Raw genomic sequence first — 71,469 nt, forward strand, 5'->3', positions numbered from 1 at the left:
AGGTGGGCTTTTTGGGGGAATGTTGGGCCTCAGTCCCTTCGGGGCAGGAACACTCACCACGTGGGGTGGGGTCTCTGAAGGGAGTGGTGTGGCCTCACTCCTGTTGCTTCCAGTTCTTCATCCAAAGGCTGAGTGTGCAGAGACCCCCATCCCCTGGGGCCTCATGCACACACAGCACCAAAGGATTGCAGTGCTGTTGGTGAGAGGGCAACAAAGCAGAAGGAAAGGAAGTACTTTGTGTTGCTTTTAGAAGCCAAAATATGAATGAATTTTCTTCTACCTTAGGATCAGTGTGCAAAGTAGTTAGTAGAGACTTTGTGCAATATTATGGACACAAACAGATTTGACAGGACTTTCTTTTCCCTGTGGAATTTGTAGTAAATAGAGATAAATTATCTCATCTGTTTTCTGGTTATTAACTGGGACTGTATCAAATTAAGTGCTTCCAGTATTGCTGTGTGAGAAGGATATATAATCACTACGCTCCAGGTAGTCATTTCTCTGCCAACAGGAGCTCATGGGCAGTGGGACTGGAGGGATTTGCTGGCCCTGCCTTTGACCACGGGTGTGTGCACGTGCAGAGATGGTGTTCACAGGGGATAGCCTGGGAAAACCTGCTGGAAAGCTTTTATTCCTCCTCTTGGTACTTCTTGTCTCTCACTTACAGCTTTGATACAACATGATCCTTCATGGCCAGTTGAACTGATACAACACAATCAGTTCTGACCAGTTAAATGTTCTCTGTGCAGAGAAGCCTTTGCTGAAACAAAAAATGGATTTTTGTGTAAATGAGGCTTTAGAGCTGTGCTGTGGGTTGGAATCTGGACCCCACTTGGACAGCTTAAGGCTTCACCACGTTTCTTGAGGCTGCATCCACTTGAGCTTTGAGGTTCTTCAATGCTGGAGATCACACAGATCAGGAAAACCTGATGTGAAAGTAGCATTTCTTGTTGGAAATGTCATCTAGAGAATGCAATAAACCCCCAGGACAGGTTAGAAACACATTGTGGTTCCCATTGCCTCCAAAGACTCAAGTAGTTCATATTGCAAGGAACACATTACACAGCCTGTGCTTCAGAGTTTACAACTGCTATTAAATATTGCACATGCAGATTTAAATCAGCTGTGCATTGTTTCTCATGTTTGGGTGTGTGTTTGTGTGGCAGTATGGGTGGTAATTAAGTATTTGTTCTCTTCACTGGGAAGAGAACAGAACATAAGCATGTGTTGCAGGAGGGAGGTTTATATCAGCTAATAACAAACTCTGAGTGGGAGGTGAGTTAAATACTGGAATAAATAGTCACTGAATTTCATGGAATCCCTATACCTCCCTTTCCATAGTTTTTTTTTTGGGGGGGGGGGGGTGAGAACTTGTGGTGCTGGTGCACCTTCAGTATTGCTGGCTCTGTTTGTGTCAGTGTAAGGGAGTGGGGAAATATTTAAACTTGGTTTTTATGATTTTTCATGATGACAATTTTATGCAAATAAGTAGAAAGTCTTATGGGAAGTGACCTAATGTTTCCCTTTTTAATACCTATCACATGATTAATAAGTATCCAGAGTGATTCTTGCACGTGTGCTCTGTTTAAATAAAATGTTCTTGTGTGTTGACCTGTTTTACATGGATCCCTTTGATATTGGTATTGTCACTAACACTGGTTTTGTATGTGTTTTGTGAGCTACTGAAATGTGAGTACAAATGTGCTGCTGAAACCTGGCTTTATTCACTGACCAGGAACAACCCACCAGAAGCATTGCTTTAATTTCAAAGCTGATCTTTTCTGTTATTTTGCAGAAAATCCATGATTCCAAAAGGAAATAGATCTTTTTTTTTTTGCTGGAGAGGATATATTCCTGTAGGCTGTGAAAGACTGAGGGACTGTACTGTGCCAATCCAATAAGAATATGGACATTTTTTATTAAATAACCTATGTTTGTTAGTGCCAATAATGGGTCAAAGTTGCCTCTGTAGCCACAGAATCCTGGAATGGTCTGGGTTGGAAGGGACCTTAAAGCCCATCCAGTGCCACCCCCTGCCATGGGCAGGGACACCTTCCACTGTCCCAGGTTGCTCCAAGCCCCGTCCAACCTGGCCTTGGACACTCCCAGGGATGGGACACTTGGTAGAGTTTTCTCCCAGGAACTTTTTCAGGAGAGCTGATTGCATTTGACATTAATGCTGGCTGTTAAGACTTTAGATTTTTCCTGCCAAAGCTTCCATTTTGAACTGGTTATTTTGGGATTCAGTGAACAGTTTTCAGCTGTTGTATAAAATTGTAAATGCTTCTGATGAAACTCCATTTATGAGAAAATAAAATGAATCCTTTTGTAAGAGGTTTATAAGAAGAGATGTGCTCCTGGTCTCTGTTGTGGAAAAGGTCTGTCAAATGAAGTATAGTTTTATAACCATTTATAACCATAGTTTTTTTTTAAATCATCTTATAAAGTTAAATAAAAACCCAACACGTTGAGGAAATTATGCAAAAGGCTGCAAAGTATTCTAAAACAGAGGTTTCATTTTTCTGCTAAATCCACTACTGAGAACTTTCAAGCTGTCTATGAAAATATGCTGATATTCTTTTATAAATATCCTGTACCACTTTATAAATATTTTATGAAAAATATTAACACTTTGCTTCAAAGGAAAGCTTTTGAGTGTTTTAGGCACATCAGAATTGCTTTTTCCCAGTCCTCCTACACTGTATAATTTCTCCCTCTTGGTTTTGTCCTTATGTAGAGTGTTCCTGATGGAACAGAGGTATCCTATTTCTCAAAGAAACCAGCTAAAGCTGAGGACAGTCACAGAATTGTTAAGGTTGGAGAAGACCTTTAAGGTCAGCAAGACCAGTCCCCAGTGCAGCAGCAGCAGCATGTCCACCACAGCCCCATGTCCCCAGGTGCCACATCCACGTTGTGTGAACACTCCCGGGGCTGGGGGCTCCACCACTGCCCTGTGCAACCTGTGCCAGTGCTTTACAGACCTTTCCATGACACTTTTCCCCCAGATATTCAATCTAAACCTCCCCTGGTGCAATTTGAGGCCGTTTCTGCTCGTCCTTGCTGTGTTTCCTGTATTGCTGTATCAAGGTCTGAAGGACTATTCTGGAATGATGAGGGAAGGTGTTATTTGGGAACAGTGTGGTCAGACAGCACATGCTGTTCCTGAAGAGTAAGAGGTCTTGGTGTGGGCTGGCTGTAGTTTCTCCATGTGGAGCAGTAAGTGCCTAATCCACTGCTCTGTTTTAGTTTAAGATCAATTCTCTGCCCTCAACAGGAAAAAAAAGGGTAAAAACCTGTTTTAAAGCCTTCCAGCCTGGGAGGTGAGTGGGGAGAGGGCTGTGTTGGTGGCCCCCGTGGGAAGCAGGACAGGGAGGGGGATGAGGGATCCCAGCACAGGTTTCCTGCATCTTTGCCAGCCCCATCCCTGCTCTTACTCCCTTTCTTGAGGGAAAGGAAAGAAGAAAAGCAGAGCTGTTGGTTGGCTCTTTTTTTAAAGCCTCTTAAAAGAAGAGTCACAAAGAAAGGCAGTTTTATTGAGTGTCTTACTTATTCTCAGAAAGGAACACATCTCCCGGGGAGACTCTTCCTCAGCTGTTCAGTTACAGATACAATATCCTGTTCTCCTTCTGATCTGGGGGCTCTAAGGACACTAAATTGTGTCTCTGTCACTGATTCCAGAGATGTTTGAGGAACTCTTGCTTAAATCCAGACAGGCCAGGCACTGCTCTGTTCCCTTTGCTGAAAATTCAGTGACTTGTGGTCTCTCCAGCACGGCTGTTGGTGTAACTTGTCTGTTGGAATCTGGAGAACAAGGTTCATGTTCCTGTTCCTCCAGATCTGCTGTGTTGCCCTGTGCCTGCTCACAGGTCTGGAGAGAGTCTCCTGTTCAGTTCAATCCCTCCCTGGTTAGGCAGCAGTGATGCTTTAGATGTAACACAAGAAGTGAGTCTGCAGAAGGACATGAATGAGCCTGCAGGGCTTTTGGTATTTTTTTTAACCACCACCACATTTGCCCCTGAATCATGTCCTCAGGTGTCATGTCCACATGTTTTTGGAATACTGCCAGGGATGGTGACTCCACCACTGCCCTGGGCAGCCCGTTCCAAAGCTTTACAACCCTTTTTATGAAAAAAGTCCCCCTAATCACCAACTTAGTCCTCCTCTAGTGCAACTTGAGGCCACTTCCTCTTCTCCTATCACTTGTTACCTGGGAGAAGAGATCCACCCCCACCTGGCTCCAGCCTCTATTCAGGGAGCTATAGAGAGTGAGAAGGTCTCTCCTCAGTCTCTTCTCCAGGCTAAACAACCCCAACCTGAATGTCACATCCTCCTGTGCTTTTGTGCCTTCACCTACCTCTCAAATATGTATTAACAGTTATTTGATTGAAAATAAGCCATTATTTGGAAATTGCCTGCTGAAAACTTAAAGGTGTGAAGCTGATCTTGGTGGTAAATACTTCCCCTTCCATGTGTCTTAGATGGAGAAATGTAAGTGCACATTAAAACCACTTATCCTTTTGGAAACTATTGTGCAACTGAGATTTCAAATCTCAAAGGAGTATAATAACCAACAGTGAGAAAATTAATTCAACACAGAATATAGTACCCACCCTAAATAAGGATGTCTCTGAATTTAGAGCTGTGAAGCTGGCACCTGAAACACAAATTAGGCACTTACAGGCATGTGGTTGGTTTTTTTTTTTCCCCAGCTAATGTAGCTCAGGAATTAGATTTGTCAGTAGGTCTTTTCTAGATAAATAGAAATCAGAAGTTGCAGCCACAAAGAATAATTTCATGAGTTGTCCTTTTTTTTCCATCTGAAGAACTTGAAACCACTTCTAGTCTATGAAATGTCCCCAGTTAATTGCTGCTACAGTGTTGAGCTCCGAGGAGATGAACTGCTCTGGCAGGTTCTTTGTGATCTCTGTTTATTGCTGTGTTTTGAACACACTTACTGGGACACATTTTATTACTGCCTATTGATGGGGAGGTAAGAGGTCTGTGCTTCTCAGAAGTGGTTGTATTGGTCGACTGCAGGCACTAAACTGTCAGGCAGAGGTGAGCAATAAAGGCTGAAAAGCCTTCCATGGCTCTGCAGACTCCTGTTGTATTAATGACAGCGAGACCTTCCTGTGGCAAAGTGGTTTTTGTGATGATGACCAGGAGCTCATTGATTCCCGGGATCGATTGCCTCGGGAGTCAGGGAAGCATCTCGTGCCCCCACGTGTGAGTGGGTCCCTGGGTGGGAGATGTTCCTCCCACACAGCCCAGCAGCAAGTGCAATAGTCTGGGTTTGCTCTCTGGCCCTCTCCCCTCCATCAGGATGGGAAATGCTCTGCCTGGCTGAGGTGTCAGGAGAGGAGCTGCTGCACTGAACCGCCCCCACTGCAGTGCTGAGGGATCGATGGAGCTGTGACACTCAGGGGTCAGCAGCACCCCCTGTGCTCACTCACCCCTTGAGCTGTGCTGGGTGATTTTTCTCCTTGTGATACCTTGTGCTGCCTCATTTCTATCTCGAGGTTTTTTGCTTTTCATCTGGATCAATGACTGAAGGGACAGCCCCCACGTCTGACCTGACACACCCTGTAAAGGAGACTGTGCAGGCACAGCAGGATAAGCTGAGGATATGTATCTAAAACTGAGCAATGTGTAAGAAACCAGGTCTCCCACGTGGGATTTATCCTGTGCTGTCATTTCCCCTCTGTGTGTGCCTCCTCCTGGTTGTTTTCAATGACTCCATTGTCTGCTCCCCCTTGGTTTCTGTGAGCACTGAACATCCCTCACTGGTGGGTATTCCCCCCCTCAGCTGGATGCTGGAAATTTTCCTCTTCATGCAGCTCAGTTTACCAGCTGACACTGATGTGAAGTTATGCTGGGGGTTTGCTCTGTGGAAGATCAGCCACCTGCAGTAAAAGCACGGGTGTGTTTTCTTACCAACCTTGAGACGTGGTTGACAGAAGAGCTCAGTGCCAGTGGAAACGTGAGTGTGGCTGTGGAGTCTGACACTGGAGCCAAGGGAATAGCTTGGGCTGCCATGCTGGTCATGGGAATTGCCTTTGGCTCTGAGGGGGAGTTTGGAAAGACCCCAGGAACTGCTTCTGGCTCTTACCCTTGGCACAGCCCCTCCCAGGAGCAGATGCTCCTCTTGGTGCCCAGTTAAAGCCTTGGCAATGGGTGAGGCTTCAGTGCCATCTCTCCTGGTGACCAGACAGGGTTTGTTTGGAGCCTCTTGTGAAAGGGTGTTGGTTGAGTCCCCTGATAAAATATAGACAGGCAGGTCTCCTCTGTCTCTGTTCATCCTGGGGCATAAAGGAATCAGGGGAAGGAGGATAATAGAAGTGCCAAAGAACGTGGTGCGATTGCCAGCCCGTGCCCTGGGGAGGCTGGAGGAGACACAGCGGGTCACAGGAGCTGGGCTTCAGCAGAGAGCACGGAATAATTGTCTGGAGATAAGAAAAGAACTGTCTCAAGACGAGGCAGGGCTATTCAAGCACTCATGCCAATAAGTGTCTGCATTACACCCTGGTTGCCAGGAAAATAACAGGAGTTCATTCGACTCTTCTTGTGTCATTCGATGTTCTGTTTGAGTTCCTGTGAGTAGAAGAAGCAATACCCTAAATAACATTACTTTGTGTGTGTGTGTGTGTGTGTATATATATATATATATCTTAGTATTATCTTAGCATATTTATATACACTGAGAAACAAGATTTTCCCAAGAGTTTGGCCTCTTTTGTAGCAAAGTTTGGCAATGTAAGCTGGGTTTCAGTTTTTTTAGATAAATAAACTTAGTTTACTGCACTGTGAGTTTCTGATGCACAGCCTCACTGGACATGAAGTGTTGTCTGCTCTTTTTTTCTCACCTTGCCCTTTCCTCCCTTGCCATGGCTGTGCTTCCCCCTCACCCCAAAGCCCAGCCACCCTTTCTTTGTTTAAGCCTTTCTCTTCCTGCTGCTGCTCTGTAGGAGAACTTGTACCTGACACGTTCCTGCTGCTCATAATGAGCTTTCACTCCAGTGGCTGATCAATAGCAGAACCCAGCAGGTCTGTCTCTCTTGCTTGTTTTCTCTATCTTGAATCTGCCAAGACAGATTAGACTATTGCCAAGGTCACTGGAGATGCTGTGAGTGAATGAAAACATATCTCGTCGACTTTTTTGGGACAGACTGCAAAAAGGCGAGAGTGGAGCTAAAACTGAGTGTACAATGACAGATTAAATCTGCATCAAGGTCACAGAGGGGATTCCTGAGTGACCCTTTGATGCAAGATCCACGTGCCCTGTCAGGGGAGGTTGTTCCACTGCTGGCTCAGGCAGTGTCCTGGCAGGGCAGGGATGGGAAGGAACAGACAAGAAACTCAGGAGCTGCAGGGAGAGAGGGGCTTGGGTGCTGCTCTCCTGAAATCCAGAAGAGATTTACCTGTTTCTCTGGTGGCAGAGGTGGAGTCACAGGTCAGAGAGCAGCCTCGTGCCCATGGCATCCTCTGGCTGATCCAGCTGGAGCAGCTCTGGTGCTGTGGGTGCCAAGTGCTGGAGCCACAGGCAAGGGGCTGATGTGCTCCAGGAGCCTCCTGGGAACTGGGCTCTTGTGCAGCTGAGGTGTAACTGCTCCTCAGAAATGAAGGAAATTTATTGAAAATAAAAGCATGAGTCAGTTTAAGGAGAAGTTTTTGTATTGGCAGTGGCTGAAATTCCAGAGAGGGAAGGTTTCTAGTGAAAGGCAATATATTTTATGAGTCTGACTGCTGGAACAGGGACAACTGTATTCATGGCTTGAGTGTCTGAGATCTTGTCCCTCTTCCCTCCCCACCCCCAGTTCCAGTAGTTGATCTAATAAAATATACTGTCTGTATAAATCTCCCAGCCTCAGATCATCATGTCTGTCTCAGCACAGCTAATAAAATAACAGAGTTCCCTAATATTGTTACTTCATTTATTGGATCCTCATGGCCACTCAGAACAGTGCTGGCCTTAGACCACAGTGCCTGTGTATGTTTAGGAGTCTTCCAGCAGCAAAGTCTGAGTTGTGGGTTTACCTGGTTTTGCAAATAAAGCTGAAAGAATTGCTTCCATAAAAATGAAAAAACAAGCCCCTCTTTACTGGCTGTTCACTCCTAGATCTGGGCTTCAGACTTCCCTCGAGTTGGAAGCTGTTTGATCTGTAGAGATGAAACTCCCTTTTTCTGCACTGCGATGAAATAGAGCTGTGCCCAAGCTATAATTCTGCTTTTATACTTGCTAGATTTGTGGGTTTATTTAATTTCAGCCGGGTTATTCCTAGGCTTTTAAGTAGCAGTGTGCACTTAATTGCTGTCTTGGCCTGGAACCAAAGTGGGCAGAAAACAGTGATAAAAGTAACAGGAGTCCTGGAGATTTTGCAAGGCATTTAGAGATAATGGGATCCTTCTGATTTCCTCTGCTGCACCAAGTCCATGAGGAGGAGGCCAGAGTGTCAGTGGCATTAATGGATGAAGGAAGTCCTGTTAATTAGTTGAACTGTAAGAGAGAATCTCATAATTATCTGTGAGAGAAGCCCCAACAGATAATTACAAACTGCCACAACTTTCACTCTGCTGCACTTGTTCTTGGTGTGACCCAAAGCCTTCAAAGCCTGCAAGATTTAAACCCCATTTGAGTAGTCTGACTCTGTACTGCCTGAACTGTTGGCTGAAACAAGGCAAGTGGAACAGACTGTGGCTTTGAGAGTGTCTGTACTTGTCTTACAGCTCTATCTTTGTTTCTAATTGAATTTTTGAGATGCTGCTCACAAGTCATAGGATGAAGACAGACTAAAGCTCCAGTCAGATGAAAATGGAACAGCTTTTGGGTTTGAAACATGGGATGTTCTCCTTCCCAAAGCTGATCAAGTCAATGGCTTCAATCTGCCAACCTTCACACCCATGTCTGGTGCATCAGGGGCTCAACCATTGGAGGTCCCTGAGTGTGTCTTCAAGCTGCTGAAACTGTTTTGCTCAGAGGTCACTGATAACTTTCCAGCAGTGCAACTTCTTGCCCAGTTGTCTCTTCCCTCTCTCCCTGCTCTTGCCTCCAAGCCACTGGGGAGTTGGATTCTGAATTTCAAGCCCAGTTTGGCATGGAGTGAGATCAGTGCCAGAAGTTGGAGGGGTGGGGACTGCTGGTCTTTCTCCTCCCTCATCTGAGAGACCAGATTTACTGTAGAGTAACAGCTTCTCATGGCTCTGCCAGAAGGATCTCACTGAAATCAGTTCAATAATTTGAGAGAATCTTTTCTGTCTTCAAAACAGTGTTTTGAGTAAATTCTTTCCTACTGTAACATATGATTTTTGCAATACAAAGATTTGATGCAGGATTATCCTGTGGTTAAAACCTTGGCTGGAGGCTGAGAGGAAAACAGTGTTCACAAAGGGGTTTTGTTTGACTTTGGCTGTGCCTTTAGACTTGTTGCTAAACCACCTGTCTGTGACATGGGAGATGATTCTACTTGCCTTGGTAGCCTTCTAAAAGAATCTGTGCTCAGTGCTGGGAAATGCAGCCCCTGGGGCGATGCCTTGGCAGGGACAGAGGAGCCCTGTTGGACAGTCAGCAGAGAGGGCACGTGCTCCCTTCTCCCTCCAGTGATCCTCAGCTGCAAACTAACCAGGCATCAGGTAGACAGGCTGGTTATCCTTAGTTCACTAATTTGTCATGTTGCATTGCACAGAATTAAATCAGTTTAAGATGTAATGGGATGAGATGCACTAAACTTCAGATCTGTTAATGTAATATGGCAGCATGTTTGAATGCATTTGTTTTGCTTCATGTAACCACAATTGAGTCTGACAGTGGTGTATCTGGTGCAGAGGCTGGGACAGGACAATCACAGACCACACTGTCAGGGAACTTTGCTTGAATGAGCCTTGGCATCATCTATAATTATGTGCTAAAAGTAAATCTAAATTTGTCTTTTAGTGCTTGAGGTGAAAAATTGTGAAGTCCAACTTGAGTATCACCTTTTTCCCATTTTCTCTTTTTAGCAACAAAAACTGTTGGTTTAATTTAATTGAGATTGCCCAGAGAAGCTGTGGCTGCCCCTGGATCCCTGGAAGTGTCCAAAGCCAGGTTGGATGGAGCTTGGAGCAACCTGGGCTAATGGAAGGTGTCCCTGCCCATGGCAGGGGGTGGAAAGAGATGAACTTTAAGGTCCCTTCCCACCCAAACCATTCCATGATTCTATAATTTAATATAGTTTCCTATCACCACTGTTGAAACCTTGGGGCAGGAAGGAGTTGGAGATGCCTTCAGTGCTTCCTATGGTGATTCCTCTGTTTTCTACTGTCTGTGCTTTGTTTGATGTTCTGAATGTGTTTCAAGTGGATATCTCTGGTACAAGGGGAATAAACATGGCTCTACATAAACCTTTATCAGTATTTTGACAGGTGTGCAGCAGTGCTGTAAATTAGTTTGGATAACTGCTCTCAGGCAGGTGTGACTCCTGGGGTGGTCCTGAGCAGGGCTGAGGGCTGGACTCTGTGACCCTTGAGGGTCCCTTCCAGCTCAGCCTATTCTGCCTGAATATTGGGGTCTGCAGAAAAACCCCTCTGTTGTGTTTGGGAAGAGAAGAGCAGGCAATGTGTTAAATCCTGTTGTTCTGCAGTTTCCTGGCTGAAGATGTCACTTGAAGGAGTTCCTCGTGGTGTCTGTGAGGGTGACACGCTCTCAAGGGTGAGCAGAGGGAGGCTGGGGGGGTTGTGCTGCTGGTTCAGCTCTCTGGGTTCACTTCTGCTCCCACAGCAGGACCAGACACCTGCCCAAGGAAGGGACAGCCCTGGAATCACCTCCCAGCCCTGCAGGGAGGGCTGATGGCACAAACAAGGCTCATATTCAGCTTCTGTTTTTTTCCTTTCCCGTTTGCCCAGCCGAGACGTTCTGAGCTCTGTCAGCTCTCTGGAGATTAATTGAATACTGTAAACACTGAATTTACTTCTGAATCACAAAAGTCAGATTATTTAGACCTTGAGGAGGAGATGGGAGCTGTTTGAATACTTGATTAGCTTGGTCGCAAAAACCTTGGGATCTTTGCAGATGGAAAAATGGTTTGAGTAATGGAAAATGTTTGCCTTTTCTCTTATGACTGTTACAGAGCTGTTTGATATGGTTTTATTTTAAGTGGAGCCAGTGATTTCTTCCTCTTTGTGACCTTGTGTTATGGATTGGGTTTTTTTAATTTATCTTTTATATCTCATATAATTGAATTTCCAGTATCTTTTCCAGGGCAGTTTAATAGTAACAATTTAAGAATGTGTTGCCTCCTTATGAATGTCGGGAATCTTTCTTACACAACCAGGTTGAAGGTCTCTAAAGGAGCTCAGACAGTTTGGAACTCCCAGTTTCTGTTTGGCCAAGGACAGCTCACAAGGGCTACCTGAGAGAGAAGGCAAACTCTGGGAGCCTGATGGGTGGGAGATAATGGAGGGAATTCACACTTAATTCTTCAGTGATGTGACTTGGTTTGCATGTGTTGCATGGTTGTCCAAGGCAGAGTAGAGAGAATCCTGGGCTGGGCTCTGAGCTGGGTTTGCTGCTCTCAGGAGCAGAGTCCTCACTGGGGTGAGGAGAGCGAGGGGGGGCTCAGGGGAGAACAAACCCATTTCTGAGCTGAACTACACTGGGCACGTGAAGTGCTGACTGTAAGATCATCTGTAATGATCTGTGTGATAATTAACTGATAGTGCTGACTGTAAGATCACCTGTAGTGATCTGTGTGATAATTAACTGATAGTGCTGATTGTAAGATCACCTGTAGTGATCTGTGTGATAATTAACTGATAGTGCTGATTGTAAGATCACCTGTAGTGATCTGTGTGATAATTAACTGATAGTGCTGATTGTAAGATCACCTGTAGTGATCTGTGTGATAATTAACTGATAGTGCTGATTGTAAGATCACCTGTAGTGATCTGTGTGATAATTAACTGATAGTGCTGATTGTAAGATCACCTGTAGTGATCTGTGTGATAATTAACCGATGGGGAGGTGATTTCTACAGGGGTGTGACTCTCCTGGCCGGGTTCTGGGCACGGAGGGAGGCAGGAGGGACAGGTCTCTGTGTTCATGTGCCTGCAGCAGCTCAGGGCTCTCACCCTCACCAGGCACCCTGGCAATCTTCTCTGATGGGATATTGATCTTGGTCTTGTCCCTTGCAATGGATTCTGGAATGAGTTGCTATAAAACAAGCATGTGCTTAGTTTTTTAGGAGAGTTTTCTACCCCCGAGTTTCTTTTTACATGGAACTCGCTTAAGCTTGTCTGTGAAAAACATGGCATTTTCCTTCTGCAGAGCTTTGAATGTTTATGGATCTGTAGGAAGATTTAAGTATCTCTGAGTGAGAGTAATCGGGTGGAAATACAAATGGAAACTGAGGCTGGAGGCAAACTGTGAGAACTGGGACCTGTTGCAGACTTTAGTAGCTATTTATTGAACTGCTGATTTAATTAGAGCAAAACCACTGGTGGTTGAATAATTAAGAATTTTCTTTGTGGCAGATTTGCTGTCTCTCACTGATCCATTGACTTTAAATTGGAGCATCCAAAACTCTAGAAGGATTTGGGCACCTTCAGTTCTCCTGGGAAATGGCAGGAAAACCTGCAGCCTGTAGAACACACTGTGCCCTACAGCAAGGACTGTGTCCTTTGGGAAGGGAGGTGGTGGAGATCCAGCATGGTTACACCTTAATAGCTGGCTCAGAACCTTCCACCTGTGTTCTCTGGCACGTGGTAGTTACAGAAATCAGAGCATCTGACCCACAGGTTCAGTGGGATTTCCTGGATTCTCTGCTCAGAACAACACCAGTTCTCAGTTTCCCCTTTCCCATCCATTTTCTTTGGGGCAGGTCATGCCTTCCCTATCCCTGTGTGACAGAGAAGAGCAAAGCAGTGCAGTGCCCACAGAGCCTGCCCAGGCTTTAATATCTCTGAGAACTGAAGAATCTTGTCCTTTATGCCTTAATATAAAATAATGTCATATAAAAATGGGGAGAATATTTAATAAGAATATAAAAGCTTCCAGTAGTAGTGGATATCCACGTTTTTATTGGGTTTCCTGGTGTTATAATAATAGTCATCATTTTCTTCAATGCATTTCCTTGTAGCGAGGAGAAATTGTAGCTCTGAATCCTCTGATTTCAGGCAGGTTCTGTCCAGCAGGCTGTGAATTCACAGCCCTTGCCACGGGAAGATGAACATGTTTGTAAATGCTCCTGAAATCTGCTCATTCCCTCCTCTGAGAGATGGGCCTTGTCCCTGCCCAGGGCTGCCCGGGGCCGTGTTCCATCCGAGCTCCTGCTCAGGGAGCTCCCATCACCCTGCGGTGGGAAGGGGAGGAGCAGTTTGTTTAGTCAGAGCAAAATGAAGACGATGGGAGGAGGAGATTATGGGAAGTTAGATACACATATATGTGCATGATAGACTGGGAAGTGCCTCAGTTTCTTGTTTTCATGGCAAATGAAAACTGTGACATGAGAAAAAAAGTCACGGAAGCTGCAACCAAACATTGTGGAATTTTAATGTGACGTGGGATTTTCTTGAAGTAGAAAGGAGCAATTTGAAAATCCCCGTCTTTCAAAACTAGTTGCTTGGGAGAACTGGGGGAGGCACAAAGCTAAACAATTATAAATGGTAACCTTTAAAAATAGATATGTATTTCCTAACAGACTGCATCTCTTCATTATCACAGACACACTCATTAACTGAAATATTTAGTGGGGATTATGGGTTGTTTAAAAATGCAACAGCTGCTCTGCTTGGTGTTTTCTCTTTCTGAAGATGTGATTTTCTTAATGTTAGTTTCTGACTCCACACACAGACCTCAGTTCATTCTGGGTTCATCCCAGTCCTACTCCTTCACTGGTGCACTGAGGCTGTTACATCCCCCCAGTACTCAGTAGTTGCCAGAAAAACGGGATTTCTGCAATAGAAATCAACAAAATAAATAGAAAATAGATGTAAATAAGTGAAGTGACAATTAGTCTGTCTCAGGTGGTGTAGCTTTGTTTCCATTGGTGAGGCAGAGCTTAGCTGGAATTCAACTCCTTATTTTGTTATTGAAAATAGGAGTGGAAAACTGATTTATTTTTTTTTCCCCAAAGGGTGAGATGCCTTTGGATCACTGTCAGAAGGCAGCAGCTCACAGAAAAGCACTAAAATTTTTGTCATTTTGATAAAAGATACAGATTATCTGAAGCTTTTGAAAGGTCTCCTAGAATAACAAAAAACACAAAATGCAATTAATTTCAAAATACTCTAAGCACTTTATGAAATCTGGCTGATTTTATCTTCCACTGATTAACAGATGACTATAACTCCAAAAACTATAGGTCTTAGAAGCTCATATTGCAGAGATGTACCAAATGAGAAAAAATTAAAAATAATGGGATGTCTCTTTAGATGAAGCAGAAGCAAAAGGCACCTGGCAAAATGATGGATAAAGCTCCTGTGTAACTGGCAGAGAAGGTCTGTATCTGTTTTGCACACTCCACTTGGAGACTGAAGGGTTTCTTTGGCTCAATCTGTCACTGTTGGCCTGTCTGTGCTGCACAGGTTTGCAGCCTGTAGCTGCCCAGCATCAATTTTGCCACCCTCCTCCTCCTCCTCCTCCTCCTCCTCCCTGTCTGTGCCGAGGCTGGGCCGTCCCGGGGGGGTCCTCGGGGGTTGGCATCTGGTTTGTCTTGTCTGCTCTAAGCCTCCCACCGGGCCCTATCCATAATATTCCAAGACATCAAACCAGTCTCTGGCTGCCTTGGGGACCTGTTTGTCTCCAGCATGTAGAACACACACACGCTGTTGGGAAGAGGCTGCTGGAGAAAAATGGTGATTTATTAACTCTCCAAAAGAAACTTGTAGCTTGGTTTGTGTGTGTGACAACACCAAGGAGTAAAAGGCACAGGATGATCTAAGATGTGGGAGTGGGAAGGGCTGGTGATATTTCTCACATGCTGAGTAGCTTTGGAGCTTTGATCTGAAACTAATGGAAGTTTTTGTGGCAAGTGTTACACTGAGGGGACGGGTCTGTCTTACACAACAGTTCTCATCTCTCCAGGCACTTTCCTGTTTCTGTTGGTGCTGGGCATTGCTACTCCCAAACTTGTGAGGAATGGGTTAATGGAAAGAAATGCTGTTGTACTTAAAAGCCCTAAATCTGAGTGGGTTTGGGGTGATCTTACTGCAGTGCCTGGTCTGGGGGTCTGTGCTGGCTGGCACCTGTTCTGGGTGGTGGCAGAGTCACAGCACCACAGGTTTGGGTGCAGAGGTGTGCTGGTGCAGGACAGCACCTCAGGGTGCTACACAGGGTTTGCTCTGATGGGCAAGAATTGAGACTCAGAGCCAAAGCTCTTGTGGGAGGTGGTGGGAGAGGAAGCTCAGCTGGGCAGCAGGGGAACAGTCTGTGGTTTGTGTTGTGTGTCTGTTGGGAAAACTCAGGTGGTGTCCAGCAGCCGTGGTGGCCTTGCTGGGAAACCTTTTGTGACCCTTTGGATGGCAGCTACTGCTCCTGAAGGAAGGAGAAATCATCAGAACTTCCTTAGGTGAAATTTTCATAGAATCCTGGAATGGTTTAGGTTGGAAGGGACCTTAAAGCCCATCTCATTCCACCCCCTGCCATGGGCAGGGACACTTTTCACAATCTCAGGTTGCTCCAAGCCCCGTCCAACATGACCTTGGACCCTTCCAGGAATAGGGAGTCCCAAACCTCTCTGGGCAACCTACTTTCAAGGAGTTTTGATGTAAGTAGCTTGATAAATGAGAGAGAACCCTGGTAAGAGTTTGATTATCAATTTCCAATTTAATCCCAGTGATAGTGCATGGAACAGCCTCGTTGCTGTGCACAGAACTGTGTCACGCTAGAGAGCATAGCAGGGGCCTGTTATCTCTAATATTAAATAGCATTCAGCAAGTATTTAATAAAGTTCTGTTATGTTTCTACTAGGATAGAAAACACAATCTGGAGAAAGGGGAAAATGAAGTGTTTAAAGAAAAACCAACAACCCATAGAAAATCCACAAGCTGCTGCTCAGCTTTTATTGACAAAACTTCAGAGAATTTATAAGCTGTAAAATGTTTGTGGGGATATTGTGCCAAACAAACTGTGTATTTACAGGAAACATAATTGTTGCCCCCAGCAGGTTTGTGTACCTGTCTGTCTGTTACTGCATGGAAATATTGAAAAGAAAATGCGAGAGAAGTTTAGATGGTGCTGGAAGAGATGGCAAAGGTGAAAGATGAAGTTCTGTGAACAAGATGAGGAAGCAAACTAGAAATGCTGTTGTGACCTTGGTGTTTGGCCCCAGGGGCCTGTGTAGATGTGAAATAAAATACCTGATGTATGCTCAGGGCAGGGAGAGTCTGTTCCTTCCCCAGCATGGCTGGGTGTGTTCACTGCTTGTGTGGGTCTGACTCAGAGCCCTCTCTGGTGCAGAGGCACAAATACCCTAATTTGACACAAATTCAGGCATTTCCCACATCAGCACTGCAGCTGTACCTGGCCAGGCAGCAGATGGACCCTGGGTTCACTTACCTGGTCATTCACTGCACTGATCAGGGGCTGGGGGAGAGGAAGGTGCCTGCCCAGGTGCTTCAGTCTGGCTTGTGAGAAACCTGAGAAGTCAGGGCCCTTGACAAGCTATACATCCCCAGCTCTCACACAGCTGAGCATGAATATTAACCTGTCAAAAACTGCCTAAGAAAGGAATTGACCTCATTTGCAGGGAGCTAAAAGGAAATTTCTTCTCAGGCTCACAATATTATGAACATTTTTTGTTCATAGGAACCATCAAGTGTGACACAAACTTTATATATACAGGAAAAATCTCTTTGTTTTCATTTTCCTCATGTAATTCTTCCATTTTCTCTGCATCAAAATGTAGGTGGAACAGACAAACCCAGCCTGCCTTCATGGTTGGATTTGGGGTATTTTGTAAGTTCAGGGGTCCAGAGTGGTCTTCCTTTGTGTTTGGGCACTGCCCAGGTGGACCCTCAGGTACCACCAGGGCACCCTTACAGAGTGGCCTTTAATCCAGGCTGCTCTTCCTCACTGGCTGATATTTATATCAAACCTGTCTAAACCTAAGGACAGACTGGAGCAATGAAATCTGTGCTGTGTGGGACAGAAGGTGGCCTGCAAAGGGGCAGAACAGGTGAGAGTGCCTGTGAATGTCCCCGTGTACAGGGAGGTGGCACCACCTGCCTTTCCATGGGAAATAGGTCCATCATTCCCTGCTCTTGGGAGCTCAGAGGATCAGTGAGGACAACAGGCAAGGCTTGGATGAGTCACTGAGGTCAACCTGTTTTCGCATTTAAAGGGATTCTTCCCCCAGACCAGGAATTGATGTTTGGGATTGAGGGATGCTGCTGCTTCTAGGGTGCCATAAATAAGCTCAAATAGGTTGGAGCCAGTGGGACCTGTTGCTAAGGTGATACAAACTGGGTTTTGCTTTTGCTGCTGGAGAGGACAATTCAGCAGGAGGTGTTCAAATGAAGCTGAATTCAAACCTGTTTATGTTCTTTCACCCTGAAATGAAAACAATTTTGTCTCATGGCAGTTGGGTTTTGGACCCCCTGAGCTGGGGTTGTTTCTGGTTCAAACTAAAGCATCATTCTGTGCATCTGCAAAGATGCCTTTTAAAATAAAGTGATGCTTGAGAGAGGAAAATAGGTCTTACACAGTGTATTTCCTTTGTAATCTGTGTTTTAGTGCTTAATGTGTTGTTGCACATGAAAGCGCTGAGGTGGAAGGTTTCTAATAGTGGAGTTTATCAGAGATCAGAGGAGCAAATCTTTGATGATCCCTCTGTGCTGTGTTGCTGCTCAGCTCTGCCGTGTTTGCCCATTTGAGCTGGGAGTGATTGTTTTTCGGCACTTGAACAAATAACTACAAAGGTTTGCCAGCAGCTTCGCTCCGTTTGTGCCGTCGCACTCGACACTCGCTCACGAGTTGACTTTGTTTAGTTCTGCTTATTTTAATGCCAGGCAGAGCTGCAGGGAGGGGAACATCTTTAACTGCATGGAACCAACAGCTGCACTGTCAGGCTCAGCTGTGATGGACTGGGAGCCTTTTTCCCCAGCTGTCTGAGCAGCGTTGATGTCATCTCTCACCTCTCCTTCCCAAGCCTTGCTTCTCTTTGGGGTTGTTTCAGAGGCAGCAACCTGGTTATTGCATTTGGTATCCATGCCTAAGAAGGAATCCAGACCTTTTAGGGGGTCACGAGGCTCTGGGCACGTGCTGCCAGCCCTGCAGGGCTTGTGCAGTCAGACTGCTGGTGCTGAGCCCTCTGTGTCCTGCTGAGGGGCCGTGGGGTGCAGGCTGTTTGCAGGTTCCAGGGCTCGAGGCTCCATCCTGTACTGAGGTGCACTGTTGCCATTCTGACTGATTCTCCAGGGGATCCTGATCAGTGCAGCTCCAGTGGCACTACCTCGGTTGAAACTCTGATTATTTGTTTTTTTTTAAAGAGAAATATTGTTACTACTTCTCTTGCCCCGCCCCAGGCTCCTGTAGTGCTGTGCTGTGGAAACCAGGGACCCCCACACAGTCCAGTCAGAGCCAAACTCCTTTCCTGAGCTCCAGGGGCTGAACAGGTTCAGGGGCTACACTGTCTCTTCCAGAGGGTTTGGAGTGTGGCCAGAATGAACAAACCTTTCCTTACAGACCTGCCCATTTTCACTGATGTATTGTCATCATCTGCAGGAGCACCTCAGACCCACACACTGGCTCCACTGTCAGGAGCCAAGGTTTGCCTTTATTTGTGTCTTGGCTGTGTGACCCAGTGAGTCTGTGAGTCTGCTCTGTCACACATAACTCACAGTAAATAAATCCCTGATAGGTAATCATACACTGGACACAAATAACTTACAATTTCCAAACAGAATGTCCCCCTTTTTAAGGTTTAGCAATGGTGAGATTTAAAACCAGAGTGTTTGAGCTGAGTGTCAGGTTTCATTTTCACTTACTAAGGATATTAGTTAGGATGCTATTTACTTAAGAAATTTGACATTAAGATTTTATTTATAGCAAATGTAAGTACCTCTGAAACCTTTGTTCTCAGTTGAAACAAAATGCTTTATGGGATTATTAAATGCTACTCTGTGAGCTTTGAATTTCAAATAAGAGTTGGGTTCAAAAGTGTCCCAATGGACTGAGTAGCTGGAACAGATCAACTGGGACCTGCTGTCTGACCTGGAACAAGAGTTGCTTCTGTGCTTTAATGCTTCAGTTTGTACCTTGATCTGTGTGGAGAGATATTTACACTTACTGACCTTGTAAAAATGGAACCAGAATTAATTTATATTCTCTGCAGCAGAACTTCAGAACACTTTTGTTTGTGTCAGCAGCAGTAGAGAAGAGCCTTTCTGCAGTCAGTGCTGTGCACTGAAAACTGGGACATCTGGGGCTGATCCTGGATTCTGTTTTCCTGGGTGGCTTTGCAGGATGCCTCATCTTGTCATGTCCTGATGCCCACTGGTGTTGTTTTGTGTTTTTTTTCTGCCCCTCTTTTTTATTTCTGGAAATTGTGGGAGGAAGGGAGATGGTTGCACACAATTTGTGAGAACAAAGTTGATGCCACTGTATTTTTGAGATCTGGGCGTATTACTGGTGTTGAATACATTTCATCTCACAGGTTTGCACCTCAGTGCACTTCAGACCTGCTTGCTGTTATTACAGTACAGTTAGAAATGAATAGACTTCTCCTCCCTCTGCAGTGTTAGTTAAATTCTCCATATGCTGGTAGGTTAAATGGGTATTGAACTGTTTAACATTAATTAAACAGCCAAGTCTGGGGAGAAGCCAGGAGCACATTGTCCAATTAAAGCAGTTGCCTGTATGAACAGCTGCCCATAAATCAGGTTCTCTTGTATACATAACAATTGCTAATTGAATAATTACCTAGATTTAATCTCTTAATTTTTTTCCTCAGGAAATGTATCACATTTATGTGGAAGTACTGAATTTTTTAGCATGCTTTGATTTTTTCCCAGGCTGAGGTGCAATGTGTGTGCTGCAGGTCCCCAGGAGCTGCTGGGAGCCCGTGGCTGAGGCTCAGCAGGAGTGGACAGGAGGGTGATGTGTGTGTGTGTGTGTGTGTGTGTGTGTGTGTGGAGTGCAGGAACCTCTCTGAGAGCCCTTCCATGTGGCAGCGCTCAGGGCAGGGTTGGGGTTGTGGGTTGTGCTGCTTGGAGGCTGGATTTGCTTTGCAAAGCAGAAATAGGACCCCTGGAATCTCTGGAAGTCTCCCACTGGTGTCAGCAGTGGTTGTGTCCTGCCACTGTCCTGTTATAGCCTCGACAGGGCAGCCCACGTTGTACCTGGGTCCTTTGGAGGTCCCAAACACCAGCAATGGTCTGTGGGATGCCACCTCCTGAACACCAGCAATGATCTGTGGGATGCCACCTCCTGAACACCAGCAATGGTCTGTGGGATGCCACCTCCAGCAGACAGAACAGGTCAGCCAGGAAGGGCTGTGGGGTGTGGCCCTGATGGGACAGGGCCAGGAGGGATCTGCTGGTGCCTGAGGTGAGGTAAATCATGAAGAAGTGTGTTAGAAGTGGTGGTGTGTGCCTGGCAGTGGGAAGGGGCTCCCTGTGCTCTCCAGGGGGATGAGGAGATGTGTTGGATGGGGCTCAGAGCGGTTCTCTGCACTGCAGTGTCCTGGAATTAGGGATCAGCTCCTTGGGCACGGGGGAGGCAGGTGCCTGTTGGGGCTGAGAGGCACTCCTGGGGCTGGGGAGAGGATTCCAGCCCCACTTTGCTGCTGCTGTGCGAGCCTTTTGCATTCAGGTCTGCAGAAGCTCCTTCCCCTCTGCAGCTCTGTCTGTGCCGTGCAGATCAAACCATAAACCCAAAATGACACCTTTTGTGGTGCACAGCAGAGAGCTCATGAACTAACCCAGGAGCAGCTCCTGAAGCTCAAATACAGAATGCTTTTAAGGTGTGATGGAAATAGCTGTCTCACAGGGTGTAATTGTGCTCCCAGGATGGCCCTTTCTTCGGGAGGGAAGTGGTGTCTCTGGAACACAAACCTGCAGCAATGGATGGGACTGTGCTGCTCCTCCTGCCTCCTCACACAGGCAGCCCCTTCTCCTTTTGGGCTCCATTTGAGGCTCAGGACCTACACTTAAGGTCTCATCTTGCAGAGCAATGGAGAATAATAACTCTTATTTCAATATATTTCCATGTCTGCCACTATTAACATTTCCTTGGCTAGCCCAGGCAAGATTGGACATCAGGGAAGTACCACACTTGTATATTCTGTCACTGTTCAAAAACTGAGTTCTTTAAGCTCAGATTCCAAACAAGGACTTACCATGTATTTAAAATTCCTTTATGTGATCTGGGAGAAGAGCATCAACTTGTGTTTGTTCTTGGTGTGCTGGATGTGGCTCCCTTATGTATGTCAGGGAGCCTTTGGCACTGTGAGGAAGAGCACCCCAAGGTTAGTAAAGCTTTTATCTGTCCTATTCAGTTTATGATATGAAAGAAAAATCTGAGTCTGCATCTTTAGCTTGTGGAATTCCTTTGAAGTTGGCACTCTGGTACGCATACATAAAGAATCAGGATCATTTCAGTGAAAAGCTGCTAATACAGATGTTTGCTTCTTTATAACAATAGCAATGATTTCTGATCGCTCCTAAACAAGATCAAAGGCATCAGAATCTCCTCTTTGTTTTATCAGTATAATGAAACCACAATTATACTTAATACACTTGAAATGGTTGAGCACTGGGAGCTGAGAGGAGCCTCACCTGTCTGGGTGACACCCTGATGTTGGGCTGTAACAACCCAAGTTTTCTGGGGCTGCTGTGTTGTGCTGAAAGGGGGACCACGAACAGATGGGTGCAGTAAATTCAGTTGTGTCCTCTGCAGTGCTAAAGTCAGTGATGTGCATTGGTGTACACAGCAAGCAAAGGTTCTTTCTTGAAATCACTCAGTGATGGCCAGTAAGAGGGATCTTTCCCTTCTGATGAAGGGAAATGAGGAATGAGATTTTTCAGAATCTTGTTTTATTTGGGTGGTGCTGGACAAGGGCAGGGTCCCCATCCTGGGTGTCTCACCTGCTGCACCCACCACCAGCCCCCTGATTTTGCCATCTGATCTTTCTTTTCTGAGAGGAAACTGGGGAAGGAAACTCTGCTTTTCAACTAATTTCATCCAAACCCAGCAGACATGTGGCTCTAGCTTGTTCTCCCTGGAGGTGCTGAAGTCTTTTGAGTCTTTCCCTCTTCCCCATCCCAATCTTGTTCTGTTCAGAGAATCATAGAACAATTTAGGTTGGAATGGACCTTAAAGCTCATTTTGTTCCACCCCCTGTCCTGGGCAGGGACACCTTCCCCTGAAGTGGATCAGCAGCCAAGACCTGAGTCCTGGCCAGGACTGCAGTGCTCTTCCCCTCCACAGAACAGGAGGGACATCACAGTCCTCAGCTTGTGCATTTTGCTGCCTGAAGCCTGTCCAGCCCCCAGGGAAGGTGTTGGGAATGAAGCAAACCAGCAGCCCTGCTCTGTTCTGCCACAGCCACCTCTGCCCTGCGTGTTGATGGATCGATCCCACGCTGTCCCAGACAATCCCACGCTGTGAAAGGAAGCTCTTGGTGGCTGGGGGAGATGGCAGCTGATGGGCCTCTGAACTACTCCCTCAGTAATTCCATTAGGAGGGATGTCATGGTGTTCCTGTTTAATGCAGACATGCTGGACTGTGCTGGGAACAGTGAACTGGATGTGGTGGAGGAAATTAGCCCCTGACAGCTGCAAGCCAAGTGCCCGCTGCAAATGCATCTCTGTCAGAGCCAGCAGGCAGCTCCTGTCACCTTCCCATCAGCTGGAATTGGATGCCTATGGAGGTGGTAATTACAAATCCCAGCCAGGCTGCACAGGCTCATTTGTCTCTGTTTATCATCAGAGCAAGAATATTGATCATTACTAAAGCATTAAATGTCTTTGGAGAGGAAGAGGAAAATCAGGTTAATAAAGGCTGACATGCATTGTGGGATGCACTTCTCCATGAAAGTCAGGTTTGGGAAGTGCAAACGTGACAAATGAAATCCCTGTTGTAGCTCTCTGACCTGGTGGAGTTCTCCTGGGAGAGGTGGTGGCTCGGAGAAAGCCACTTGGGAGTTTTGTTTCCCAGGCCTGTGTATTTTGGAGCCAGCAGAGTCACTTGGTTTCACTGGGTGTGTGCAGCTGTGGGATTTAATGGACTCCCTGGGTTATGAACCCACGTGCAGCACAGTCAGGGGATGAAACTGGTGTGATGGAACTGGAATGAAAGTCTGGGGATAAAACTGCTTGGGGGTGGGGGTTCAGAGCCTGTTTCAGGAAAAGCCAAGGAAGTGCCTGCTTGGGGTCTGCCAGTGCCAGCCAGGACTGAGAGGGTGGAATTACTGCAATCATTGCCTGTTTTCATTGGGGGGGACAAACAGAACTGGACCTTTTATGTTGTTTTGATATCAGATGCTACATTTTTATCTCAGGCAGCAGAACATGGGTGTTTTCAGCCCAAACTGGTATTTCTCTTGCTGTGCTCTTATAAACAATTAATTTTGCCAGTAGTTTCACAGGTACCTTTTGAGTAACAGTATTGTTACCAATTTTCATTCAAAGCTCCCTTTTATCCAATAACAATTTTGTAGAGAAAGGGTCAAGAATATTCCATGCAGGCATGGTTTATTTGGGCTGAATTTTATGAACTGTTGATATGCTCCAACAGGGAACCAAGTTGTAAGAAGGTGATTAGAAGGTACTGGAATCACTGAGCCAGGTAAAATAGGCACAACCCCCAACCCTCCTGGGCTGAGAGCTGATCTCCAGCTGTGGTGCTGGGGTGTCCATGCAAGGAATAGTCCAAGGAATAGTCAGAACTGCCCATTTTCCAGAGTGGGGGAACCAGCCTCACAGATGGAGTTGCTTTCAAATATCTGTAATCAGCAAAAGCCTTTAATGAGAGTTTTAGCCCCAATTTGGGTTTTCACGCGTGCCAATTAGGAGAACCTTGTTTTCTATAGATACAGTCTTTTCTATTTTGAAAGCTTGACAGTTCTAATGCTTTGAAATTATTGGAGCTGACAGGTCTCCTCAAGAACTGTTTAATCTGTCAGATTCTTCCTTCTTTTATCATCTCAATCATTTAATGACTTGAAAAAAGAAAAACCTCCCAATGAGTTATTTTCTACCTTTCTTTAACTTGCCAATAATTCTAAAGGTTTTTACTTGTGGTAGGAATTTCTCTTTAGAAACAGAGAAGAGCTAATTAAAACATCCAGTATCCTAAATGATGAATTATGATGAAGTGCAGAGTAGTTTGCAGATGGTAATGCCAGTGTAGGTTGGAGCACAATTTGCTTGTCATGCTGGATGCTGGAAAGACACTGAGCTCCCAGATGACCTTTCTGGGTTCTTTCATTTTTATATTGGATTTTTTCTTCAAATTTGTACAAGCAAATCTCTTTTCTTGGTCTGTGAATCCAGTAATTTTGCTGGATGAATTTTTTCATTTGAGGTCCTGATCAGACTGAAGGAAGTGGCAGATTTGGCACAAACTGGGAATCTCTTCTCTGGGATGATGTGGCAGTAATACCTTGGATGTGCATCCCATAAAAACAACAGTAAACCGTGCAGATAATTGCTTTATAACTAATAATCATTTGCAGTGACTCAAAGCAAGGCTGGAACAGCAGCCTTTGGGTTTAATCATGCTTTGTGTCCCTTCTGTCTGGTGTAAATTGCTGCAGGAGCATCAGCACAGTGGTGGGAAGATGGTGAAATTTAGTGGGATCTGCTGAGGTGAAAGCAAAGACATGAATGGATGAGATCAGCACTGTGAGTTCTTTCACTCCTTGAGTTAAACCAGTTATTGATTGCAGTGGGAGTTTGACTGAATAATGGGTGATGTAAAATGGGTGAGAGCAGGAACCTCTGGATTTGAGTTCAGAATGCTCAGATAACCAGTTTTAGCCTACGTGGTGTTTCTCTTGCTTAGTCATAGCAAGAAGACTGTATTTATTATTCTTTGGAGGGATGGCAACAGGATATTATGCACTGACAATCCAGATTCCTAATTAAAAACAAACAAGAGATGCAAACTCTCCCAATCAAAGTGTTTAATCTGTGGAGGTTTAATTTTTTGGAGCTCTTAGTCCTCCACATCTGCATATATAATGGCAGGTAAATCTCCCATTGTGAATGATTGATGTGAAGATATAAACAAAAGCATTTTTATATGACTTAAAATCACTCGAAAGGCATTTTAAAGACACACTCTCCAGTTGCCTTCTGCCGTGGCAGAGGCACCAGCACAGGGTGGCAGCTTTCACTGGAGTTTCTTGGTGCTGTTGACAAACATAAAGAAACTGTCACCATTTAATTTTGGTGTCTTCATTTAATTTTTAGTGTTTTCCAGTTTCCATCTGAACTGAGCCTCACTGTACTGGGTTGGCAGCATTTTCTACCTTATCTGTCTTTGATTAGTAGATGCCAGTGCTGTGGGGATGGAGGGGTGCTGGAGTTGTGACTCTGTTTGCACATCCCTGCAGGGCCCAGTGCACTGGGTGTTACCTGTGGAGTTCATTTTCCTTTAAACTGCCCTCTGGATCTTGCCCAGCTGTGTTGGCAAGTTTAATTCTGCCCCAGACAGCTCCCCAATTACTTTTCCACTCTCCTGAGCTTTCCACTGGAACTGTAAGTGGTAGATACACATCCTTTAAATACTTGAGACTTTTGCCATCAGCTCTGCTGGTCTCTGACTCACACCCCGATGGACCAGGCATGTCTGGACTGTCAGGGGGTCTGAATGGTGCAGTCAGTGAGTTCAGCCCCCCAGCACTTGAGGATCAGCCCTTGTTTGTGCTGCAAGCTGTATTTGATGTTTACTCATTAGAAAGGACAAGACATTTGTATTGTGGGCTGAAATACAACCACCCTGGAGTTCAGAGCAGAACAAACAACACAGAGCTGTGTGATGAGCACGTGCTCAGCTGGGAAATGTCAAATGACAGAGATGTGTGCAGGGAGGAGGCTGAATTGCTCAGAGGAGTGAGCAGGAGCACAAACAGCCAGGCCCTGCCACCTCAGAGTAATGAAAGCTCCAAGTTCCGTGGGCACTCGGGGAGCTGAGGCAGTGCCCTCCCTGCTGCTCTGCACCTCTGGAACTTCCACCACTGAGAACAGGGGCCAAAATCTGAGCTCTTTGACGTAAGAGAGGAAACTGCAGTCCCTCATTTCCTGCAGGATGAGACACTCATTGTGCTTCTGAAGCTGGAGGAAGTCCACGCTTCTGCAATGGCAATTAATCTTGGGGCAATTTAATAAGGGATGGTTTGTCTTCAGCTGGATAGACCTGTGCCTTTGTATAATTCAGTAGAAAACAGTAATTGGGTTTGTGCTTTGAAAACCCCAAGCATTGTGCTCAGCTGGGTTTTCAGGGGTTGGAGTGTGGGCTCAGCCCTGGGGCTCTGGGGTCTCTGCCCCCCTGGCTGCTGTTGGCAGCTCTGCAGCACAGCTCTGATCCCTCCTGCTGGCACTGGTGTTCAGAACCTCTGAGTATCTGCAAGTGTTTTTTCTCATCCATCTGTGTCTGGCTTTTATCTTGTGGCTCTCCTGTGTGCTGGTGGGAGCAGCTGCCTTGTTCTACAGCTGCTGATTTTCAGGAAATCCAGTAGAGGTGTCACCTGTCAGGTTTTGATGGAGTCTGATGCACAGCAGCAGTGTCAGCAGGCACAGGGAATGATAATTTAGCTTCTCCGTGGTGCCTGTCTTTCCTTGCCCACTTCAGCCCTCCTGCCCTGGGCTGCTGTGCCTCCTGCTGTGCTGGCCACTGCCTGCACGGGTGACCTGGGGACAGCCCCTGCTAACGGGTGGTGACAGGTGTGCATTTTAGTGGATATCTTAGAAGAATTGCTGTCAGTAAAATTTAATTTAGTCTGATTGTTGCTGTTTGCCACTGGGAGAGCAGTCAGTCTCTGGAAAGCTCTGGCTTCTTTGGGAGCCTCAGTGGGTATCAAACCACCTGAAGTAAGAGGGGAAACATCAGTCTCTGGGTTCCACTGCACAACTGGAGGAAGGGGGAACTTGGTGATGTTCCAGGTGTTGAGCTTTCCCCCCCCCAGCAGTCATGATTAAAACAACTGCTGACCAACTCTACTAATATGATGAAACTCATATGCCTAAACCCAAAAACCCCTGTGGAGCCCAGGCAGCAGGGCTTGGTGCCACGTTCTGCTTTGCAGTGGTGGGATTCCTGCAGCACCTTCTTGGACTATTCTGCCCTTCCCCTTGCTGTTCCCATGTTTTATCTCCTGACTGTGAATCATTACAGTGGTGTGTGATAACCAGCTGCTGAAAATGTGACACTGAGGAATTCAGTGCAAGCTCAAGAGCAAACACAGTGGAAAGATTTGGAATGATGCAGCTGTAAATCATTTAAGGTGGGGGGGGGGGAAGAATGAAAACATTGCCTTGCTTTCCTTAACAGGCTGTGGCAGGAGGTGGGTTTTGCTGTTCATGTGTTATGAGGAACATGTGGTTTGGGGGTCTGTTAATGGGGTTTTGTTGGTGCTGTCACTTCCACTGAGGTGCTTTTTGGAATAATTTGCTCCATTCTGCTCCTGCTATTTGCAAGTGAAGAAAAATGGGATTCTGAGGCTTTCTTTGTGTCTTATGCTGCAAGGAAAAGGAACACTAATAGCCCATGAATAATTAGTGTGTTGTTCTAAGCTCATATTCTAGATGGATGCAGTCAGCACCTGCCTGGGCTATCACAGGGGTTTTAGTGAGATCTGATAGCTTTGCCTTTTGCTGAGGCTGCCTCACACTGCTCATTACAGGAGTACCTTTATCAGAAATAAACCTCAGGGACACGAGGTGCATGTTAAATGTAGGTGCATGTGATTTTTCAAAATGCCACAATCCTCCCAACTAAGCTGTGTGTCCTGGGGAGAGCTTCCCCCTGCCCAGTTCATCTCTGAGCTTGTACTTCACCATAAGCTGCTTTGGCAAAAGGGTTTGGTAGGTGTGGAGAGTTCCTTTGCCTGATGGGTAACACAGATACTCCTGGCAGGTGGCAGCACCAAGGTGGGCAGTATAAAAATGTGTCTTAAGCAATTTTTCAAGCTGCTGTTGTGGGTGGCACTGAGCTGTACTAGGACTGACAGCTTCTCTGGAGGGCAAAGGAGAAGCTCAGGGGAAATCCAGAGCCCTTTCAAGGAAGAATATGGTGCCCTTGGGGCTCAGGGGCTTTGCTGGTTAATGGCTGCTCTGGGAAAAAACCTGTACAAGGCACTTAATGTTTACCTGGTGGTTTATGGCTTTTCACCATTTTTTTAATTCTAACCTAAAGTGTTATTAAAATTGGTTCTAGTCACTGAATTTCAAGCTCAGCCATGGCCAAGTTCACCAGCAGTGCAGTGCCTGCAGCCCATGGGCACCAGAGTGCCCAAAGCAGGGCAGGGCTGCAGGCAAGGTGAGCCTGGGGGGTCTGTGCAGCCCCCACACCAACCTCTGATGTGCTGCATACACCATGCCAGAGCTTTTAATTTCCTTCTTTCCCTGGTTCACTTGTCCTTATGATCATCCTTTGGATCACCATCAAGTGACAGTGGCAGCTCCTCAGGGCCCTTAGTGTAGAGCTGCTTTCCCACCTCCACGTTCAGCAGCTGTACTATTACTTTAGTTCCTGTTTGCTCTCCAGCTCCCCAAGACCCCTTTCTCATCATAGCTCTTTACCTCTTCTTGTTTTTCCTTTCCAATTTGCTCCCTTTCCACCCTCATGTCCTGTTGTGGTGCTGATTGAAGGTGGGTGGTTCTTTGGTCTCCCCTGTTCAGCTTTGCAGCCTGAACTGAGAGCAGCTCACTCTCCTTCTTCCCTGCCCTCCTGCCCCAAGCTTCTGGTTTTGCTCTTGATCTTTATTTTCAAAGGCTATAATTGACACCAGGGTTGTCAGTGCCTTATTTAGGGAAGAACTTGGCTGTGCTTCAGGACAGTGAATGGATCAGTGTTTGGTCACATTGATTGCTCCCATTGAACATATTGGATATTGAACAGTGTAGTCAAAAGCAAACAAAACTGCTATAATTGTTATTCTATTTGAATAGTTTTTGCCCATTGCAGGAAGAGCTGGGAGAAGCCCATGTTATTAAGGATTGCTTTGCCAGGGCTGTTCACTGCCCCAGTCCCACCCCACTGTGCACTCTGGGTCCCTCCACAGCCGTGGGAGCTGTTTGTGTGAGTGAACAAAGAGCCGAGGGTCTGTACACCCAGGGGATTTGCAGGGGGAGGAGAAGGCATCAGATACAGTGATCAGACACTGAGTACTGCCTACCCTACAAATACCCAGCTCTGTCAGCAGCTCAGGAGGAGAAAGCAGCAGTGATTAAATGTACGTGTAAAGTCAGAGCAGGTTGTGTGTGGAGGTAAAAGCAGCAGAGAGAACAAGGCTTGTAGGAGGGATGGAGACAAGGAGGTAATGCAATGTGTTGAGGCTGATTTACATTATCTTGCCAGATAAAAACCCAGATCATCTGCAATTTGTTATTTACAGTTCAGCACTGCGAAATCAATTACTGAGATGCAATTTAATTAAGGTAGGTTAATGCTTAATCTAAGGCAGTAAACCCATAAGACATAATTTCAGTTTACTAATCATTGTAATGCTAATGGCTATTTGACATCTGCTCCATTAAATTGGGCAATACATTTTGGTGCCAGTTTAGCCAGTGATTTCCCTGTCCTGTTCACCCAGAACAGCCCTCCTGAGCACGGGGAGGGGTTGGACTCTAGTCATGGAGTTGTTTAATTCTTGCTGCTGCCAATGTTTCCAATAAATCTGGCCTGGGATACAGTTAACCTGCTATAAGTTTGTTAACTTTTCTCAGCAAGGAGCTGAGGGCTTTCCTCAGCTGTGTCATTGACCTGTCAGGTGACTTTTGGCAAGTTCCTGGCTTCTAAGTTATTCAGTAAAGACTTTCAGCTCTGAAGCCAGTTGTGCCTTTGTTCTTTCCATAATATTATCAGTGTGAAGGCCCCCCTGGATCTAGCAAGAGTCTGGGAAGCTGTTTGCTTCCACTTCATTGTTATTCTGCTTTTGTTTCTCGTGATCCTGAGGTGGCTGTGCTTTAATAGAAACAGGAGTGAGGAAGGAGGTGGGGAGTCCAATATAGCAGTGCTGTGGCTGGAGAGCTGAAGGGAGAACAGCTTCACCTAAAGGACACTTTGGTGCAAGGACAGTGTGACTGTCCCCTCACTGCTGTGGCAGCTCAGTGCCAGGGGCTGCTCTGAGGATGTCCATCTGCAGCAAATACCCAAAAAGCCGCGTGAGCGAGGCCAAGGCTCACCCTGGCTGTGTGGGGCACTTGGGGCACAGCATCTGCCCTGGCACCAGCTCCACCAGTCCCAGCACAGCACACCCATAGCCAGGGAACCATAAACTGGTTTGGGTGGGAAGGGACCTAAAGCCCATCCAGTGCCACCCCCTGCCCTGGGCAGGGACACCTTCCACTAGCCCAGGTTGCTCCAAGCCCCATCCAGCCTGGCCTTGGACACTCCCAGGGCTGGGGCAGCCCCAGCTTCTCTGGGCAGCAAGGGACCCCAGCCCATGGCAGTGCTGTGCCTGGGCCCTGCTGTTCTCACAGCAGCCTCGGGGCACAGGGAGAGATGCAAACCTGGGCAAGGTGAAGGGTCTGTGTGTGTCAGACACCTCTCCCAGCCAGGAGGAGCCTTCTGGAGCAGGTGCTTTCAGAGCCTCTGGACACTTAAAGAGCTGTGGCTTCTCCCAGCTCAGACAAGCTCTGGCAGTTCCTGCTGGGGCAGCTTCAGCTGTGCCAGGTCTCTGCCAGCCAGGTACTGTTTAACTCAAATTAGTTTTCCAGTGACAAATGCAGCTCTAGCCCTGCACAGAGCCACAGGAGACAGGCTGAGGAGCCTTCCTGGGGGTTGCAATGGCAATATCTCCCCTCACTAATCCCAGGGCAACTTGTTTGTCTTCTCAGACCCAACAGAATTATCTTTTATTCACATTGATGGAGCCATCACTGTTGTCTGGGATGTTTGTGTGAGTGGGGACTTGGATCTCTTCCTAGCTTCAGAAAGTTTTTATGCTGTAATTTCTGAACTGGTATTTGTGATTAGACCATAAAAGAAGGTAATATGTGAAAAGTGTTCAACTGCTCTTGCCAGGATAGAAAACATATATTGTAATGCATTCAGAAAACAGTCCAAGGGTAGAGGATCAAGTTGTATTTGATTTTTCTCATTCTCTATAATAATCATTTTTGTTGTCTTGCAAAGCTCCAGCTTTGAAGTGAGACACATAAAGATTCTGCAATACCAGCAACTGTTTCTCTTTAGCTATTTTCCAAGTGATTTGATTTCCTCAATAGCATTAACTATATGGAGGACTAACAAGTTGTAATTAATGTATTCAGCCATTTTCTTTTGTGACAGGCAGGAATGTGAGTGACAGCACGAAGGGAAGAAGCAGAATAGAATTGGATGCTTGAGAAGATTATCATAACATAAAAACTGACAACTCTCTGGCTCTTGAATAACATATTGTATTACACTGAAAAGGGAGGAAAAAGCTATTTCACAAAAAAGCCCAACGTGGCTTAGAAATTTTTTGAGGAGGGGAAAGATTTTCAAAAGCCTTTTTAGTGTTCGACAGACTTGAATATTGAAGCTCACAAACAGTGTCCCACGTGCTGCAGTGTGTGTACAGGGCAGTTCATTGCACGGGGTGGAAGGAGCTCTCCTGCAGCCCCTTGTTCCAGGGGAACCATCCCTGGTTTGGCTGTGCCTGCTACAGGCACCTTCTGGCTGCAGGGGTGGTTGGAACCAGCCCCTGGGGAGGGTGGGAGGCAGGAAAGGGGGCATGGAGCATCAGCTCTGCAGTGGAAAACAGCTCCCAGCTCAGGGGTCAGAACCACAGAATCTTCTGAGTGGGAAGGGACCCCCAAGGGCCATCAAAGTCCAGCACACAGGACACCCCAAGAGTCCCACCGTGTACCTGGGAGTGTTGTCCAAAGCACAGGTAGTTCCTAAGCTCTGCCCTCTGGGGGCTGGTTCCCATTTTAGCAGCTGGGATTGCTCCTTGAGAAGGTGCAGGGGATGATTGAAGAGCAGGGCTGGCTGCCTTGCCTCCCCCCTGCCATCCATCCACCACAAGGTCATCTCTGTGCTTGCCCCTTTATGTTTATTTCTGAGCCAATAAAATTCCCATTTGCTCTGGTACATTTTGTAATCCACAGCTTTCAGCCCAGAGATTGATTATCTGTATTCCTAGATAAAATCAAAGTGCAGTACTTTAAACAGATTTCCACTCAATTATTTCCCCCAGACAGCTTAAATGGTGTTGTGAAAGCCCAGATTAACTCAGGAGTGGCCGAGGGGTTCATTTGCCTCCTGGCATTGCTGCATTTCATTTTCAAAGCAATTTTAATGCTGGTTCTTTAATGTCCATCAAACAGGGGGTAATATTTGATATTCACCCTGGAATCTGGGCATGGCATCTGAGCCAGGTGAATTTAAGGCAGTCAGAGGAACTCTGGATTCCAGAACAAACCAACCCCCCGCAGTGAGTGTGACTTTACTGCACCCTGTGCCTGTGGGATGTGGTCACACGGCCTGGACAGTAACTGTGTCCTTGGCTGAAGCTTCTCCCATTATCCAGAATTCCCTGTGCTCTTCCCACAGGCTGCTGCAGACCAAGGCTGTCACAGCCTACCTGGCTTTGGTCTGGGGATGATCTTTCCAGGTTCTTCCCATCCCATGGGAAATATGGCTGGGGAGCCAAGGCCTTGGTGAAAACCTGCAATTTTAAAATATGTTGGGTGAAAAGTAAAATATGGTTTTGAAGCAGAAATAGAGACTTCCTGGTGGGACCTATTTCCTCTGTGTCCCTCACTGTGGGACAGGATTGTGTTCAAGGATCTTCTTTTCACCAATTTAAATGTGTGGAAGTGAAATTCTTAAGGATATCAAGAAATAAAAAATAGTTTCAAGGGGGCTGTTAGAAATTAGGATTGGAGGAGAACTTGTTATTAGCACTTGTTCTAATATTTCAATTTGAGAGTGGAGAACATTTTTGCACAAGATTTTCTCAATAGAAATATAAATTTAATCCCAGCACAATTTGAAAACACATTAATTGTGAGTTATACAGCAGATGGAGGCTTTAAAACTGTATTATTTTTCTTGATTTATTGATGTTTCATTTCAGAATTTTTTTATTTGCCATTTTCTTCTGAGAACATTCAGTGTCACATTGATAAGTGTAAGATTGAAAATTGCCAAGAGAAAAAAAATAGATATATTTAGCCTAAACCAGACATCTGAACTTTTTGATTCATCAGTGTGTTAACATTTATTTTAGTCAGGCTGTCCCCCCCCCCCCCCCCAGTACTTCTTGGAATGATCAGTGATTCAAAATATCTTTTCCTTACCCAGTTCTATATGAAACCAGGGCACCATAAGTGAGTTCTTCAGTTCTGGGTTGGCAGTTTTGTAATCCAGAACATTGAGATGCTGGTCATCCTCCATCTCTTGCGATATTGAAGTGTAAATTGAAACTGTGGCAACAGAGTCCAGTCTCAGTGATAAGAAATTGCAGGTGTGTACAGTATGGGATGGATTCATGCTCACAAACAGATCACAGGTGGATTAGAGAAATAATTGGAAAAGGAACCCATGGCCAGACTCTCCCTGCAGTCAGTCACACCCAGTTCCACTGTCATTGCAGGGAGTTATTGCAGCTGTTCTGACACGGTACCACTGAGAGCAGGAGACTCCAGAAGTTATAACGGCACCAAAAGAGCTGCTAAAATGTGAGTCATGATGGAGACCAGCCAAAAAGACGTTATGATGCAGGATGATGACATGTCTCCTTGGGGGATGTCTCCTCTTGAGCTGTGCCCCGTTCCCTCTGTTCCTTGGAGTGCAGGAGTGCAGGTTGAAGCACCCTCTGAACAGCAGCATGTAGAATAACTGCAGGATTTTGCAGTCTCTGTTAAAGCAGCTGCATCTGTAACTCATTTCATGGAAGTTTTACTACTTTTTTTTTCCTTTTACCATATCATACTTGAAGCTCAATAAAGATAAACTTCCAATAATGTCAGTGTATCACGGCAGATTCAAAGCCCTGCAGCCGAGCCCGTATTCCCCAAAGTGCTGTTTATGAGCTGTGCTGTTTTAATGTAGTGGTAGAAGTAAAACCAAACATTTGGCAGTGTCTGTATTTGCACCCTTGGGACAGATGATGGAGGAGTTATTTGCTCCAGTCTTTAATCAATTTTAGGTAAGCAGCACGGGTATACCTTGAGCATCCATATTTTCTAATTGGCTCTCTTAAATGTGAAGCCTCCCATAATTCAGCGGAGAGATTTACAGAGGAGGGAGAGGGGGAGCAACCCGCACTCACCAGTTGGTGCTGTGATGGATCTGCCCCAGCAGTGCGAGTGGCCGGGCGAGCCGTGCTCTGCGGCTCCTCTGCAGATCACAACGCAGAGCGGGGGTGATGTCCCGGCGCAGGTCGGTCTGTGCCGGCAGCGGGGATGCACCAGCAACACTGATCCCTGGTGGGGCTCAGCCAGTCCGCTCAGCTGGGGCAGGGGGCAGTCTCTGGGCCAGTCAGTTTGTGTTATTCCTACAAGGACTTCTCGTAGGGTTGAACCCGCTTTGTGCACTTGGCTGGTGCGGTGTCTGCATTCTGCAGAGAGCACTCAGCTGAGCTGCAAGATGAGTCAAAGGTGGAGGTGAATCTTGTTGTAAGGCTGTGTCCAAAATTATATGGGGCATGGCAATAGAGGAAAAGCATGAGAGAAGAGTGATGGTGAAAAAGGGCTTTACTTTTTTTCGATGCATTTGATCCCATTTGGCTTCTCCTGGACTCTCCCCTAAAGCTCTGTAGCCTCAGACTGACCAAAGTCTTGTGCTCATGTGCATAAACAACCATGTTTTGTGGTGTCCCCTGAAAACATACAGGTGTTGATTGCAGGACGTGAGCCATGGGTGTGTGTCTGGGAGGGAATCTGGAATCTGGGAAGGGTCCCGTGGCTGCTGAGACCATCCAGAGGAAATGAAACCCAAGCATTCCACAATTGCATTTTGCCTCTGTCTTCAGTGACTCAGTGACACCGAGTTAACCAGCTGGCAAATCACCCAGGGCCATGTGACATATTTGGATATGCACTAGAATAACAAAGGACACTTGGACATCACCTTTTTGTTTGGATGTTGTCCTTATGTTGGCCATTTCAGGGTAGTTTATTGTATTAAGCCATTCAGTATTTTTTTTTTGATCTTTCTCGTGTTCTGATTAATGGCTTTACTAGATTAATTCCCCCCTAGTATTAAACTTTAAAATTATTTAACAACAAAGGCACCTGACCATTAATCAAAATAATGTATTTGTGCTTATCAGTATTGATTACAAGTCCAGTATTGTGTTGTTTATTGCCCAGGGAGGAGAGGGGCTGCCTTTGTCTTCTTTACTCATGATTTATTCTAAATTAGTGTACATGCATGCTGTGATTCCAAGACCTGGATAATGATCCCTTCCCTATGTGCTGTATTAAATACATGAAGCCAACATTGTGTTTCTGAAGTGCCCAGCTCAGTGAGGCCTTTTCCTTTGGCCTCCAGATGTGCTTACGAGCATTTGCTAATGACAATTTTGTTTAATAAATCCCTGTTGGGATTCCATGTGTTTGCTCTCCCAACCCTGACCTCACCTCTGGTCTTTTGATGCCCAACAGTCACCCCGTGGCCATGGCTCCTGCTGCACCAGCAACCAGTTCTGGTGCTTCAGAACCAACACTCCTCTGTTCTCCTCATTTTCTACTTTCTGTGTTGGTGCCAGTCCTGGGCATTTGGCACAACTTGGGAACTTCAGGTGTTTAAGAGCCAGGTTCCTGAAGTGCAGTGAGTCTTCCCAACTCTTTCACTGTGACAGCACCCACAGAGAGCCCTGTTTGAGGCAGCCTCTTCAGCACATTTTTCTTCACAATTTTCTGCATTTTCAGCAAGCTGGGACACCCTTTGTTAAGATTCAGACTTTATGCACTGATTACTTTTCCTCTGCTACAGCTTAACTTCCCCTGCATGGCTTAACTTTAAAGCCAAGTGAAAGGAAATCCAATAAAGATAAATGAGATGTCTTTAAAGGATCCAGAAGGAAATGTGGGAGCATCAGCAATGAATGTGAAGATACAGTGAGCTGAGAAACTTGAGGATGAAGGGTTCTTTATGAGGTTACATCTGTTCACAAAGGCTTGGAAGTATTTAAGATAAGTAATTGCTTTAGGAGCAACACTTCTTCAAACTCTCCTGAATGTGATTCTCTGTGTTCCTGTCTGACCCAGGGCTGGTGACAATGGAGTGGTTTGCAGATGATGCCAAGCAGTGTGCAGGAAGCTCTGACAGAGCACAGTTCAGTTTCCTGTGGAATTCCTCATGGAAAACATGTTTAATGTGCTTTTTGAACAACCAAATCTGTTTACCTTTCAGGTCTCCTGCCACCACTGATGACCCGAAGTTTCCACTGTTCTGAGAGACAGGTAAGTCTTTGAACTATTTATTCAAAACTATTTATTCAAAATATTTATTCACCCCAGTGGTAGGATGAGCAGTTGAACATTACCCAGGAATGGTCACCCTCAGATGTATTCCCTGTATTTTAAAGGAGTTAATTCATTCCAGAATTTGGGATATCACTGTTGGATTCAGTTTGACTGCTCAGGTTCTCTTACACTAAGGGTGTCTGTGGGTGAAGAACGAGAGAGGTGCTTTTTCTTCCTCCCTGGTATTTGAAGCTCTCTAAACAAATGTCCATGGCTCACAAGTACAGGAAACCATGTGGACAAACACTCAATTGGATGAATATTTGCATCTGAGTGGTGCTTTGGCTGGGACACGAAGCAGTTTTATATGCCCAGCTTGTTGCTGTTCCCATTTGCTGCATTGCCTGAGCCCCACCCGAGTTATTCAAAACAATCCTAAGTGTGTCTGGTCTGAAAATGTCTGAGCTCAGCTGAGGTTGAAGGGGAGTTACCTGGGTGCTCAGTTCCCCAGAGCTGTGCTGGGAAAATCCAGGCACACCTGAGACATTTATGGTGTCAGTGGCTGCTGCCCCTTGGTTGGCTCTGAACAAACCCTCTGTATTTGTGTCTGGACAGGGCTGGAGGAAGGGGCTGGTTTACAGCAGTGCCAGGGCAATGGGTGTGCCTGGCTTCGTGCAGAACCTTTAAAACAGTCAGATAGAGCATTGCTGAGGAGGGGGTGGCTCCTCTCTTTGTCTCTGCTGAGGGGCTGCAGTTCTCAGGGCCAGGGGTCACACTCTCAGACTTCCAGCTGGGGATGGGTGAGACATTCTCTGTTTCACCCCAACTTCACCAGATAGCGAGCTCTTCCAAGCTGTGAATGCAAGGTCAGCATTTTAGTTGGTGTTTCATGATTTATCCAAGGAACAGCCAGCCATTCCCCTGAGAGCCTTGTTTAAGGAGGAATATTCTGGATTCCAAGGCCAGCTGCCCTGGGAGCAGGCTGTGGGTGACATTTGCAGGCCAGCTGCCCTGGGAGCAGGCTGTGGGTGACGTTTCAGGAGTGAGTCACAATGCTCAGGGTCCACCGTGTTTGCTCTCCCGTGGCCCGAACAGCTTGCTCCCTCCTGCTGGTTTGTAATTCCCTGTCCAAACTCCCTATAAATATCCCAAATGCCAGCACTTCTTCCTTTCTTTCTAAGCCTGTTCTGCACTATCTGTTTAATAAGATCTGTGCTTGAGCTGTCATTCCTGATTACACGTTCCCCTCCGTTTATATTGCTTCTTCCCAGTGGTCACCAGCACAAATGTCTCCGTGAATCTTAATGCATTTTCTTTTCTCATAATGCCTGAAAACTGATCAAAACAACCATCCTACTTTGATTGTGTATTTTATTTCTGCTGAAAGGTTCAAATGTAATGAAAATAAAACGTTCAATGAGCAAACACAGATTTTCCAGAAGAAACAGGCACATTTAACTTGTTTTGAAAGATGGATGAACACTATTAGTTTTGATATATTCTATATATATCTCCTCACTTGACAATTGTTATTTAAAGATTCAGTTCTGGGTTATTGCTGCACTTATGTCGTAGAGTCATTTTACACCAACGCACGGATCAGTAACTTAATTATAAATCAGTGGGTTTAAGCCAAATGTAATGGAAATAATGTTTCCTTACCCAGAGTCTGCTGAGTCTCAGATGTGGGGATGATCTGGTGGTGAGGGGGGTGTTCCACACGAGGCAGAGCATCCCGAGGTGTGGAGCCTGGGCGGGTTTTGGTCTGGGCTGTGGTTCAGGGCAGTGTTGTGTGAGTCCTGGTGGCAGTGCCTGGGCCAGCATGGGCCTTTCCTGAAGCTGTGGCTCTGCCACAGAAGTTCTAATGAACATCTGCCTAAACTGGAGCAAAGCAGAGAGCAAAATTAGAGGGAAATTGTAAATGAGGCTGTATACAGAGCTGTTTATTTATACTCATGAAAACTTTGTTAGTCATCTCTAATACCAAGAGTATCTGTGTTTAACAGATATTTTTGGTCAACTGTGAGACCGTGTTTGTAACTTGTTAGCCACCTGTGCCATGTCAGGGGATGTCTGTGTTCATTAACACAGAAAGAGGGGGCCCAAGCAGGAGTTGAAGGGACTGAGGTGAACGCTCTGACTCCATCCCCAGACCTTGTCTCTCTGCCAGCAGATCTGCACCCAGAAAAACATCCCCTGCCTCGCTGGAGCTGCTTCTGAGTAACACTCAGCACGAGTGAGAAGCCATAAATCCAGGATTGGAGTTATCAAGCAGGGCCTCCAGGGCCTTGCTGAAACTCTTTTCCATTAAAATCCAATGAAAATGAACAATGGAAATCCCAGCTTCCTGGTGGTCCCAGAGCAGAGGCAGCACATAAGGTGAGGGATGTACAGCACTGGGATTCTTTTGGTCCTCCCTTTGTCTTTGGTTCCTTAGTGGCCAGGTTATTAACTCCCAGGTGAGTGGGGAATGCCCTGCAGGGAGGAGGCAGAGGCTGATGTCTCTGCACCTGAAGGCAGGTGGTGCAGGGCTGTGCCAGGCACATCCCAGGAGATGACCTCCTGCAGATGCAAAGCTTCAGCTAGGCTCACCAAAGCCCTCATGGGCTTGGGATGAAGTGGAGGAAGGCTGGAGAGCTGCTGTGCACAGCAGTTCTGAGATGTCTCCTCTGGGAGAGTCAAAAGGGGTGCTGGTATAAAATATTAGAGGATATTATTTTTACACTTCATTCTTTAGCAAACAAAGTGATAGGTGTTGTTCAGCCTGAGCCCCTTGATGCATACTATTGTTAATATTAATTTTAAATCCTTTCAAAACCATCTTCAGAACGTCTATTAAAATATTTAATTGCAAGGTGCTTTTCTTTGCTTCATCCCTCTCATGTACATTGTTCTTTAGAAAGTGAAGTGCTTGTGACTTTGACAGGCAGGCAGGGGAAGTGATCAAAGAGTGTGAGAGGGCAACAGCAGCAAATCCCTGGGAGCCCCACGTCTGGGAGGTTCACTTTGGTTTGCTGGGGGATTTGTAGGACTTGGGAAAGCAACTGATTGCTTGTACTTCAGAATTATTACCTGAAAGCTCCCAGTTCTCTTTATCGACTGTGGTTGAGGATCTCAGCACACCAGCAGGGGGGGAAGGAGAGGAAATATTCACTGCTCTCCAACCCGACAGATCCTCTGAGCTGGAGTACCTGCCTGTCCCTGACTTCTCGTGGGAAATAAATACTGTGTCACACTTCGGGGCTTTCAGAATGTCCCCTCATACCTTTCTCCTAGTTTTCCTCTTTCCACACTGATTGCATTGATTCTAAGAGCTGTGGATGCCCTTGCCTGGAGAATTGAAGAGGTTTAGGAAGCAAAGGGCCTGCGAGTGGTGGCAGAGGGAACTCGAGCAGCTCTGGAGTCAGGGACATGTGCCACGGGAAGGATTGGTGGAGAACTGAAGGTGGGTGGGAAATCTGGGAGAGACTGACTATGGAATGGCAGAGGTGCTCCTGGAGGAAAGGAAGAAGCAGAGGCAGCAGTTTAGGTGTGATGAGCTCTGGAGAAGGGGACCACAGCAGAGGCAGGGAGTTGGATCCCTTGGGATGATGGTCCTTGGGATTAGAAAGGGCAGGTCCTGAGAGAGAAGCCACACACAGAGCAGCTGAGCATCCTCTGGGTGAATCCATTCCATCCCCAGGGGAGGCAGGATAGGGCAGAACCAGGAGCTGCTTTGGACACGAACATGTGAAGTGGTACAAAAGCACTTGACAAGAACTGAAGGTGAAGGCACAGCACAGGCACATAATGGTAAAATCAAGAGCCTCAGGCAGAAAGTGTTGTTTGGTTTAGCAAGTGAGGTAAAAAGCAGGAAGAAATAGTGCTACAAATACATTGGAAATAAGATCAGAGGGGAAATACAGACCTAGTGGCTGCTTACAGAAGCACTTAAAATGCCTTGATAACATGGTTAATTTTGACCAGAGGGTAGAATAAGGACCAGAACAGAGAACAAACAGACAAGAGTTTGTTTGGATCTGCTGTGTAGGTCAGGCCACAGGATCTGAGGAAATTCTGCTTAGAATTAGAAAGAATTAATCAAAACTATTTTGGAACAAGGAACAATTATTTTTAATAGCTTGTTGAGCTCAGAGGTGGTCTCAGAACTATCAAAATGCAAATATAGATCCTAAATATAAAAGATAAAAGTACAGTCTAGTGTATTATTGATTAAAAAACCTAATGAGTTCTTGGAAAGGCTCTGAAATTATAATGAAAAAAAATCAATCCATAACTCTCGGAAGAGGCAACTAAAATCAAAACAGAACAACCACTATGGATTGGTCAAAAGTGAGTCAGATGAATCTAATTAACTGACCTGGTGGTAAGAGGAGAGCAAATAGTTATGATACACCTTTCTTGTATTTCCAGGTAAGACAGGGAGATGTGTCTCAGTGTAGATGCACAAAGAGCTGCTTGAGAAATTAATTTCAGTGGCAGGTCTGTCAGTATTTGCCTGAATATCTGGGAGAGCCTTTCCAGTGAGAGTCCCAGAGGGAAATGCCTTGCTCTCCAGTCTCTTCTCTATTTTAATTAGTGATTTGTAGGATGAAGATCTTATAAAAGATATGGATGACACGGAGCAGGGGGGGATCACAGGAACTGTGGGGGTCAGAACTGAAATAAAAAGGGAAAATGGAGAGGTTTCTGAAAAGCCCAGGCTGAACTGCAACAATGTGAAGTTTGAAGTGGTGAGGACTTGGGGGTTTGGAGTGGCTGACAAATTAAGCATGAATCAAAAGTGCAAAGCTCTTGTCAAGGAGGGAAACTCCATCTGGAGTGTTGGAACAGAAGGGTCAGGGGCGAGGAGAGCCAGGCCATTGTCCTGCTCTGCCCTCAGGATGGGCTCTGGAGGGGAGCACTGGAACCCAGAGAGCTCTTCTGCTGCTCTGTCAGGGGGTTGCTTCAACTCATGAGCAGTCTGAGCAAGGAGGCATCTATTTACCATCGTTGGAAAATTTTGACAAGGATTTGATTTACAAAATGATAACGGAATCAGAAGGACTGCCTCTGTGAGGATGTGCAGCATCAAAATGTGCTGCTGCAAACAGACCCAACAAACCACAAGCAAAACCAGGGAATCAAAACAAAGCTAGTTATTAAAACCTCTTCATTAACTTTAACCTGCTATAACTAATAATTTTTCACAACCTTAACCTGTCTGTGGCTGCAGTTTTGCTCCGTTCCAAGGTGGCTGCTAACACAATGTACAACCAGCAACAAAAATTAGCATCTTGGCAGGGTGATATGAATTCATCCAGAAAATAAAAGGGGTGACATTTGCACCATCTGCTGCAGGTGAATCAGGAGGGGGGAGCAGCTGAGACCTGGAGATGTCAGTATTGACATGCTGCTGGAGGGGAGTGGTGGCCAAAGGGCACAGAGGGTGTGGGCAGGCTGGGCCAGAAGTGTTTCCCAGACATTTCCCTCTGACCTGTCCTTCTTCCTTTCCATGTCTGAGAACCATTAGGGTGCAGTGGTGCTGTAGAAGGTGGAGATGTGGTTCTTCCCTGGGTGCAGCTCTGCAGTGCTTGGAGGGACACATCCCTCAATAAACTGATCAAACACACATTTCCATCTGTGCTCCCAAAAGCTTTCCCGAGCCAAGCTGGCTGGAAATGTCTGTGCTTCCAGCCCAAGCTCAGCCAAGGCCAACTTATATTTACCCATTCTTAGGCACTGTTGTCTCAGGATTCTTCTCCTGTCCCAGGGCTCACCCCTGGTGTGTTTGCAGAGAGCAAACATTCCCCCCAGAGCTGCCTTTCCTCTGGCTGAACAGCCAAGTCATGTCATGCTCTGTGCTGTCTGTAAGGTACCAGGCTCGATCCTCTCAGCCTTATTTAAATGGAATAAAACTTTCCTGCACAGTTGGCACTTCTGATGTCAATGAGACAGTCCCTGGGAGAGGTCACTAATCAATAGGTCTCCTCCAAAGCCCCCAAGGTCAGTAGGAATTTTATTTTTCCATCATTGAATGGAAGCCAGCCAGGGTGGTGATGGGGGGGAGCTGGATGTGAAGTTGATAAATGCAGTTCTCACTGACACTGAATTCTTGGGGGTGAGATTGAGCTGGGAGGAAACCAGATGAAGCTTTGGCGTTTTAGGAAGAGCTGCCCAGCTGAGTTTTGTGCAGAATCTGAAAAAAGTTACACCTGCAGATTCCCACAACCCCAGAGCAGCCCTTCTCACAAAAAAAAAAAAAATAAAATAGATGTTTCAGGTGTGGCTGACACCTTCACCTCGCTTGATCTGTGGGCAGTGTGATGGTGGGGAGAGGCAGAGGGCTGACAGCATCTGCTCTTCCTCTGCAGCACGAGGAGTGATGCAAAAAGAGCTGGAAAGCAGAGATGATTCTCCAGCTCTGAGGCACAAAGCCCAGAGCAGAGGGCCCTGTTTTTCCAGGGGAGCATTCACAGCAGTGGGGGCAGCTCTTGGCCTCCCTCATCCTCACCCTGGGCCATGGGAGCTTGGCCTCAGCACCCCCAGGGCTCAGAGCACACCCTCCTTCCTGGACAATCCTCCTCCTGTCTGACCCTCTGGAGAGCTGTGCTCCCTCTGCCAGCGTGGGAGAAGGGGTGTGTGAAACCTGGCAGTTTGTGAAGTACAGGAAAAATGGGATTTCAGTCAGAAGACTGATCGGAACAACTTTTAAAACCCGTTAAACCCTGGGTGCTGACATTTGCAGCAGGGAGCTTCTGGCCTTGATGCTCTGAAGTGACACTTTTCTTCCTAAACACTGCCTCATGTTTCTGTGCTGAGAGCAGGGTGACAGTTACCTGACCCGAAAACCAAGGGGGAAAAGTGATCTCGTGTGGAATGAAACGTTTTATTTGATTGAAACACTGAAGCCACGAGGTTTCTTATGGTGTTTGGCAGGAACCAAGTGCAGCCTCAGACATGGGGCCCAGCAGGACGAGCCCTCCTCTGCCAGAGCTCGCCCCTGTGCCCGTCCCCCTGGAGACACGGAGCCCACCTTGGGACCTCCTTGTCTGCTCTGCCAGCCCTAGCCTGGGCTGTGCCACAGGAACTGAGCAGCAAGACTTGGGTTTGCTGCAGGAAAGCACATGTGGCCTCAGTGGGTGCTGCCCTGGCTGCTGTGGGGTGCTGAGCACCCCTGGGTCCTGTAGTGTCCCACACTGCTCCTGATGGATGGGGCTGTGCAGGTGGGGAGGAACAGTCAGACTTTGTACCTCTGGAATAACCTGAGAATTACAGGAATTCTCTTGTATTTCCTATTCAGACAGTTCCCTCTCCCTGACTGAGGGGCAGCAGGGCACACCAGGATGGGAAGTTGTGCAGTGTTTTCCCTGGTTCACTGAACCATTAAAGCAGGTATTGACTTGGACATTATCATAAATTGGTTTATACAGTGAGAGAGCCAGGCAGTGGGGTGGGTGATTGATGGGGAAGGGAATGGGGACTGCTCCAGAGAAACCTGACATCCAGCACAGGATTTATTTTATTCAGTGCTGTTGGGGGTGATATTACCGTTCCTGTTTTAGTTTCTCCCTGAGGAAGACTGAGGTGTGAGAAGATGTTCATGGAATGCTGGGGCTGGGAATGGGGCAGGGGCAGGGCTGGAGTGAGCTGCTGCTTTCCATGAGAGTCTTCCTGAGAGCACTTCAGGACAGCAGGTGGGATTAAAAACATTTCATAGAATCACAGAATCCCCTGAACTGGGAGGGACCCACAAGGACCATCAGTCCAACCCCTGGCCCTGCCCACGACATCCCAACAATCTCTCCTGTCCCTCAGAGCTCCTGGAGCTCTGGCAGCCTTGGGGCTGTGCCCACTGCCCTGGGGAGCCTGGGCAGTGCCAACCACCCTCTGGGGGAAGAACCTTTCCCTGAGATCCCACCTGAACTGAAGGCTAAACACTAGAGGGTCACTCTGTAGCTCCTGGCAGAGGACATGGGCAGCTGTGCTGGAGCATCCCAATGGTGCTTCCCAATTCCAGACCTTTAGACCTGCACTTCATTTAAAATTGGCCATGTGTTTTGATAAATGTGTCAAACACAGAAATGGGGAAGAGAGAAGTAGGTTGCCAATGTGACCTCCAGCCATTCCTACCAGTACAAACATCACTTTTTTGGTATCTTTTAAACCATCTTAGGTTCAGCTAAGAAGTGCTGCAATTTATTTTTATGGATTTAATTTTTAAATGCTTTCACTTGGAAAAATTACTTCAAATTTATGATTATTTTCTGTGAAATTTGCTTTTTTTCATCTGTTCCATGGTTTAAAAGTTGACTGCTTACTCAAGAGAAAACCACTTTGATGTCATGGAAGTAATGAACACTCTAAAGCCCCTAAATAAAGAGACTTTTGAAAACTTTCACTTTTGTTCTCAAAATGGCTGATAATGTCATTTATTTTTCTTCATTCCCTTTTCACTGTTACGAAAAGTACAAAAAGAAAGGGGAGAGCAAACAATACCATGGGAATAACAACTGAAATATTTTTATGGGAATTAATCTATCTCTGTTCTAAAAATGAGTAAGAAAAGCAGAAATAATTCTGTGAAACCAGTAGGAAAAACTCATGTGTCTGTCCCTGTCCCTCAGCTGTCAGTACTTGGCAAGGGACGGAGATCCCACACGTGGGATGAAAATGTACAAGTGTGATGAGTATGTCATGAAGGAATACTAAAAGAGGGGAGATTTAGATGAGATAGGAAGAATTTCTTCCCTGTGAGGGTGGGGAGGCCCTGGCACAGATTGCCCAGAGAAACTGTGGCTGCTCCATCCCTGGAAGTGTCCAAGGCCAGGTTGGAGGGGGCTTGGAGCAACCTGGGCTAGTGGCCATGGCTATCAGGGCTTTGGTGGGGTGTCAGCTCTGAGAGATGTTCTGTAGTGAGAAAGCTCAGTGTGGTGGTGGTGGGGCTGGAGAACTTCCTTACAATCTTCCAAGCTGACCTCTTGCAAATTAGGTTACAAAATTCTTCTGACTTCTCAAATTAGACTATAATTCTCTTTGCCCAGGAATTTAAAGGGAATTGATAAAAAGATACCAAGAAACCAGAACCCGGAGAGTTCCTTTTAAGTGATTCCCATGGTACCTCCCCCTGCCTGGCAGTAGCAAGTGCCTGTTTCTAGTCTGGGTTTAGTTGGTTTCTGGTCCCCTGTGCCTTGTTATGCTTTTTACTTTGATTTTCAAAGCTACCTCTCCTCAGAAACACCTCTTCTGGATAGATTTTGGACTCAGCTTCCTCTTGGGTAAAGCAAGTAGACTGAGGTTCTCAAGTCACAAATCCTGAATCATTTTGTGTAACTTGTTTCCTAAGTCTTTTTCTGTGCTCTCCCTTGGGATTGTGCCAGGGAATAGCCCCCTGCATCCCCCATGCATTTTTATAGAACCTCTGCAGTGGCCAAGGCTGGGAGGGGAAGGGTGGCCACTGTTCATTTCGTGCTCTGCAGCTGGAAGAGCAGTAAATGTGGAGAGTGACTCCCGGGGCTCTGACAGCTTTAGTCTCTTCCTCGCTGTGTTTTCAGGGAGGAATCTGTGTCTCCATGTGACTGCAGCTCTGGCTGCCTGTGCCCAGACTGCCAATGCCCAGTGAGTAATGTTGCCTCTGTTCTGCAGCACTGACTCGGGAGGAGGCTCCTGGATCCCTGGGAGAGTCTTGAAGTGTGGTTTATATGACCTTTGTGACTTGTGAGCTCGGTGCCAGACCTCTGGACAGATGGGTCACTGGAGTGGTTCCTGCTGAAACCCCTCAGTTAGAGGGTGCTCAGACAGGGGTAGGAAACACTCCAAGAAAAACTGTTGTGGAGATGGGAATGATTGTGCTCACAATCAGTTCAAAGTGGAGATGTTCTGTGAGCTGATGGAGAAAACCAGCAATGCTCCAGGCTGTGCCTGGTGGTGGGTGCAGCTGGAGCTGCTCTGGGGCTCCAAACAGTGTCTGTGTTTGTAACAGGAGTTTTTTCCCAGTCTCTGCCGTGTTCCTGATATTTTTTCCCCCCAGCATTCCCTTGTTTCTCTGTTCCTTCCTTTCAGACTTGGATTAATTTTCCTTTCAGTTGTAGATTGCTGAAACTTTCCCTGGCTGTATTTGAGCAACCTTGAAATTTGGCTGAGCCTTGGTTTCCCTTTGGCTGCTCACTCTGGATCCCGTTGGTAGGGTCAGTTCTTCCAGCACAGCAGAATTGCTTTCCTCAATGAATGTAAGAGCCCACAGTTATTTTTCGTTCCACTTCTTTTTACTCAAGCTGGACTGATTTGAAGTCTTGTAACAGTGTCTCTGCACACATAGATTTGACTTACAGAATGACAGAACTCATCAGGAGATGGGTTTTCCACATCCCTGAAGTGTTTGAGGCCACAGTGGAAGGTGTCCCTGCCAGGGCAGGGGGTGGAATGAGATGACCTTTGAGGTCCCTTCCAACCCAAACCCTGCTGTGATTCTATGAGGTTATATCCCCTCTGCAGCTGGACCAGGCACAGTTCTGCCAGGCATTCTGTTCCACAGAGGAGTGTGTTTCTGTACAGGCACAGGAGATGTTTTTTTTATCCCCCAAAAAGGAGCTATTTTGCACAGTGAAGCTTTTGATGAGATTTTTAATTATTCTCCCGGGCCAGAAAACAACACAAGCCCATCTCTAGTGTGATACATTGTCATTGCTCCCCCAGTCACTAATCAAATGGGATTTACAATTAGGGATTTCTTGATGAGCTGGTAGAGGTGAAGCTGAATCCTGTGGGACGACAGGCACAGTTTGGCACGGGAGCCCTTCCCTGGGGGTGAGGTGGCACGAGCAGGACACGTGTGAGTGTTGGCTCCCAGAGCAGGAACTCAGCGAGGGCATTTCTCTGTTCTCTGTTGTGAGCTGCCCTGTGTTCTCACTGTCTTTAATGTGCCTCTGATGCACTTTGATTTTATTGATACAAACCTAATGAACGGTGTATGATTTGTGTGGAAGAAGAATCATCTCCATCCCTTTCTCTCTGCCTGAGTCAGCACTGTGATGCCTTAGTGCCAGATCATTAACCCTCTGCTGCAGATGCTGCAGAGGCACAGAACCAAAACTCATCACCTGCCCTGTGCCCCAGTCGAGCAGGGAGCAAGGGAGGGATGGAGGTGGGAGGGGGAGAAATCCACGGCTGGGGACAGAAATCCACAGCTGGGGACAGTGTGGGCCAGCATCAGAAACCCCAGTGTCAGCAATAATCTTGGGATGAACGTGGTTTTAGATGTACATTACAAATGCAAGTAGTGGATGTTCCTTTGCTTGTTTTTCAGTGTATTTTTTTTCTGTTTGGGAAGGGCTTGGCATGAAATAGTTGGGTTTTATTTGCACAATGGGGAGTGATTTGATGATCAGATGAGGAGCAAGGAAAAGGCACTGAGATACCTGCGTTCAAATGTGGGAAGCAGGGCATGGAAACAAAGGCTGCATCAGCTTCCTGAGGTCTGAGTTGATGTTTCCAGCCATTCAGAGCATTGTGACAGGCTCAGCAGGCCCTGTCCTGGACTGTGTGGGGCATGTCCATCACATCTCAGGGCTGCCCAAGCTGTGTTGCTGCAGGCTTTGTGCCTGCTGGTCCGTTTGGCTTGTCAACATTTTCAATACAAAATCCAGGCTGGCGTGAGCAAAGTCAAAACGTTTGTGTTTTCTGAGCTGACAGGCAGCCTATTTCTGTACCCACCTGGTGTTCAGGAGACTAGAGGGTCTACCAGACCTCTAGGAATGGTGCTGCCAGAGAGTCCAGCCTGCATAGCTCCCTGCTGCCTTCAGCCTGCTATAATAAGTAATATATTTTTTAAAAAGGGTTAAAAAAGCATTTTTCATTGGGATGATCTGTGAGCATTTGCACTGACAGAGCTTTTCCAGGTGGTTCTGGAGATGTGTCTGTTCTCAGTGTTTCTGCTCGTGCCACCACCCGAGGCTGGTGCTTTGTTCCCAGCCCTGGCAGGCTGGGCGAGGGGAGCCCCCACGGGGGGTGTGACAGGGGACCCTGGAGCCATCTCTGGGAGCACTCTGGGACTGTTCCTGACAGCCCCATGCTATCTCCTGGTGCAGGGTCAGAGATAAGGAGCCCTGCATGACAAACCCACTGATTCAGCTGCGATGCTTTTTGGAGTCCAGCGAGTCAGGCCGAGAGTGCCCGGCCTGGCGCAGTGACCGATGTCATTGCAATTAGCATTTCATCTGGTCTATTGGTTCAGCCCAAGTCCTGGCAGCAGTGTTTGGACACTGTTTAATTTGCAAACAGATGCCTCCACCAGCTGCTCTCCCCATGCAGATGTTTCCCCCTCGGAGCAGCGCCAGTGAGGTCGTGTGGGAGTGTGGGGCTGCCCGGATGGACTCGGGGCACTGCCTGGGGCTGGGCTGCCCACAGCACTCCTGGGAAGTCTTTTTTCTGCTCCTCCCTCTGCAAGGGCTCGTTCCCACTGGCAGAGCCTGGCACAGCTCGGTGTGTGCCCGTGGGTGCCCACTGGGTGCTCGGTGGGATTGTGCAGTGGGACCTGGGGCCAAGCCCTGCTCCTCCTTTCTCAGCCTCACAGCTGGTTCTGTTTGCTGGAGTAGGCCCAGTTTGCAGGGCCCTTGGTTAATGCTCTCTCTGAACGCTCCCAAGCCCTGCTCACCTGCTGCCACACAAGCCCAGGGGCAGCAGCCCAGCTCGGTGACCTGGAAAAACCATTGAGTTACTGAAAAACCTCATCCTAAGGGTGGTCCTATAAAAATTAGCAGCAATTAGTATTACTTGAGTCAGAAGTCTGAATCAGAACGAGCAAAAAATTTGTGATTTTCAATGGGGAGTTGCGAGGGGGACGTTTGGGAATCCAAACAAGCCCTGTTGACTCCCCTGTGGTGGTCACTGGCTGTGCCACCAGCTCTGGGCTCCTCTCACCAGAGGCTCTGCAATCTCCACCCCTCCCAGCAGGATCTGGTAAAACTCTTTGCTTGCTTTCACTACAGATCTGAGCTGTTATTTTCCTACAAGCGTTGGAGCCTCTGGTGTCCCCTGGAATGTGTTATTCCAGCAAAGCATATGGTTGCTATAACTACCAGCCTGGTTTGCCTCTGACGTGCTCCTCATATGCCTGATGGGGCAATGAGCTTTGCACACAGATTCATCCCCCCTCCTTTGTATTTTCTTCCTCTTGCTGCCCCAAATGCTTATTGCTTACCTGCCACACAGAATGCATGTGTTTATTTACTTATTTATATTTAAATTCCAGATTGGATGATAAAGGGCTAAATCAGGGGATAAATTGATACATTAGAGAATAAATTAGACATTATAATCTAGAAGTAAACGAATAGTAAATTAGAGAATAAATCATCAGGAGTGCTCTATCACCTGTATATGAAAAACCATGGAATGAATCTTGTTGGATTCTTTTCCTTCCATAATAGTCCAAATGAAAAAGCCACATTTGCGAAGATTAAATCTCGTTGCACTTTGTGCATGATTTAAAGATCTGAAAGTGAAAGAATCCTTTGATTTTCAGAAAAGAGAGGGAAAATTACTAACAATCATGACCCTGAGTTACAAAATGGGCTCTGGTGGAGCTTTCCTTGGGTTTGGTTTGTCAGTTCTGTTTTTACCTGCCAGCAGAACATCTTCAAAAGAAAATCTCTCCAGACAAATAGCAATTACCCATCTAATTACTCACCAAGGACACCATGATAGCAAGATTTACAGGAGTGCTCAACATGTGAATTGTTTTGGGGTCCATCCAGCCTGTTGTAAAGTTAATTTATCATCAGCTGCATTGTTTGTTCCAGAACTTTGTTTGTTGCTGGCTCAGGTCTCTCTGGATTGGATTTACACCTTTGGGTTTGGAGTGGGTTTGGGGATCTCTGCTTCAAAAGGGATCTGCTTTCTGCAAACAGCTGCAGCCAGGTTGCAAAGAGCCCAGCAGTGTCACGGGCCATGCTGGGATGCAGAAACAGGAGTTGTAGCTGTAGACACACCCAGTTCAACTGAGCAGCTTGTTATGACGTGACACTGAGAATGAAGATGTCAGTGAGGAGTGACACCTCCTGGGACGATCCCTGCCGGGGGTTGTTGGGAGCACATCGTGTGTTCAGCCCCTGCTGGCTCTGGGTGGTGGAGCTGCAGCCAAAGCTCTGCCCTGTCCGCTGAGGATGGTGCCAGTGACACCCCATCACTGCAGCCCTACCTGGAGATGGAAATACAGGCACAGAGAATGCTGCTCTGTGTAGTTCAGTGTTCTAATAATATTTGTTTGTGTGGAGGATAATGAAGTGTAATCATTGTTAAATTTGTAAATGAAGTTAATCCCTGGTATCTGTCATAAATATGGAAAGCTGCTGAATCCAAGGCTTAATTCTAAGTGGGTTCTGCCTGACACTGGAAGAAAATTTGCCACAGAGGCTTGGGCTGCCCCAAGGACTCACTCTGAGCTGGGTGAAGTGGCAGGAGGTGGTGATGAAGGTGAGGACATGCTTTGCAGAACAGGGCTTGGGGACTTTCTGGGTGGGACCATGTGAAACCCTTTCCTCCCTAAAGGCCAGTCCTGGTGCAATAATAGAAATAAAACAAAAGCAGTGCTTTTATTCCTGGTTTATAAGGGCAGGAGAGACCCACAGATGGTTCAGTGTGCTCTCTCTGTGTTACAGAGAAGGGAGTCTCCTCACTCATCCCATACCCAGCCCGGCACTGCCTTTGACGGTGAATCCCCTTCGGAAGGGTGCCCAGCTGGGGCTGCAGAGCGGGCAGAGCTGCTCCCCCAGGCAGCCCTTCACTGTGCTTTGAACTGTCTGGATCAGCTTTCACCTCCCAGCCAGTGCTTCTCCTCAGGCCTTTCTTCATGAGATCAAAGAGCCTGTTGGTGCCCTGGATTGGAGTGATGGGTTTCCTGCCTGAGCAGCCCCGAGGTGCTGCCCCGTGTCCAGCAGGGCCAGGTGGCCGTGGCCATGGCAGTGTGACCTGTCTGCTCCCCAGGGCTGTGTACAGCCCTGTCACATCCCACACACTGGCACTTCTCTGAGGAGCCCCTTGCCTGTGCTGGAGCACAGCACTGGGGCTTGGTTGGAAGGAAGGGGACACAGAACAAATCCATGTTAGTCAGGCAGCATCCAAAGCTGGGAAGAGGTTTCACTCCAGAAGGTGGGAAGACAGGTCTCTTCATCAACAATGTCCATTAAAAAGATGCCATGCATTTATCCTAGGCCTTTTCTAGGGAAAAAACCCCGTTACCAAATTTAAACTTTAAACCCAAGTGTACAAATACAGCCACCTCCCAGTGAAACTGCCTGTTCCCAGCAGAGTGGCTGTTTGCACGTGTCTCATACATGGCTTGTTCAGCCACAGGCTCTTACCTGCAGGTGTAAGCAGCTGTCACCTCAGGCTATGGAGGTGCCTTTGGAAACAGCCTGTGTTTGCACCCCCAGGATCAGCAGGAGTGCCTGGCCCTCCTCAGCACGGTGTGAGCTGCACTGAGGATTTCTCAGAAGGCCTGTTCTTAGCCTTTAATAAGAACAACTTCAGTACAGTGAACAGCAATATTTTCAGCTGTTCCTCACTGATTTTCATTGCCAACCCCCAGATGGCCACGGAGCCGAACTGAACCAACTGGAGCAATTAGAAGCCCTGGGTACCCCGTAGGCTCCTGCTCAGAACGGTCCCAGCCCTCCGAGGCAGAAAGCAGGTGGCTCGCTTCCTTCTCATCATTTTTCATTTTTGTTTACCTCTGTGTTCTCAGACACAGGCCAGGAGTGAAACTGGGAGAGCCAGAAATAGCAGGAAGTATGGTCTGGCTGAAAAGGGTTGTTGGGACTCGTCCTTTCCTTGCATAAAGCTCACAGAGCTTTATTTGCATGTGCAAATGAGAGCGAATATGGGGACATTTAAAAGGCAAACTCCAGTGAGTAAGTTACTGTTGGAAGCACAGGTGGGAATGCTGGGGGTGGGAATGCTGGCTCGTGCTGCTCACAGGTGGGGAGCTCTCTGGAGTCTGAGTCAGGGCAGGCTCAGGTTGGATCTCAGGAGAAGATTCTTCCCCCAGAGGGTGGTTGGCACTGCCCAGGCTCCCCAGGGCAGTGGGCACAGCCCCAAGGCTGCCAGAGCTCCAGGAGGGTTTGGACAACACTCTGAGGGACAGGGTGGGATTGTTGGGGTGTCCTGGGCAGGACCAGGAGTTGGACTGATGATCCTTGTGGGTCCCTCCCACCTCAGGTTATTCTGTGATTCTGGGTCAGGCCACCCAAAATTTGTTCCACTGACTTCAGAAGCCTTCTGTGCTCCTGGCTGAGTGTGCCTGGTGCTGGCACAGTTCTGTGTTCTGTGCTGTCCACGTGAAACACAGGTCAGCCCCTCTGGACATCTGCCACCTCCTGTGGTAAAATTCCTGCTCTTAGAGTACAAATCTGTGGACATTAACAAAACTGAGCAGTTGTTAAATGTGAGCAAACAGCCCTTGGAGCAAATGTCTGATGATTCAGTGAGGTCTGTTAAGGCAAAAACCTGCTGGTAGTTCACTGAAATCAGTCACCTGTTGTTTAATTCCTTTTAAATTTGCTTTTAAGTACTGCATTCTAAAACTGTGATGCAGATGCTGAAGGAATTAAGGAGCTGGGATTTTGTGGTTTTTCTGGTCATGGTGTGGTTTAGTGGGCATGGAGGTATTTGGTCAAAGGTTGGACTTGATGGTCTTGGAGGTCTTTTCCCACCTTAATGATTCTGTAGTTTATATGTGCACACACAGGTCTGTACCAGCACCCTGCATTTGATATTTTCTTTGTGAGTACGTACCAGTATTCTTGCAGATTATCAGAGAAACATCCTGAATGTAACATGAATTGGAAGTACAAATGGTCCCCGGGCTTTGGTTTATTTTTGGTCATTCTGCAGTACTGCAGCAATGGTCTGTTGGTATTCCAGGTGCCTGGAACAGGTGCTTTGTACATGTGTAACCAGACAGATCTGAGGGAAGGCCCTGCCAGGCGTGAGGGAACAGTGGCATTTGCTGGGGAGGTGCTGCCCCTGCATCTTGGGAACCCTCCCTTCGACCTTGCTCTGTGCCCTTGGGTGGTTATTCAGATACCTGACCTGAGCAGGGGGCAGATGTAGGGTCCATTCCTTTCTCCAAGGGTTTAGTATTTCATCTGTACCTCTTTTATATAAAGTGCTGGAATGACCAGAAATTCATATTAATTTTCAGTCTTTTTCCTGGCCCAGTGACCATTTAATTAATCATGTCAGAAGTACTCCAGAGCAACAACTGGCACATAATGCAATCAGCTTGTTTGGTTTTACTGTGTGGACACTGGAGCAGGTTTAGGATGGAAAAAATCAGATTTTGCATTGTGTTGATGGAAAAGATGCATTTTTTCATCCGCCTCCCCCACGCATGAAAAATGTCTTTTTTTTCCCCTCACTATAGGTTAGATCCATGTCAGGCTGTTGGCTGGTTTTGTGGTTACAGGAATGAAGACTGAAAATTACATGATCACAAAAGTTTGGTTGAACCCTACTGGAATATCCTGACTGGCTAACCCATAAGGAAAAAAAGATTACCGGCTTCTCCTTTTTGGTTTGCCTTAAATAAGTGCTAAACAGGTGAACGGGGAATCTGGGTTTGCCCTGTAACTGGTTCTCCCCAGCCCAAACTGCAGAAATAACAGCTGGAATTGAGGAAATTCTTAAATTAGCTTCATTTGCCTGAATTTGCAGTTCCCATTAGTTCACTCCTGGGCAGTTGCTGTCAGGACTCGTGTGTCCCTGGTGTCCACAGGAATTGGGGATCTCAGGTGGCTGTGGCAGGGCCCTCCTTGGGATCTGTGTCTCCAAATCCATGGGAGCAGTCCGTGAAAGGCACTGGCTGCACTCCCCACCCTTCCCAAGGGACTTTTTCAGTCCACTCCCCTCCCCTCCTCTCCCCTCCCCATCATTTTACCTTTCCAGTTACCTTTTAGCTCACAGTGGGACAGATCCATCCATTTGTTTTTATCCTTAGCTTTCTGCTGAACTCTCACATCCCCCCAAATCCCCTTTTTCCACCTGGAGCAGCCTGTGCACCAGCCAGGCCAAGGTTTTCACACAAAATCTTGGCAGAATCTCTTTGCTTAAACATATTTCTACATGTTTGCTTTTGTGAAAGCAAACAAGCCCTGTGAAGTCTTTGTTTAGCAAGGTTATGAATTATTTGCTTATTTAGCTCCATATTTGTGCAGCTGCTGATATTACATCTTCGTGGTGGCGGCTCTGTCTCATTCAAATAAGTAATAATGGTGGTAAATTTAATTAAAGGAGTTAATATTGCTTTTTGTTGTGGTCTGCCCTGGTGATTCCACCTGCACTGTGTGGAGGAAGCTGCCCCAGGCTCCCAGGGCAGGGGAGGGGCTGTGAGGCTGAAGGCACTGAGAAAAAGCATGGTGAGACCCCCCAGATCTGGGGTGTCCAAGGAGGCCAAGCAGGGTGTGACACACTCCCAGGGGAATTGATCCCCCAGTCAGGGACATTCTGTGCCTGATAAATAACCTGTGGGGGTGCACACAGGGAACTGCTGAGGAAACAGAATCCAATTCAGATTATGGGTTCAATGGGCAGGTCTCGGGTGCATTGTTTATGTGGTTGTCTCCAACATTTCCCTTGGACACAGTTCCTTTTTCAGTGTTGGATGGAGTGGTTTAGCAGGCATAAAAGTAACCTGAAGCAAAGCTGAATCAAATTCATAGGCAAAAAAACCACCTCACCTCAAAGGTTTAAAGTATAACCACAAAAGACCTTCAGGCTTTATTGCAGTGTAATTGAGAGCACATAATAACCCAGTGACAGCATGGCCAAAATAATACACACTTAAACCAAAGGAGAGAGAATGAGCGAAAAGAAAGAAAAAATGGTGAGATGGGAGACTTTACAACCATTGCCTGTTGTTTTTGTTGCTGTGATTGTTTTCCTCCCAGTCCCATTAAATTATGTTTATACTGGATTATCATAAGAAAAAGGTATCATAAAGTTTTATGAGGAGAGTCTTGGAGGGGATAAGTGTTTGCAGGAGGCTGCTGTTGACTGCCTGAGCAATTCATTTCGTGGTGGTTGTCTGAGAGGACCTGCTGATAGAATTGCTGCTTGGAGGAGGATGTTGGGGAAGTCATTTCGGGGAGGACAGGCAAGGTGACACCGCCGGCAGCGACAGCCTGGGGCTGGGACCACATCACTCATTGCACCTACCCTGACCTCATCCCAGTGATGGAGCTGTAAATTATCAGGAAGATTGATCTGCCTGGGAGCTTCCTTGGTTTCTTGCCCAGGGGAGGTGGGTGCTGTCGCAGCGAGGCCCAAAATGCTCCTGAGAGCTGGTGTAAAAGCTGCTGTAAAAAATAACTGGCAGCTCTCCATCAGTCATTCCTGACCAATAACAAGTTTCTATCACAGGTCTCTATTTACTGGTCAGCTCAGGCTCCTTGTAAATGATCAAAGATCCCTGCAAGGTCACAGAGGGGTAATTGGGAATTACTGCTCAACAGAGCCGTGCCCTCAGCCCTGCCTCGGCGTGGGCTTTGCTCTTTAAACCAGGCCACCACCACGATCAATCACATGGTAAAATTCATCACACTCAGCCTCCCAGAGCCCTTGAGACTGTCAGCAATTGAAGGCTGATTTGGCTGCCATTGTCCTAATGGATCTTTTCCTTCGTGTCATGCTGCAGAGGATAGAACTGCACCTTTGAGCATCCCTCCAGCGTGCAGAAGGCCAAGTTATGAAAATCCACTTGTTTAACAGAAAAAGACATAATTTAGAATTGCTTTTTGCGATTGTTGTTTCAAGATTTCCCCCATAAGAACCATTTCCATGGACACAGAACTTCTTCTACTGAGTCCTTATAGTTATGAGCTCCCCAAAATCCCATATAATCACCTTTCAGGAACGACGCCTGTAAAAGAAAACTTTAAAAATTTTAAAACTTAGAAATCCCCCTGCAATGGCAAACATTGTGAACTTAATTTACCAGTGCAAACAAGAGGAGCCAGCCAAGTTGCCAACAGAGTTATCTAATTTGTTGACAAAGAGATCACAGACAATGTTTTGTTTAGTCCTGTGCATCTGCATTTGTTTTCTGTCTGATCAGGTCTGTAATCCAGCCACTTCTGCGTGGGGAAAGCTGTTCTCTGTCCTTCCCGGTGCTCCCACAGCAAAGGGCAGCTGGGGGGTTTAAACCTTGTTTCTGACTCTTGCTGTCAGATCTGGATCAGCCAGGATCTGCTGACCTTCAGGTGGTGAAGCTGTTTGGGGAAGGTGATGGCAGGAGGCCGGGAGGTTTGGGGGGATGATGATGGTGTGGATGTGCCTGCACTGTTAGTGGCAATAACGGGGTCCTGTGTGCTTCCAGCTGGGGGTCACTTCAGATGTGATCTTCCCAAAGAAACCTGGGGTTTGTGGAAGTTTAACCAGAGCAGAGCAGCCAAGTCCAGTGATGGGGCTCCTGGCTTTGGCTGCCTTGTCACAGCCCTGCTCACTCCCAGGGAAACTCTCCCAGCCCATTGTTACTTTGCCCAGACAGGGAGGTGTGTTCCCTGACCAGGAGAACCTCCCTCTCACTTTCAAACTTAATTGACCCTTTCCTTCTTCTCTTCCCCCTCCATCTGCTAATGCCCATCCTTCTGCCTCACCCCAGGTCCAGCATGGCACTGTGAACCCCCCCAAACTCTTCAGCTGCTGTGACACATCAGCGAGAACCTGCACTTCTCTGCCAGGGCAGTGGGAGATGGAGAAGAGCAGAGGTCACTCAGGCTCTCACCCAGTGCCAGTGAAGGTTTACCTTCAAGAATCCATTTATCATACTCAGGAAATCATTCTGTGTATGCTCAGATGACAGGAGGGACTGGATGGGGTCATTCTGTTTCAGGAACAATCTCATTTGGCGTGAAAACCTTGTGACCCCAAATTTTGTCTCCTGACCTCTGAATAACAGTGATATTTTATTCTTTCCCTGACTCTCTCTCTCTTTCAGTGACCTCTTTAAAATCATCGCTCCCCTGTGCCAGACAAATCTACTCCTGTTGACCTTCCTTCTCAAGACCATATCCCCAATCACTTCATAATTTTGTTGCTTGTCTCTGAATCCTCTCCAATTTGTCCAAATGAATGGCACTGGGGAGCTGCTTGGGAGTAGGAGATATTAGTTCAGGTTGTAGGGTGATTGTTCACATGAGAAGCTGTGGTAATATCTCAGGCTTTTACATAATGAAAATGGATTTAACTCTGTTTTCCCGTTAGATCCTTGATAAACTGAATCTTATGGCTGCACAATATTTTGTGTTTGAAAGGCAACATTTATCTGGACTTCCTAAAGCAAGGAATTTATTTTAACAGCATGTCTCATAGCACTGAAATATTACTTCTCCTACTACTATTAGTTTACTAATATTACCACTACTACTGACAATAATAATACCACTTAATTGTTAATGTGCCTTTCATCTTCAGGAACATCAAACTGGTTTACAGACGACTCCACCCCGGAAAGCTTCAGAGCCCCTCAGCACTGCCACACCGTGGCAAACTGAGCTTTCCAAGGAAAATTGCCCGGGAATTCCAGTGAGAAGGGTGGGAGCACACCTTCCCAGGGCCCTTTAGGTCAGGGTTTGAGATGCAGCTTTAGAGCTTTGCTGACCTTTGCCTTGTTCCCCTCTGAGCTGCTGCCTGGCAGTGTAGGATTTACTGTCCTCAGGTTGGACGGGGCTTGGAGCAGCCTGGGCTGTGGGAGGTGTCCCTGGTGTTCCAGGGGAACTGCAACAAGATGATGTTTAAGGTCCCTTCCAACACAAACTGTTCTGTGACCCTCTGATCCCATGAGTGCCCCTCCTCTTGCTGCACTGATGGTGTCACCCACCCTTTTCCCGTGGCTCCTGGGCCACGTTCCCCCTGGGATCCTGTTCCCTGCAGGAGCAGTGGGAGCCAGTGGGCAGGTCTTTGGCCTGTCCTTATCCCAGCTCTGTGGTGATTTGCCTGAGGAATTTACCCTGCTTCCAGGCCTCCTTCTGGGCTTTCCTTTCCCAGCTCAGTGCAGCAAAATCCTTTTGTTTCAGTGATGCTTAGGCTGGACCTTAGTGATTTTCCTAACATCTGTTAAAATAGAGCCAAGAACTTTCTTTCCCAGGAAACTTCCATTTTGGTCAGTGACTGGAACGATGATGTCAGAGTGGAGTATTCTGGATTTCCAAATTCCCTGTCACAAACTAGGAATCAGCTAATCAGAGGGACAGGCAGGCTAATTGCAGCAGAGAGAGCACTTCTATTTATTCCCGAGGATCTTGTTAATCAGCAAGAATGGAAAAGGAAATAGCAAAAAATTACATGGTAGTTAAGTGAGTTTTGGGTAAAATATATATTCTTAAATTAACCTAAGTGTCTTTGAACCATGAGAATGTAATTTAATTTAATCCATTAACAATATGAAACTTGAATCCTACTTCCCGTTGCATTTTCAAGAGCAGAATTAAGGATATGTGTGGTGGCAAGTGGGTAGTGGTGTTATTAGAGACCCAGGTGGGATAATATCCACCCAAATATTTCATTTTGGGGGCGTTAGAGTCTTTTTAAATGTCACAGTTGAAAAAGGATGGGGAAGAAGTGCTGGGCAGTTTCTAGAGAAGCCAAATGCAGTTGGTCATGATCTGGTGCATGAGCTGAGGGAGGTTTGGTGGCACAGGAAGGGGAGCAGAGCCTGTCCAGCAGAAATAAGTGCATGGAGCTGCTGGTTCCATTCTGTGCTGTTGTACCACAGAAACATTTCCATGGACATCAATGTGAAAAAAACCAATTGTATTTTAGCCAATATCTGATCTCCTTTATGGGCAACTGCCCTTTTGGGACCAGGGCTTGTCTGAACTATTTCACACTGCAGACAAATAAACTTTGGTTGCAGCACAGGACAGAAAAGAGCCCAGGGGGCTGCTGATGCCTTTTGCAGCCTCCCCTCCCCAGCCACAGCGAGGTCTTCAGAAAATAGTTCTTCAAATAGTCATGATTTCATCTTTTCCCTCTCCTTTCTGATGATGTGATGCTAGTAGTAATAACGTCTTTTATGAGGATAACCTTTACAGTGCAGTAGAGAAAGGAGCAGAAAGGGAAGTGATGCTTCCAGAAAGACAGGCTAACACAGGCTCTTTGTTGTTCCTATCAGGCTGGACTTCTAAGTGACCTACATGTGTTCTGTAAACATGCACAGCTAAATGTCCCCACGATGAAAATCCTGCTCATTTCCCAGGAATCAGAATGATGTGCCTCTCTGGCATTTAAATCCTGGCATTTGTAGTCCTTTGTTTTGGGAAGGGCAGTGAATTGAGCTCCCAGCAGCTGCCCCCCCAGGGCTGATCCCAGGGGCCGTGGGGCTGTGGGTATTGATCATTGACAGGACAAGTGTTCCTTCTCAGACTTTGCAAACTTTGGTCTCTCTGGGGCTCTGTTTTCTTTTTATTTATTTATTTATTTATTTATTATTTCCATTGTAACTAACCAAACCAAACCAGTCTCAGCGTGAAGATGTGAAACCTGTTACACTAAAGCTGTTACTCCTTAAAAAGGCTGACAGCTTTTCAAGAGTTCTTGACGTTTGTTGTATCAAGAATTATGTACAACAACAACGTTCAGAAATCCTGCAAAGGGGATCCCTCTGATTTTCCTGACTGGCTCTGGTATATTTGTACCTGGGCACTGTTCTGGTTGAGTCCTTGTAATCATTCCAGTTGATCTGGTCTGTAATGTTTTATTTCACTTTTTTTCTAAGAGAGAACAAAACTTATGAAACTTAAAGTCCGTGTCAAATATAAAATTTTCCTTTTGACATATTTTATCTCAATGCCACTGTGGAAAGTATTGGATGATCCACTTCTGGCTGAATATTAATGAAGTAAATTATCTTAGAAAATTCCCTACTGTGTTCAGACTACAGGAACTAACAGGCCTCATTAGATGCCTGTTGATTAGAAATGTTCGAGTGGCTTTTCTTTCTTTGAATTGCAATTAAAATTAATTTGATGGGCTCAACCCCCGCCCCTGTAATTGGCTGTCAGTGAGTCCTGAAGTGCATTCCCTGTCGGTGCTTTGGGGCCCAGCATTGCCCCCGTGTTGGAGGCAGAGCTCAGCCTGTGCTGGAGGGTGGGACAGGGGTCCTGCCACCATCGGGATGGGGCACCAAGGCTGCAGGGAGCAAAGATCCCACTGGGAATCCCGGCCAAGCACAGGCAGAGAACTCTCAGAACTCAGAGAACTCCCCGGAAAACCTGGGGCCCCCAACCCAGGTGAGATGTTGCTCTGTTATCACCCCCAGATGGACAGCATGGAGCAACTGGGACTCCTGGAATCCCTGGCACACCAGGGACTGCAGGGTTACAAACAGTATTTAATCACTGCTCCCTTTAGGATTAATAGGCAAGGCGAGGGATAACATTTGTAATAGATTTTATCTTTCTGAGAGCAGAATCAAGGCAGATTAAACACTTTATTCCTTACAGTTATTTTTGTTCTCAGGACATGTATTTGGGTCAGAAAAATCCTTAATGCTGTAATGGAAATGCATTATGAGGCAGAGAAAGCTTTTGTTGTCCCTGGCAAAATGAGCCAGTGAGTCACCTCGCTCCACTCCTCAGGAGGAACATGGTGCTAAATTCCTTCACTGCTCAAAGCAAGGCAAGGGCAGGACTTCCATGCTCTGTAGGTGTTTGGACCTGTGCAACCTTGTCTCCCTCAGACAGCCTTTCCCATCCCCTGCTCACCCAGCCCAGGATCCAGCCCCTTGCAGGGCTCCTGCTGTGGGTGCAGCTGTTCACAGGGTGATGGGGACACTGGGAAGGGGTTTGTCTTCTGGGCCTGGTGAAGTGTCTTGGATCTTTTTTAATATCTGTCTACTGCAGTCCATGATCCCTGGAAAATTCCCTGTGTGTGGGGAGGGAGGGAAAGGGCCCAGCAGTGATCTGGGAGATGCTGTCTGAGGTTTGGTCACAGAGAGGAGCTGCTTGGCTGGAGACTGGATTAGTTACCAAGCTCTCATTTCATCCCTGCTCTGTGTATTCTTCCATGGGAGCTTCCAGGTGACGTCAGGAAACCCCCCTGGGTTCTGTGCTCCAGAAACTTCCCTTCCCGTGGGAGCAGTGACTTGCACAGCCCTGGTTCTGTTCCCTCTGTGGATGGTGGATAATGCCAAGCAGTTGTTTTTGCTCCCAGCTTTCTCTGGCATTAGGGACTCCAAAGCAAGAGCCCTGTGTTAGTGCATCCCCAGGTAGCTGCTGACATCAGGCATAGTGCTGTTTTCCCTGATCCTCCCCAGCTTGCCCAGCCCTGGAGGACTCTGGGGACAGGCAGGAGGAGCAGGTGGTGGGATCTTAAGGGTGTTTGAAGCGGCAAAACTGTGTGAGCCTGAGGGGCAAATCCTGTTCTCCCTCCAGGGTCCCTGCAGGGACAGGCTTGCTGGGGTTGGGAGCTCTGCAAGTGCCACGTTCCGGCCCTGGAGACGTCCACTCCTGGCACCCTCACACAGTGCCAGGGTTTGCTCACTGCCTTGTTTCCCATCCCATGTCTGCAGGAAGGGTCTGCAGGGTTTAGGAGCCCTTCCCTGGAACAGGATTAGGCTTTGGAACACGAGCTGGGATTGGTTCCACCAGCCTGCTTAAACAAAGCAACACTTCCTACCCATCAAGTAACACTTCCACCTGGCTGGAATTCAAATGCTTTCAGGGATAACTTAAAGGAATGCCATGTGTCAGTGGCAAACCCGTTGTATTTTCAAACCAAAATCCTGACCCCACCAGTGCAGCCTTGGCCAGTGGCCACAGCAGGTGCCTTCTTGATCCCATGTTCTCCTGGAGAAGTGTGCACAGAGGAAAAAGAACAGGTTTTCCTTAAGTAAAATGGAACAGTGGGATTAGTCTCTCCTAAAGGAGCTCTTTATAAAGGGCTCGGATGGTTAACTCTGCTCAGTGATTTATTGCTCTTTCCCCTCCCCTGCACCTCTGCCCTGCACTCCTGGCATGTACCCAATGTCTCAATTAAATAATTGTCCTGAGTTAGACACAAGGAGGTTCTCAGCTGTCTGAGGCCCCAGTTGGGCACCAGTATTCCTGGGAAGAGATGAAAATTCCTGCAGCCACAGCATGCAAAGCCCTGCTTTGGGACCGAGCACCGCCTGGGAGGTTCAGTGTGCTGATTTCCCTCCTGTCAACCAGTCCCCTGCCAGGGCCAGGCTGTCTGCTGTGCTCCTGGTTGGTGCTGTAGTTCTGTGACCAAAGAATTCCCCAGTGGGCACTGAAGTAACTCAGTGCTGGCTCCACAGGTGATGGTGCTGATGTGCAGGACTCTGCTCTTCCCAGTGCCACAGTCCCAGCAGGACACAGAACTCCTGTGGGGAGCCCTGGGGAGCCCCAGGACACACTGTGAGGAGCTGGGCTGGAGCATGTTCTTGGGAACAAGGCACTGATGTATCTCCTGGCTCAGAACTGGCCCTACTTGTTGTTTCTGAAGCCAGAATCCCTTGGTTTCCTGGGGATTGCACTGGGAAGGGGCTGTGGAGGGAGCTGCTCCTCACCCTCCTCCATGACAACGTTTATTGATCCTCTGCAGTCGCAGCTGTCGCTGCACAAACCCACAGCATTTGTTACTCTTCCATGGAAAGATTTTCTGCCACTTCTCATCATTAGCAACTTCATGTCATGAACAGTAACATCCCCTGTAACGTCAAGGGGTGGGAGGATCCCTGAGGCTCCCTGGGGAAGCTCTGTCCCTTTGGGATGGGGAGGGCTGTGCCAGCCGGGCACACGGGGCACTCCAGTGCTGCCAAGGGAGAACCAAGGCTGTGGCCAAAGCCTGGCTGCTCTCACCAGACTCAGGGTGTGTGTTGGATGGTGTGGGGGAAACAGTTGTTGCAGCATGAATTCCTGGGCTCCAGCCCTGCCATGGCACCCTCAGTGTTCCCAGCTTTCTGCTTTCTCAGCTCTCCTATCTCCGTGTGAACTCTGCCTCTAACCCAGCCCACACAGCAGAGGCTGTCGGGATGAAAAATAATTCCCAAGGCAAACACAAAAAGGGAATTTCTCTCTCTCCATCACTGTAATTTGCAGGCAAAAAAACCAGTCCAGGAATTGTGGTTGGATGTTATTTAGGCCCAATTGATTCACCCAGCTTGTGCACTCGTTTCTGCACCATATTTGCAATCAAAGATCCATGCATAATTAATCAAACACACGTGAAAATATGCAGGACAGTAGAGAGTTCTGGAAAACGCCTCCCCAGGGCCGGCAGAGTGGATCCTCCAGAGCCAGGAGAAGGCATTGCCAAGTGCCTGGGCTCATCTGGCACCAGCGGGAGCTGCGCTGGCACCACCAGGCACTGCACAGGGACCCCCTCCTGCACATCCCACTGTGGCACCCGCCCCTGCCCGGGGTGCCAGCCATCCTCAGCTGGCTGCCATGGAGCCCCTGGATCTCATGCAGGTGGGAAAGATGGGGGAAAACGTGTCTTTCCTGGAGTAATTCCAGATGAGACACCAAAGCGTGATTTCAGCACAAGTCATGTGGGTTTAATGATCTGTGTCTGCCTCGGGAGGAGGACAAAGCCCAGGTTTGCTGCTCTCGTGTCCCACGTGCACAGGGATGTCTTACCTGGCTTTCAGGACAACATCCCCTCTCCCAGGATCACCAACAGTTCAGCACCACCGTGCAGTGGCAACATGACACTGCTCCTGCAGCCTGTGGGACACGGTGACAATGGACATTACTCACTATCAGCCACGGCCCCGAGAGCACTTTATTAAATTGCCTCAAGACTTGGCAGTGGGCTTAATTATTTAGGTGCCTTAATTTTCAATACATCTCTGTCTGTTGCCTGCAGCACCAAAAATCTCCAGCTCTGTCCAGAGACAGACACACAAGAAATTGTGAGCAGCATTTATCTGAGTGCAATCGCTGCCACGGCAGGAGCTGTAATTTACAGTAGTTTGTGATGCCAAGAATGCAAAAATGAATATTTGAACAGCAGCAGTGATGTCTCCTGGAGGTACAAGGCCCCAAATTCCCACCAGGTTTCGTGTCTGTCAGTTAAGTGTTAGCACACATACCAGTTGATACCGTTAATTTGGTTCTGTGCTGTCATGGCTGAGCAGCTGCAGCATGTGCATCCCTGCATCCATCCATCCCTGCATCCCTCCATCCATCCCTGCATCCATCCATCCATCCCTGCATCCCTCCATCCATCCCTGCATCCCTGCATCCCTCCATCCATCCCTGCATCCATCCATCCCTGCATCCCTCCATCCATCCCTGCATCCATCCATCCCTGCATCCATCCATCCATCCCTACATCCATCCATCCATCCATCCATCCATCCCTGCATCCCTCCATCCATCCCTGCATCCCTCCATCCATCCCTGCATCCATCCATCCCTGCATCCATCCATCCCTGCATCCATCCATCCATCCCTACATCCATCCATCCATCCATCCATCCCTGCATCCATCCATCCACCCATCCCTGCATCCCTCCATCCATCCCTGCATCCATCCATCCCTGCATCCATCCCTCTATTCATCCATCCCTGCATCTGTCCATCCATGCATCCATCCATCCCTGCATCCCTCCATCCATCCCTGCATCCATCCATCCCTGCATCCATCCCTCTATTCATCCATCCCTGCATCTGTCCATCCATGCATCCATCCATCCCTGCATCCATCCCTCCCTCCATCCACTCATCCCTCCATCCATCCCTGCATCCATCTCTCAGCCTGGCCTGTGCCAAGGGTAAGGGGGCCCTCCTGGGGGTGGGATGGGGTGGGGGCTGCAGTGGGGGGGTGGCAGCTGATCCCTGGGAGCATCCCAGTGAGTGCAGGTCAGAGCTGGGGATGGGAAGGGGATGGTGGGGCTGCACCGCTCATTAATCCAGCCCTGACACCGGTTAATTGGCTTCCCTCCTCCTTGGCACTGGCACAGCCAGGCATCCCTCCCAGGCAATCCCTGGGCAGCTCCTGCTGTTGGCTGTTACAGCTAAAGCAGAAATAAAACATCCTTTGCTCACCTGGCCCTTTGCTGGTCAGGTGTGACGAGGGCTGAGGGCTGGAGGGAGCAGCACTTTCATACAAGCTCTGGCACAGTGACAGGAGTGATTTCCTGCTTTCATTTATTTAATAAATAACCCTGGCAGTGGAAGCATTTGCCTGACTCAGTCTACCAGCATGAATTAAAACATTCAATTACACCAGTGGGGGAAATTTAAATATTTACTTATTCTTGAGGGGATTATAAATTAACCCTAAGGACCTCCATAAACCTCCACCACGACATTGACAAAAACCTTGAATCCAGACCTTAATTAATCCAGGGAAAACAGCACAGAGGCCCCAGGAGATGGTGGGTGGGAGAACCCCACGGGCCGTGCAGGAACAGGCACACCCAGCTGGAATAATTCAGCTTTAGTGGAAGTGTGCTGTGGGGGTGATTAAAACCCTCTGTTCTTGACACGTTTCATGATGGTCCCTGAAGAGGGAGCCTCAGCTGTTGCCAGGGGCTCTGGAAGGTTTCAGGACTGGGACATGAAGCCTTTCCCCTCGGGGTGTGAGGTGACTGCCCGTGCTGAGCCCTGGGCAGGGGCTGCTCCAGCACCAACTGCTGCTGCAGGAACTCTCAGCTGGGAAAGTGCTCCTGAACAGACTCGTGATCCTGTGATGTTGCCTTTTCTCTTCCCAAAGGAAAAATAGGAATTGAAACTTGCTTACCCAATATATTCACTGCCATTCTCCAGGGAATTAAAGTAGTGCTGTCAGGGTGTAATAAATGAGCGAGGGGGAGTTTGGATGAGCAAACAGCCATGTGGGGGGTGCAGCTCCAGCGAGGAGAGGTGGAAAGGACTTTGCATTTTGACCAGACCTCTGAAAGGGCTCATTTTTCATGGGCTGGAAGAGCATTATCAAAATGATCTGCTTGCTGTGATTTCCCTTCCTGGTAATTCCTCCCAAGCAGGGACATTTCTCCAACGCATGAAAAGGAGTCCTTTGCTGAGACCCCTCCAGGTCATTCCAGGAGGCCCTGACCACCCTCCCAGCCCCGTGTGCTCTGCTGTTCACGTGGTAACTCTTGGCTACTTGCAGGAGAAAAGCAAAATTCTGCATGAGAAAAGGCTGCCCCACTTGGCCCTCATTTTTCTTTGAAGTGACGCTGAAATCCCGCTTTGGTTTGGATTTATTTCCTTGAATTATATTAACATACAGCAAGGCTGTTTGACAATCACCTGCCCTCTAAAGATTATCCTGTTCTCCAGACACCACTGGGCTCCTGAAAGGACACACCACTTTCCTCAGGGCAGGTGAACCTCTAATGAAAGGGCTGCAAATTGGGCCAGACCCGGAGGGAAGCAATTCCAGGGATAAAAGCAGGTACTTCAATAACCCAATTTCCCCAGCCTGTACTTGCTGTGCAACACTCACGTGCGGCAGAACCCCACCCGTGTGCCACGCTCACATGAGAGGGCTGTTCAGCCTGAGCTGAAGCTGTCAGGGAAAGAAAGTGGCCCAGTCAGAGGAACTGGGGAGGAGAAGGAGGAGATGGGACTTGCTGGGGATTTCTGGGGGCTTTCACAGAACCACAGGACAGTGAGGGTTGGAAGGGACCTCTGGAGATCATCCAGTCCCACCCCCTGCCCAGGCAGGGTCACCTGGAGCAGGTGACACAGGTGGGCTTGGAATGTCTCTGGAGAGGGAGACTCCAGAGCCTCCCTGGGAGCTGTTCCAGTGCTCTCCACCCTCCTGTGGGAAGTTCTCCCTCAGCTCCCTGCCAAGGCAGTGTTAGCCACAAGCTGGGGGGTGAGGAGGGGCTGCAAACCTGACACTGGCTCCTCATTTCCCATAAAGCATCTGCACCCACCCTGAGGGCCCCAGGGCAGCCCCCAAACCCTGCCCCATCTGTTCCTGCAATATGTGTTTGTTGTCCAGTCCCGCAAAAACCAGCCCTGCCCGTGTCTGAGGGCACAGCTCAGGCTCACTGAGCTCAGGGAGAGGGTGGTGGTTGTTGGCAGAGCAAACAGCCATTTATTAACTGAGCAATTTCTCCTGACCTTGATGGAGACCATCACTAACAGTCAAATAAATAGATTAGGATCATAATTCTTCAAGGCCAGGCTGAGAAATTAATTGCATTTATCTGGTTGGGGCAGTTCTGCCATGGCAGTGGTTTGAATTTTTGCCACATTTTCATTCCAATTGCACAGGTACATACATCACACCAGAGACAATGCTACACCTAATTTACTTCAGCAAATGAGACTAATTAAAAATAACTCACTAAAAATGATACCGAATCTTCAATTACTTGGGGAAGATGAGGAGCAGGACATTCTGTAATTGCCTTGTTCGTCTTCTCATCCTCTAAAACCTCAGCCAGGGTAACTCCCAAGCTGGTGGCCATTTGACTATTTGTTCTGCTCTCTGACCACTGTGAATCACAGGTTATGGTTTTAGTTTTCAGGTTGGATGAAGGTTATTATCTGTATCTGTGAGAGAGTGGGAAGATGGGGTGTTTTTTTCCACCAGAAGTGCTGTTTTCTTGCAGCTCTGCTGTACACAGCGTGTTCTGGCACCTCCTGCTGACATCACACCCCCAGCTCTGGGGGGGTTATTAATAAAGGAAAACCAGGTAACAGAAGTGAAACACTGTACTTTCTCTTCAGGGTTGGGAATTGTGGATGCTCTGCACATCACACCTGTTTTGCATGATTTGCAGGTAATCCCATATTTCAATAAACAGCAAAAATAAAATGCCATGAAATGATCAAAATTCCTGCCTTGAAAATAAACAGAATTGACTTGTTAAAGTTGGAAAAGAACTCTAAGATTGTCGAGTCCAACCATAAACCTGACACTACCACTAAACCATGTCCATAAGTGCCACATCTTTTAAATACCCCTGGAAGTAAGATTCTACCAAAGTGAGTGTGGTAAATTCATTTCTGCCGATGAAATGAGCAGCTCTGGTGCCACCGATCACCAGCAGTTTGCCAGAATGCTCAGAGCTAATTAAGGCCATCTCCCACATGCTCCTCATCCACAGCTGAACTGGGTCTGGTGAACTGGGAACAGCAGCTGCTGATAAAGCCAAGACACGGCTCTGCTTTGGAGGGGTGGCTCTGCTGGGGCTTTTGAGGAGCATCAGCAAAGGTGTAAAGTCCCGTGGGTGCTGTCTGAGTTCCCAGAGAGGTAAGTCATGCCCAGCCTGCTTGTCAGGCACCCTCTCTGTTCCAGCTGTTTGTGTTTTATCAACCAAAACCTCCTCACTGAGGAGGACCCTGGATTTTCCCAGGGCTAGAGAAATGCTTTGCTCCTTCAGGCTCCCCTTTAAGGGAGGGTTTTGCTGAATCTGTGCCTCAGCTGAGGGGGAGGTTTTTCTCTAATTGAAGGCTGTTTGAAGAACATCCACTGCAAAACTGCTGCCCAGGTGTGACTTTGAGAGCTGCCATCCCTAGAATGGTGTGTGCCCAGCTGGTTGGTGTCTCTGCTCTTTTATTCCATCATTGTTCTTTTATCCTTCCCCTGCCCTGTGAGATGTGAGGAAGTTTAATTGCTGAGAGGGTCTTTGAAGTCTGTGTGTGGAAAGCACCAAACACACGTGATGGTCTGTGTTTGGATGAGCATATTTACATCTTCCCTTTCTGTCCCTAAATTGATGTCCCTTTGTTCACTTCTAAGAGGCAATATTTCAAACTTTGCACAAAAATGAAAAGATGGCTTTCATATTTAATGTGCAATAAGATCATGTAATTAGAAACAAGCCTTCATCATGAAACATGAACACTGTCAGTGCAGTCACTGTGGAGGGCTCTCTTTTCTCAGAGCAGCCAGTGTGTTCTTGAGGCCGCTGTATGTATTTGCTTCCTTTGATCAATAATTTAGGGTAATCATTTTGTTCTGTAAAATTTCCAAAGTCCATATATATTGCATAAAATGCAGAATAGCCAATCCCAGAATGGATTTTAAATAGCTTTTCATGAAAGGTTTAGGAGGGGGGTTTAACTCTGAGGAGAGGAAAGAAGTGGGCTGAGATATGTGAATAAATCTGTTTGTTTGGGGACTTTGATTCCTGAAGATTTATTTTCTTAATAGTCTGGAATAGCATTTAGACTGTTACCAGCTCCTCAGAGCTTATAGAAAAGCTATTTTTCTGTTTTATTTTAGCCCCTAGCCTTCCATTCTCAGTCAGAGAAGAGAAGGGGGACTTGCACATCACCTCCCTCACGCACTGCTCCGAGAAGCTGCAGAGTGAGCTCTGCAGAGTGACTCTGCCTGTGTCTGAGTTACTGTGCAGCTGCACTGAGAGCTGCTGGGCTGTAAATAGCTGCCAGCACGAATCCTCCACCTTGTGTGGCATCAGAGGCAGAGGAGAATATTTATCTTAAGTTATTCTTCGGTGGCTGAGAATACGTGTGCTTGGAAAACAGCTGAGGTGGTGAGAGGCAGAGTTGCCTTCTGTTTGGAGCAGTGGAGATCTGTGAAAGGAAAAAGCTGGGTGGAAGGAGGGGAAAATTCCATTAAAGTGGGAATTTCTGTGCTGAACGTCAGGCAGAGATGAATGAGAGAAGGAAGTGAACAATTTTATGGGCTTTTTTGGTTTTTTGAGGAGGGGGAGGCTGATTTATGGGCAGCATTGGCTGAGGTCAGAGAAGACAGATGGGGGAGCTGCATCCGTGCCCTGAGAAGCCTCTGCAGCAGAAACAGTCTGAGGCTCTGCTTTATTTATGTATTTGTTTATTTTAAAAAGGAAGAAAAAATATCATTAAGCAGCAGTGGGGAGAACATTCACATGTTGTATCTATTTATCCATCTCCACAAATAATGAGGCGTAGGATTAGAATAGGTGGGGAGTGAAACCTGACTTGAGTCTAATATTCGGGGACTTTCAGATTTTACTTCCAAGGAGAACCATTTAAAATGGCTCAGGCAGCGTGAGCTGATGTGTTACTCCCTCAGGAAATGGAATGCAAAATCATATTTATTGCTGCTGGTAGGAACTCCGAGCGTTTCTCCGTGCAAACATCTCCATCTCCAGAGGAAAGGGGTACCAGGCCGTGTTTTAACCTCCATGTGCAGGAGATGAAGCCTCAAACCCTCTGGCTGTGGAGTCATTGTGAGGAGCAGCACCGAGGGGGTCAATGAAATCCCTCTGTGCTCCCAGGGGGTTCTCCTGGGTGCTGCTGTCCTGGAGGCTCAGTGGAGTTGGCCCCTTGGTGGGTGGTGTGTGCAGGAAGGGCCGTGGGATGGGGGTCTCCAGCCTCGGTGCCTTCTCTGTACCTGCCCTGGGGTGAAGCTGGTGCTCCCTGACAGGGTTCTGAGGGGTGTGTTGGGGTTGTGTGACACCAGGGTGCTGCAGGGTGTGTGGTGCTCTGATCTTAGGGAAGCTAAGGGACCACTCTGGTCCCTAAAGGGTTGTCCATGTCTGCCCACCCTTCCTGATCCTTGAGATCCAAATTTCCATCTGAATTGGGTTTGTGTGGTCAGATTTTGGTAATGGGGGGGCTACTGGGGTGGCTCCTATAAGAAGCTGCTGGAAGCTTTCCTGAGGTCTGGTGAAGCCACAACTGGCTCCACGATGAACCTGCCACTGGCCAAGGCCAAGCCCAGCAGTGACTGTGGCAGCCACTAATTAAGATACATCTTACAATTAGGATAATATCCCAATTGCCAAGGCTTTTGTGGTTGTTTGACAAATGAAGGGCAGCCACCAGCTGAGAGGATGGTGCTGGGAGGTGACGAGCATTGCACGAGCCTTGTGCTGCACAGAGACTGTGCAAATTCCTCTTAGGAGGAATTACTCATGTCCAGGACTCTCTCTTCTGCACTTTCACTGCCCACCAGCTCCCTGTGTGTGACAAGAACACCATGAGAGACCAATTTGTCACCTGGATGTGAGTCAACCCCTCATTACCCGGCTGGTTC

General features: G+C 47.2%; 1 long non-coding RNA gene across 1 annotated transcript; it reads left to right on the top strand.

Annotated features, from left to right (window-relative positions):
- The first annotated feature begins 9,485 nt into the window (after positions 1 to 9,485).
- LOC127471620 (uncharacterized) lies at positions 9,486 to 57,251 on the top strand. The gene is made up of 4 exons (XR_007904702.1): positions 9,486 to 9,627; positions 36,488 to 36,537; positions 43,823 to 43,914; positions 57,176 to 57,251. It is a non-coding gene; the product is annotated as an uncharacterized LOC127471620 (long non-coding RNA).
- Positions 57,252 to 71,469: the final 14,218 nt, after the last annotated feature.

The sequence above is a fragment of the Manacus candei genome, unplaced genomic scaffold, assembly GCF_025592945.1.
Source record: "Manacus candei isolate 608988 ecotype Guabito, Panama unplaced genomic scaffold, ASM2559294v1 h1tg000025l, whole genome shotgun sequence".
Taxonomy (NCBI): Eukaryota; Metazoa; Chordata; class Aves; order Passeriformes; family Pipridae; genus Manacus; species Manacus candei.